The following is a 72,089-nucleotide window of genomic DNA, read 5'->3' on the forward strand; positions in this document are numbered from 1 at the left end:
AAAAAAAACAACAAATATCTTACAAACTATAGAATTTTCTGAATAAAGCCAAGAGAAAAAGATGTTTTATAAACACATTCTACCAGTATACAAAGTTTAAAAGTGTTTAGTTATGTGGAAATTATTTTTAAAAAACTGCCATTCAAACCGAAAAGATCCTAAAATACATACCAGTAGGTCAGTGAGGTCAATGTAATCAACTTAACTCCTCCCCAAAAATTGCTGGCCTGGTGCCAAAATTTGAAATCATTTATATATCACATATAGGCTTTTCCTATATGAAGTGGGGGTCAGCTGGTACACTATTCTGGGGGCCCAGAGAACAAAAGAGGAATTCATAAATATCTGATGAGCTCATCCTCCTCCACCCAAAAAAAAAACATGCAGCCCCTTTGAACTTTGAAAAACCCCCAACCCTCTTTTTCAGTCTTGTTCTGCATGGCAAAATTCTTCTTAGAGACCCTGCACATAGAGCAGTAGAGTGGCAGAAATGGTGTTTCCTATGTGTCAGTCATTATTTAACCCAAGGTCAGCTCTGATCAATCAGACGTGTGATCAAAAGATTTATATTTGTAACCATCCTGTCAGCTAACAGACAGTTAATAATAATGAAATTATTGTATACAGAGCTCAGTAATGTACAAATGTCTGGAGAACGAACAGTGTATGAGTCAGATACATGCTTGCGTGAGTATGGAGGGGAGAAAATCAGGTGTAGTGTTGGCGAATCTCAGGAAGCATGGAAGTTTTGAAGGATGCAGTGCTCCAACAACTAACAACTGATACTGGCAGTTTGTTCCATGCTTCAGCAACTCTCAGCGTGAAAAAATGTTTCCTAAAGTCATGGAAGCTGTGCTGTTTTCTAACTTTGTAACTATGTCCACGAGTGTTAGATGGGTGGAGTTCGAAAAGGTGCTCAGAGTTATTGTTTGTAAGATGGTTGATAATTTTATGGGTGTCTGCCAAGTCAGCTGCCAGACGTCAGAGTTTCAATGTATCCATGCCCAGGGAAGTAAGGCGTTCAGAATATGGCAAATGCCTGATGGAGGGTATTCTCTTGGTTGCACATCGCTGAACGGCTTTTACCTCCAAGTCCACTTTCATCAAACCAATCTATAAACATCCCATCTTCATTTCAAACTATGTATCTAGGACTACATTATCCAATACATTTTTCCTCTAACAAAAAGGAAATGGTCAAATGAGTCAACCAGAGAAATGCTTAAGAGAGTAAGCTTTGGACAAGAAAGTCAGATAGGATGTAGAAAGCAGGACGCCACCCAAAGATAACCTGAAGACAGGCAGAAAAAGGAATGAGGATAAAATGAATGACATGGAACAAAGTGAAAGAAAAATACAGGACAGAACACTGGAAGACTGCTGTGAAGAACTTGTGTTCTGCTAGAAATCCAAACAAGACATCATCATCATCATCATCATTATCATGAAGGTGAGGTAAAGTTGAAAGGAAATTTGGCAGCTATTTCTAGAAGGTCAGGTGGCCATATAGAGGCTACTTCAGTCAGTCAGTATTTATACGTGTTATGTGTGTCATTACAGTGTGTGTGTGTGTGTGTGTGTGTGTGTGTGTGTGGTTGTATGTGCACACATGTAATGTTTGTGTATAACAATACAGTACGTTATGTGAATGTGTATGACAGAAGCGAGCTTTGTATACATGAGAATATTATACCTTATCCATTGTTATGCATGAATCAGTACAGAAATTTTACATACATGACAGTACAGTATATGTTTGCAACAGTAGAGCATGTTATGTGTGTGTCACAGTATAGTGAGTTATCTGTATGTATGACAGTAGATCATCATCATCATCGTTTAACGTCCGTTTTCCATGCTAGCATGGGTCGGATGGTTCGACTAGGGTCTGGGAAGCCAGGTGGCTGCACCAGGCTCCAGTCTGATCTGGCAGTGTTTCTACAGCTGGATGCCCTTCCTAACGTCAACCACTCCGTGAGTGTAGTGGGTGCTTTTTACGTGCCACCGGCACAGGTTCCAGGGGAGGCTGGCATCGGCCATGATCGGTTGGTGGTTTTTACGTGCCACCTACACAGAAGCCAGTCAAGGCGGCGCTATAGTAGTGTTATGTGTTTATCAGTAGAATGTTGTGTATTACAGTATATGTAGTATATCACCATGACCGACCAGGCTATCAGATGTTGCTACACATCTCTGGTCACAATGCGCTTCACACTGCTTTATCCTTCAAATGATGCCACCCCATTGGCTAAGCGAGCAGGCCAACAGAAGAAAGACTGAGAGAAAGTTGTGGCAAAAGAGTACAGCAGGGATCGCTACCACCCCCCTGACGGAGCCTCGTGGAGCTATAGGTGTTTTCGCTCAATAAACACTCACAACGCCCGGTCTGGGAATCGAAACCGCGATCCTATGACTGTGAGTCCACTGCCCTAACCACTGGGCCCTTGCGCCTCCATGTAGTATATATAGATATATAATTAATCCCAAAAAACAATGAAAGAACACAAGAAAAGACAACAATGCAAGGACGTGGTACATGCAAAGTATTAAAAGATGCTCATATATATATATAATATATATATATACACCTTGAGAGAAAAGTTGGACTAAAGAAACATCAGATGTGGTGTGCAAGAGAGACGTCAGCGCTGATATGGTCATGTGGCGAGAATGGCTGAGGATAGGTGTGCCACACCCTAGTGGTTGAGAGGACCTGTGGAAGAGGTAAACCCTGAAAGACCTGGAATGAGGTGGTGAAGCACAACCTTCAAACATTAGGCCTCACCAAGGCAATGACTAGTGACCGAGATCTTTGGAAATATGCTGTGCTTGAGAAGACCTAGCAGCTAAGTGAGACCATAACCCGTGGCCTATGCCAGGTGTGTAACCAGCCCACTTATGCGTATCTTTCCTTCATTGGACACTAAACTCTGCTTGCAAAGACCTGTTGAAGCAAATGAAATCGAATCAAATTCAATGACTGTCACCCATGCCAGTGGAGCGTTAAGAGCACCATCTGAGAGTGATCGTTGCCAGAGCAGCTGACTGGCTTCCATGCCGGTGGCACATGAAAAAACATTCGTGCGAGTTCGTTGCCAGTGCTGCTGGACTGGCTCCTGTGCAGGTGACATGTGAAAAACACCATTTGAGTGTGGCCATTGCCAGTTACACCTGACAAGCCCTCGTGCTGGTGGCACGTAAAAGCACCCACTACACTCTCGGAGTGGTAGGTATTAGGAAGGGCATCCAGCTGTAGAAACTCTGCCAGATCAGATTGGAGTCTGGTGCAGCCATCTGGTTCACCAGTCCTCAGTCAAATCATCCAACCCATGCTAGCATGGAAAGCGGACGTTAAATGATGATGATGATGATATATATATATATATATATATATATATAAATCTTGCCGAAACAGACCTCACCTATGCTTGTACCATGTAAAAAGCAACAAGTTCGCTTAGTTACAGAAATCTGGTGTAGGTTACTGCCTGGCCAACACTTGTCAAACTGTACCAACCATGCCAGCATGGAAGGCAGATGTTAAACGATGATGATGGTGTTGAAATTTGCTTAGAAGATATGTTAACCTCATAAAGAGATGGTTATATCCAAGGAAATACTGGTTCTATACCTAGTATTTTGGGGAAATTAAATTTCTTTAAATCAATAGGTATATATTAAGCATATAATTCATGTTCAGTTGGGTCGGCATGTAACAACTTTTTCTCTGATGAAATTATTCCCATAACACATAAATGCAAATTTAAAGCATAAATTTGTAATTCACTAATTGGACACTAATGGAAACAGCTGTAAGAAGTAAAGATTACCAATTTTTTAATAATAGATAATTATTAACTTTCAACTTTCCATTTTCTTTCCTTCAATTAACTAAATATGAATTATATGTGTGTGAGTGAGGGTCATTATACAATGATATTTGCTAACCAGGACAATATGTTAGGTATGTGTAATAGAACAATGTGTATGAGCGCATAACAGTACTGTATGATATATATTTGTGTATATATTACATATGTGTAACAGTGTGCTTGTGTGCATGTATGTATGCATGACTGTATAGTGTGCTACATATTTGCAAGGCGGCAAGCTGGCAGAAATGTTAGCACGCTGAGCGAAATGCTTAGCCATATTTCGTCTGCCGTTACGTTCTGAGTTCAAATTCCGCCGCGGTTGACTTTGCCTTTCATCCTTTCGGGGTAGATTAAATAAGTACCAGTTATGCACTGGGGTCGATGTAATTGACTTAATCCGTTTGTCTGTTCTTGTTTGTCCTCTCTGTGTTTAGCCCTTTGTGGGTAGTAAAGAAATATATATATTTGCCAGTACATTATGCACTGTATCTGTTATAGTGAGGTGTGACATTTCATTTCAGTGTATATACAGCATGTTGAACTGTACAGTTTGTTATGCAAGTGATAACATTATGCATCATATATGTAATAATACTACATCTTACATATACATTGCAATAAAATGTATGATATTTGTGAACAATGTAACTGTTCAGCCCAAGGTCAGTTCTGATCAAGCAGATCCATTATCAAAGGCATTGCAGCTATGGTCAAAACATATTTGGCATTCCTTCGATAGAACTTGACAAAACCAAAACATTTCACTTCGGGTACTTCTGTGGAAGCAAATGACAGTTCAATTCTGTTTTCTGCTTGGAAATTTGAGGATTTTATATACACACATGAAAGAAGTAAGAACAAATATGCAAGGCTTTTTTGTTCTTCAAGTTTAAAATGAGACATTGCTGGCATAATTTCGTTATATCTATACTCCACAACCCACGAAAATACCCAAAGTGAAATGTTTTGATTTTGTTGAGTTATATCGAAGGAATGCCACATATTTTTTCGTTGAAGGCAAGAGTATTTAAAACATTTCCCTTTTTTGTTGCAGGGGAACGATTAGCAGGGAATGTGACTGCTATTGTTAGCCTGCTGGGTGACCATGTAGAGTCCCTTTCATTCACTTAAATACAATGTGTTATCGATATGTGACAATATAATAGCGTTGCATACACAGTACAGTATATTGGATTTTACATACAATTCAGTGTGTCAGGTACACGTGGCTGTACAGTGTAACCCACCCACCCCCGGGGTGAGCTCTGATCAGGGCAGACCCTTAGAATGCAGATAGACAGCTAAACAGATGTTATTCTAGTTATAATGCCTCCCTCCAGTTGAGGACAACGCTACACATTCTGATATGTAGAGGTTAAGAATAAGGTTGTAGTTTGACAATCTGGACATGTTGAATTGTCTCTGCTGTCCAGTCCATTTCTGTATACTTAGGCCTAGATATATTTGGCCTGAAGTAAAAAAAAAAGGGGGAGACTGAATGCTCACAGCTGGGTTATTGTTCATCATAGAACTACTTCAACTGGGTTGATCTGGGGGGTTTAAACAACAAGTTTAGATTTGACAAGCCAATGATATGCTAAAAGTAGTAGCCAAATCTTGACTCATACTCTATCATCTTACCAAGACAGAACTAGTCATGCAGTCCTAGAGACACTATGGGCAAAAAAAAAATGTAAGCTGTTCAAGTGAGAATGTATTTTACTACAGATCTGCTAGCTGTTCTACAAAAGTCTGTCCTACTTTAAACTAAGGGGCAGCAGATACCCAGCACCAGGTAAATAATTTACTTGAGATAGCTGCTGTGCAATAGTCTGTCCCTGATTAAACATTTTAAGAAGGACTCTTATTAGAGTGTAGTCTTAAATTACTTTAAGAACAAACATTAGGTTCTGAACTTTTCCAGAGCACCATCCATCCATTACAGGTCACACTGTAGATATATCATCTTACAGCACAAGCTAACAAATTAGCCTTTTCGTAGTTCCACGGCCTGTTAAAAATAGTAGTCAAATCTCCCTCACACTACTTAAAGGGAGAGAAGTTAAAAATTGTAGTCCAAAAATTATATTATGGGTCTGGAAAAAAACTGTACTGTCATGTCTGGAATTCCTTAAGGGTTCTTAATATACCAGCGTCATGTTACAGAATCCCAGTCTGAGTCAGCAAAGGTTAAGTAAGCTAGTTACAGACACAATGCAGTAATGGCGTAGCAAGGGTTCTCAGCTCCCCCGACCCCTGTCCGTCTACCCACGAGAGAAGGGAGGGACACCGATACTTTTGATGTCCCCGCCGTAAGTTAAGACATGTTAGACTAGAGGTAATTTTGCGTCCCTAAGTAAGGTGAGCCTTGCTGCACTTTTCCAAGATAAGAGGTCCCTCTCTCTCCGGCATTTAAAAACTATAGATTGTTCTGGCATGTTGCCCGACGCCGTATTGAACCATTATCTATGATTCGTGAACCACAACGGAAACAATTAAAATAAAGACACGCTGTCAGTCTTAATAGAAGAATATTTTCTATCATGGACTAAAAGCCAAGAATTTCATGAGGAACAGTCGATAAAATCGTCTAAGTGTACTTTATTTTATCGATCTCGTCCCAAAATCAAAGCAGTTAAATAAGAAAAATTTGTTAGCTTTTGTTGCTTTTTTAAATATTTTACGAAACAAGTTCGAAGGAGTCCAACAATATTCGTTTTTAGTACGTGTCCCTAAGTTGTCGTTTAACCCTGGCTAACTCTTGCTTGAGCAAGTCTATGGTCAAAGGAATTCCAGCCTTAACCATCCCGTCTTTTAGCATATTTAAAATTAGGTGATCTAATATCGAAGTTTTGCCTAAATTATATTGTTTTTATGTGCCTTCCCTATTCTTAAAGACGGTCAGGTGTACTGAGGGAGATTTGGCTGTTCTTTCTAATAGGTCAAGTGGCCACATAGAGGTTTCCTCGTTGGCTCGTGTCGATGGTGTTTAACCACAGGTCAACCCTGATCAAACGCATGAAGAACGGCGTTCCAACCAAGACGAATCCGTCGCTTTTTTTTTTTCTGTCAGGACCACACTGTCCAACATAATCTGTTGTTGCATAATACCAAATCAGAGCTAACTGAGCAGAATTATAATCAAAAGAATTTCAGACATGACCATTCTGCCTTTTGTACATCAAAAAGTAAAAAAAGCCAGTATGTTTTTCCTTTAAAAAAAGGAAGGAAGAAAAGAAACGTAAGGTATGATTTGATGGGGGTTTGGCTGCTATTTCTAGCTGGTCGAGCGACAACGTAGAGGGTCCCTTATCTGTTCGCTGACCAGAGGATTGATTGCTTCCTACTCCGTCCCGAAAGAAGAAAAAGGGATGAAAAAAAGGACGGTATGTTATGATTTGAGGGAGATTTACGATATCTCTCCAGAAAGCCGGGCGGCGGTTGTGTAAAAGGCTTGCTCCCTAAGTCTCGTGTCCCCCAGGTTATTCTAGTAGTTTGGGTCAGCAGAAGAATTTAAGAAACAGGCAACTTACCTTCGTCAACTGGGCGATTTTCTTGGACATTTTGTGATGCATGTCGTACGTAAGATCTCCGTCTTTTGTTGACGATCCATGAGGTAAAGTGGCAAATTTAACATTTTGCTGTTGGTAGAAATTATTTGAATAAGACATTCTGGTGCTGCCAGTCGCCATTTTTTGGCTTGAAACCAAAAAAAAATAATTAAAAAAAAAACAGCCCCAGAAATGGTATAGAAACAATTTAACAACAAGAAAAAATAAAGAGTAAAAAAAAAATTGTTAAACTTTCGAAGATTCTTGCTTTTATAAGTATTGTAATGTAGATAATATTGTGGTTCCTCTGATTGTCGGGTTTTATTTCATTGTAATTATTTTTAATAATGGGTAAATCATAATGTAAGAATAATAATAATAATAATAATAATAATAACTATAGTCGAGTTAGATAACGAAAAGTCTGCGTAGTTCTGCGATGCTTATTATGAGATTTGTAATGACAGGAATAAGGGGGGGAAAAAAAACTAAAAAAAAACAAAGTTGGTTGACGAAGATCTTGTTATAAAAATGATCCTAATAGTAATAATGTATATAATCCATCCACGTTTTAACTCCCAAAAAATTTTCGAAGAAGTAGCAACTAAACCATGATTGTTACTTGATTTCCTTCCATGACCGAGCAAACGGCTCTAAGTCACCGGCATCTCAACAACAACAACAGCAGTAGCAGCAACAATAAAGAGCATCACCACCATTTAGACTCCGTGGTACCAAGAACAGCGCACGCCTCTGTTTTGGCTTGCGGTAACTATGTTACCGTGTGTACATGGCTCTGTGTGTGTGTGTGTGTGTGTGTGTCTGTGTGTTCGTGTGTTCGCGCGCGCGTATATGTGTGTGTATGTATAAATGTCAATGTCGAGATAGGTTATCTCATGTGTGTGTGAGTGTGTGTACGTATACATACACACACATATGTATGTGTATGTTTGTATTTATATTAGTGTCGAGATAGGTTATCGCGTGTGTGTGTATGTATGTATGTGTATTTACTAAGTCTCGTGTGTACGCGTCTCGACCGCTGAATGTTTGTGTGTGTGTGTGTGTGTGTATGTTTGCGCGTGTGTGCATGTTTATACCTTTTAATAAATGTGCGAAAGTAAGAAAGACAGACAGAAAGATAGGGGGGGAAAGAAACAACGAGAGAAAGAAGAGAGGGAAATAACGAGAGAGGGAGGGAGGGAGAAAAAGCGCGTCTATAAAGTTGTATGTGTATGTGTGATAAATGTATGATGTATGTGTATGTTTATGAAGCTACGTATGTAGGCCAATATGTAGTTAAATGTGCATGCGAGTGTGTCCTGTTAAAACTATGTGTCTGTCGAAAAGATGCAAGTGTACGTGCTCCGTCTGTATGCGTGTATGGGTGTGTGTTCTTGCGTGCGTGTGTGTGTGTGTCTATGAAACTGTTTATGAACCTGATTACGAATTTGTGTGTTTGTTACGAAGTTATTTATGGCACTGTATGTGTGTGAGTACATATATATAAATATGTGTGTGTGTGTGTGTACATACATACATACACACATACATACATACACACATACACACATACATACATACATACATGCATGCATATTTATATATGCATTATTCAGTCTACCAAGCTCACTGCTTGCGTGCATCTATGAAGCTCTGTGTGCTGGTATGTAAAGCTATGCATTCCTGTGAAAGTTCTATATATCTTTGTATTCAAAATGTGATTTGAAACATGTTTATATAAAGCGATCTGTGTGTGTGTGTGTGTTTAAAGTTGTTACGTTTCTTTAGACATGTGTGTATCAATGATGATATATGATCACTTTGCAACGAAACCTTTTCGATAGCAATAACTGGTTGATAAAATTAAGCAAAATAAAGAATTTTTTAGAGCTACTAATTTTGATAGCAATAATTTATAAATAACGTGTTCCTGATTCTAATAAGCGAATTTCAGTCAAGCGAGAGAAATTATTTCTTTTCTGCCAGATAGATGGGGTTCAGAAAGACCAGAGAATATTGCGATGGCTTTGCTGTGAGAAACTCTTTGTTGGAGACGGTTAAGCCAAGTGCAAGAGAAACGGGGCGAAGCCTGTGAAATTTATCAGTGCCTTTGTCCTAATCTCTACTCTACACAAGACACAAAGGATGAATTATATGACCAACTCTCAAGAACAATTCAAGGAAACCCAAACCAGGAACAGTTACTGCTGCCTGAAGACTTCAACGCTAGAACAGGTACTAACTCTTATGAAGAAAGGCTGAAGACGCTCGACCTTTATTCTCTAGAAAAACGACGACGCCGTGGTGATCTCATCCTTGCTCACAACATCATAAGCGGAAAGTGTATCCTCTCGAAAGAGCTGTTCTTCACTCCTGCTCCAGAGCGTCGGCTGCGGAGTCACTCCGAAAAGCTCTATCTGCGACGATTTCATCTCAATCGGAGGAGAGGGGCTTTCTCCGTCCGGGTTGCGGATCCGTGGAATAAGCTACCGGACGATATAGTGAAGATACCGACGACCGCTCGGTTCAAAGTCTCCCTTGACCACAAATGGCCTGAACTCTTTACATGAACACCACCCTGTACCTAACTCCATGTCCCCCTACATGGCCTTGCTTTTTGCTTTTTGAGCCAAAAAATTAACTCACTAACTAACTCATGACAAAGCTGTTTAGGGCTGTATGGGACTAATAGCATAAATGACAATGGGTTGCTTGAGCTTTGTCCACTCTATGGACTGTATGTCACCATTATTTACTTTCAGAATAAACCCAGCATATATATTTCTTTATTGCCCACAAGGGGCTAAACATAGAGGGGACAAACAAAGACAGACGAAGGGATTAAGTCAACTACATCGACCCCAGTGCGTAACTGGTACTTTATTTATCGACCTCGAAAAGATGAAAGGCAAAGTCGACCTCGGCGGAATTTGAACTCGGAAGGTAACGACAGACGAAATACGGCTACGCATTTCGCCCGGCGTGCTAACGTTTCTGCCAGCATATAGTATCTTGGAGACATCTTTGCTCCAAAGACTAGCACCAGCTAGAACTGGTTATTACATGATATCAACGCTTGAGAAATAGATATGCTATGACTCAATCCTTTAAGAGTACAGACAATGGTGCAGATCACTCTGGCTTACCACAAGATTATATTTCTTCGAAAGAAGATGTCCCCCCACCCCCACCCAATATGAAACCGCCTGGCAAGCAGCAAATTGATGTCATCATGACACGATACACAGATAACGCGGTAAAGTTCATCAGGTCATCTCTGGAGGACGCACCACCTGCAAACTTACCTGAAGGAGACAAAGATGGTAAAAACAAGACCATTTAGGAGTGGCTGTGTGGTAAGTAGCTTGATTACGAACCACATGGTTCCGGGTTCAGTCCCACTGCGTGGCACCTTGGGCAAGCGTCTTCTACTATAGCCTCGGGACAACCAAAGCCTTGTGAGTGGATTTGGTAGACGGAAACTGAAAGAAGCCTGTCGTATGTGTGTGTGTGTGTATGTTTGTGTGTCTGTGTTTGTCCTTCCCCCCCCCCCAACATCGCTTGACAACCAATGCTGGTCTGTTTACGTCCCCGTAACCTAGCGGTTCGGCAAAAGAGACCAATAGAATAAGTACTAGGCTTACAAAGAATAATTCCTGGGGTTGATTTGCTCGACTAGAGGTGGTGCTCCAGCATGGTCACAGTCAAATGACTGAAACAAGTAAAAGAGTATACGTCACTTTCGTTGACCTCACGGTCATGCCATCTTTATTCAACTAGGTGAATAGAGATGACACGTCCAAAATCCTTGCCAATATTGGTGCCTTCTGATCCTTTTCAGGATTGTTCAATCATCTACACAGACATAAAAGATGTTGTTCACTTTAATGGTTCGCCTTCGAAACCCTCCAAGAGAGTCTCACATGAAACTGCTAAAACTTCAGTTCGACCATCTGTGTGAAAAAGACAAAGAGATAGGCCAATACGTTTAGCATTCTCCTGCCATAAAAAAAAAACTGCAAGTTAGAAGTAGACCACAAGTTCACATACCTTGACTCCATCATCACGAACAACCGCGCTTTAAAAATTGAGATCAACATGAGTACTTGATGAGCAGCCTCAACGCTAGCCAAGTTAACAAAGATTGTCAAGGAGAACAGCAAGTTAATGGTGTACACTAAGATGTATTTCTGCATCTATGGATCCATCTCTCGACAACATGCTGCCTAAGTAAACAATAAGTATCCACTGCACCCAATCTTGTACCTCATAATACGATGGGCATTTCCTACTCGAAGTTTCAAGTGTTTCCGATTTGAAGTTGAATCTTCTTAAATTGAAGACTCTTCCAGTAGTTCTAAACTTCAAAAGGACGTCTTTATCTTCAGCCTTGAAGTACATGCATAGGCAGAAAAGCAAAGAATATCGAAAAGAGTGTGGGAGCAGGAATATTGCCTTGCTTTACTCCATTGACAATCGGAACTTCATCAGGCAATTTTCTATTGAAGATTGCCCAAGCCTTCACGTCTCGGTGCAACCACTTAAATATACTGACGGACTGTATGGGGAACTGGTCTTTCCCAAATAGTAGTGGGCACCCGACTTTTGCAAGAATTACCATCTTTGTTAACCGTATCAAAAGCCTTTGTTAAATCAACAAAGGCATAATACAAAGGTACCTGCTATTCAGTACATTTCTTTGGTATCTGTCTAGTTAAGAACATAAAGTCGATTGTTCTTTTACCTAATCTAAAGCCACTTTGAGATTTCGTGATGATAGTAGGACAGACATCTTCCATTAGCCGGTTCAACAAAAGCTAAAGATTAAATACTGCTTATTTTCGTTTTCGTTTCCAGCCTTCTGCAGTTCGACAGGAAGACCATCTCGGTCAGGTGCTCTACTTGTATTTATCAGAAAGCCATCCCCCCCACTGCCACCCCCATCATACGATGGAAATCGGTTCATTGTGAATTTCATATCGCACTGGGAAAGACTCTCTATAACAGTATCATCGACTACCAATAGGTTGTCAAATAAATCAAAGAAATGTCTTTGTCAGTGCTATAGGATTTTCGCTGACTCTTTGACGATAGTAGTGTTGTCCCTGGATATCTGAGGAACTACAATAAAAGTTGGTGGGCCGAACACTTCACGTAGAAGGCCGTAAAACAGTTTGGAATCCTTTGCATCGTAGGCTTTTTTTTTTTTATACCAAAGACAACAACTCATCCTTAGTTCTTCTTAGTTCCTGTTGTAATGCTCCTTAGTATTTCCTACATCCCTTTTAAGTCCTCTCCGTAATAGGCAGCACAGAAGGGTACGGGCTCAAAATCTTTTCATGAAGAGCTTGTTTCGTTTTCAGTAGCTGGTTGATAATAGGATCGTTATCATTAAACTCGTCCTTATGCTTCTTCATTCTAAAACCATGTCCATTGACTATCAAATGAGTACACTTGATTTTTAAAGCTTTCCCATATTCCATCAAAGTCAAGACAATCAAGTTGTTTAAGATTTCACGTGCATCTAGCAGTTTCAATTTTGTAACATCGACACGTTTAGTATCTTCACCCCCATTCATACATACACACATAGACACATACATACATACATACATACATACATACATACATACATACATACATACACACATGCATACATACATACGTACACACACACTCATACATACATACATACATACATACATACATACATACATACACACATGCATACATACATACGTACACACACACACACATACATACATACATACATACATACATACATACATACATACATACGTACGTACGTACATACAATACTAGGGTGTCACCTGTCATATGACGGGTAACTTTGGAAATATACTTTAGTAATATCAAAAAATATGGCATACAATAATTATAATTTATCCTTTATCAGATTTCTTGGTGCTCATACAAAATGATGAAATAAAGACTAATTTTCAGAAGAAAAATATTTATTAGTCGCCTCTTCTTCTTCTTCTTCCTCCTCCTCCTCCTCTTCTTCATCCTCCACTTCTTCTTCCTCCTCCTCCTCCTTCTTCCACCTCCTCCTCCTCCTCCTCTTCTTCTTCTTCCTTATCCTCCACTTCTTCTTCCTCCTCCTCCCCCTCTGTCTCTATGATTCTCTCTTATTGTGCGTTTGTGTGTGTATATATACATATACTTCCTTTACTCATTGCCTGCCACCAAGCCTAGTATGTTCACTCATCCTTCAATTCTCATGTTACTCTCTCTGAATCTCTCTTTCACTCTCCATCTCTCTCTTTATACGATGTAAGATGTCACTAGAGAAACCAACCAACCAACCAATCAACCAGCCAACCAGCAATTTTATCGACTATTGTTTGATAGAATATAAGTAAAGTAGTCCTTTACTTTTTGTCCCTAAATCTAAACAAGGCTAGAATTTGGAAGAAAAAAAACATTATCGAAAGTTTTTTTCATAAATAATTTTATGCTATGATTTTTTTTCTCAATAACAAATTGTAAATAAATTTATATACTTTATTTATCGCAAAAAGGATACTGCTTACAAAAGCAGACAGTTAAGAAAATTGTAAAATAAGAAAAGGAGTAAAAAAGAAAAAAAATCACTGAATATATAAAATTATTATGCTCCACATTAAGAGATATTTGTATTCTCTTCAAAAAACAATTGTGGCAACCCAAACCATTCATGGCATTAGCACGAAAGCTGCTTGGGTTCTGGTATAGTCACTCTTTTCTTTTGCGAGTATTACTTAATACTTTAATGAGACAAGACACCAAATGTAACCAAAACGGCATACCTACACAAGTGTGCCTCGTCATGACTTCCAGAAAAACGGATTTTTTTATGAAATTTGCAACAGATAGGCTTCAGACGATATAGATTCCGATAAGGTGGCGAGCTGGTAGAGTTGTTAGCACACCGGGCGAAATGCGTCTGCCGTTACGTTCTGAATTCAGATTCTGCCGAGGTCGACTTTGCCTTTCATCCTTTCGGGGTCGATAAATTAAGTACCAGTTACGCACTGGTGTCGATATAATCGACTTAACCGTTTGTCTGTCCTTGTTTGTCCTCTCTGTGTGTTAGCCCCTTGTGAGTAGTAAAGAAATAGATATAGATTCCGATAATATAGGAATTTGTGTAAAAGTTTTTCCGATGGTAGGGAGAGAAGTTTCAAAAAATTCAGTCGAGTTCGTTTTGTTTCCTCATAACTTCCTGACAATTTGATTGTTTTTTTGCTTTTTTGGGGGGGGGGGGTCTGAAATTTTCTATAGATACCTTCCAGAATGCGTAAATTACGATTATATTGGAATTTGATGAGAAAGGGGAAATGTTGAGCACGAACACATTTATACTAAAACACATCAAAAACGAAACTTGAAATATCAGAAAAAATTGTGATGTGTGTCAGTATGTATGTGCGCAAGCTCACCATTTTTTCTTTTTTTGTCCTATTAAATTCCGATATAATTATAATCTATACCATCTGAAAGGTATATGTAGAAAATTTCATGAAGAAAAATACCCATTTTTCTGGCAGTTATGAGGAAATAAAGCCACCTTTTGTGAATTTCAAGAAACTCCCCTCTGAAATTTTTCTTTTCAAAACAAATTCTGACATAATTAAAATATGCACCATATGAAGCATATTTGTAACAAATTTCCAATTAAAACAGATCCATTTTTCTGGAAGTTATGAGGAACCAAAATCGGGAGGACACACTTATGTAGGAATGTCACAAAAACTTTGTTGTCAAAGGGCCTAGCTTCACAAAATGTCTCGAACAAGAAATTACGATATTGCAGTATTTTATTCTGTTCAGCTACAGATACAGTAATCCCAGTCTTCACAACAGCTTTAAGGATATGTGGAAAAAGCGAGAGTCACTAACAGTGACGTCCTATATGAGGCATCTGCTTACAGTCCAAGGCAAAAAGATGAGTCCATCGGGTCTCTTTAGAATTTAGGAGTGAATTCTACTCTAAGCACCCCATATAACCTCTTCACAACTTTTTTAATTTTTGGAATTTTCAGTAAAATTTTGCAAACTAGTATTCTACACGCGGGAATTTATACGATTGTGCAAAAAGCAGAAAAAAAAATTGTGTGAATTTAAGGGTTATTTAGCTGTTATTTTTAGCACATCTCACGACTATCTGATACCCTCTTCGTTCGTTTGTCACTCTGACGTTTTGATCTTTTTCGATATTTCTCTGCATAAACACATTTAATGGTCTATCGATGGGGTGTAAGCAAAAACTTCGGACTGTCTTTTATATACTGTGATTTTAAGAAAAAGTCGAGAAAATATTTGAAAAATAAAAAAGGGGAAAAATTTTTAAAAACATTTTTTTCACAGTCATATGAATTCCCGAGAATAGAAAACAAATTCGCAAAAATTTTCTGAAAATACCAAAAAACAAAAAAGTTATGAGGGGTTTTATGGGGTGTTTAAAGCAGAATCCCATCAATTTAGGAGATATATACTGACTTCAAGCATTAGGAAATATTAACTCTGACCGAGGTTCATTTAATAATCAGCCTTATCTTGTGGCAAGTGAAATACTACAACTTCAGTACCAATTGTCGCACCAACAACTTTTTCTACACACATATATGCATTGGCTCCATCTCAGAGGGCGATGGAGATGTGGAGCACATCCTAGTTAAGTAAGCAACGTGTCAACTCAATCTTCTGAAAATTTGGCACTCACATAAAATCAAGGATTCAGTGAAAATTGATTGTTTAAAGAATCAAAAATGTCTTTTGACTGTAAGTTGTCCTAAATTCTGCACGTCGATTTATCCTACACAGGAACGAACAATCTGAGTACCCTTCACAACTCTAGAGTTTCGTCTGCCACCCCGTTAGAGATTGTCCATTATGGAAAGGAGAGAGTATTGCCTATCGAAGAAAAGTAAAGAAAATGGAAAAAAAAAAACATTCAGGTAAGGGACAGAGAGAAGACAACGCATCTTGAACAAGGATTCCAAAGTGATCTTGAACAAGGATTCCAAAGCGATCTTAAGAATACCAAACTTCCGTTAAAGACCGTCGGAATCTAAACGAGGAATTACCCTCAAAGAATAAATTTAGGATCGATAATTACTGAGCAAAGAAAAAAAAACGATGAGACTCAGATAGATCGATTGTTAATCAAAACAAATGAAAACATTTGTGGTTATTTAAAAAAAATTATGGAATCAACGATAATTTTTTATTATTATTATAATTATATCATAGTTGTATTTATATGATGAAGCACTTAGTCATACGATTAGTCATAAAACAGTGACCTCCCTTATAGTGCGAAAGTCTATGAGCGCAAAACAAAAACATCAAATCAGTCATCGAAATTTTTGTGACTTTCCAGAATACAAACATTTATGTTTGTAAAGGTATGCAGCTGTAGATTTTCTTTTCTTTCCCTTTTTTAAGTGGGGAACTGTATATTTGATGCTCATTCCCTTCCTGTCGGAAATTAATGGGAATCGTGCATAATTGTTCCAGAGTGGCTGCTACCACGTCAATAAAGTAACATACATATGTTATAATTTGCTGATAATAAGTTGATATAAAATTTAAAATGGTACGATAATACGAAAAGAAGAGCAACATTTTTTTTTTAAATGATATATGTATGAATTTTTTCTCAAAGTTAAATCATATTATTATATGTAACGATTAAAATGAAAATAATCAATTTAAGAAGAAGCAATAATTTATTAACTGTGTTGACTTTATAGCTTAAAAACAGAAATAACGAAAGACACGGCTTTCTTTTTGTGCATTATTCGTTACTAAAATTTATAAATGTTGGTTGAGAAAGAAAACAATAAACTGTATTAATATTATAGCTTGAAAAATAGAAATAATAAAAGATACGAGGTGCGGGTATGCTTTTATCGTTTCGTTTTGTTAATCAGATCCATATTTTTATTAACTCTTTATGTTATTACAGCTGAAGGTAGAATCGTAAGGAAATTATGACAGATATAACCAACGTGTTCAAGGCAACGATAAAAGCTCTCAAATCACGTCATAAAGCTGAAGGTTTAACACATAACAACAATGTGGACAATGGTAAACATCCGTTGCTCGCCCCTCGGAAGGAAAAAAGTGATTTTGCGAACAGATGCCAAACTGTTGTAAGTTATGCTCAAATGTTTTGAAGTGTCCTACTCCTGCTCTGCTGGAAATATATTTTATATCATTTTGCTTTGTTTTGAACTTAAAAAAACAGAATTGCTATTTTCTTATTCTTTATTTTATTCCATCGATGAAAAGTATTGTTATGATCGTCTGCCACAAATATACAAATTGCGATCGTTTTACTCGAACTGCGTACGTTTACCTGCATTGTGCCCATATGTATATAAGTAAACGTGTACCATCATCCAATTTTTAAATGATAAACAAGGTGGAGCATGGTCAGAATCGTTAGTATCAGACAAAATGTCTTTCGGTATTTGCTTCAGCTCTTTATGTCCTGTGTTCAAATGTCGTTGAGGTCAACTTTGACATCCGTCCCTCTCAGGTCGATAAAATAAAGTACCAGTCTGTAGGTGGAATTGTTAGAATGTTGGACAAAATGTCTGGCAGTATTTGTTACAGTGCCAAACTGTATCAGCCCTTCTTTTTCCTTTGAAGATCTGTGGTAGTGTGACCTCTCGCTTGCTTTGTGGTTACAGTCAACACCTCACGCACACACTGTCTTCTTCATATGTTGAAATTAACAGAAATATCCCCCTTCCCCAATCTATTTTCACCCTACGTGATTTAGCTATAATTAAAGGAATGCCTGAAGGGAAATAAGCCGATGTTATTGCCATCAATATGGCACAATCCAAAGATTCAGTCTTCAGTGACAGTGCTTAGAATAATATTTGTTTCTGGAAGAGCAAAATTTTCTTAGCTGTGACCATTCTTTGGCTTTTTCTTATGTGTATGGGAACCCAGGACCAAATAAGGTTCCATGTCCTTTTTTTAAAAAAATAGGTTGGGTGTGACTTGAGATAGATTTGCTTTCTAATATAGGTACAATGTTACATATCTGGAGAGAGAGCAGGGCTCCACGAAGACCATCTCATACCATAAGCACAACCTAAAGATGATTCTTCTCAATCCTTCCATTGGCTAACTTACTATGCGTTGACGTAAGTGCCAAATGTGAAATTGTGGCACAGTAGTAACCAAGAAATGTATGTATCCATTGTGCAAGAGAGATGACTGTGCTGGTATGGTCATGTGGCAAGAATGGATGAGGATAGCTATGTGAAAAAGTGCCACACCCTAGCGGTTGACAGGAACCTGTGGAAGAGGTAGACCCAGGAAGACCTGGGATGAAGTGGTGAAGCACAACCTTTGAACATTAGGCCTCACCGAGGTAATGACTAGTGACTGAGACCTTTGGAAATATTCTGTGCTTGAGAAAACCCGGCAAGCCAAGTGAGACCATAACCTCATGGCCTATGCCAGGTGTGTAACCAGCTCACTTATGCATACCTTTCCTTCATTGGACACTAAACTCTGCTTGCAAAGACCTGTTGAGGCAAGTGAAATCAAAATCAAATTCGATGACTGGCATCTGTGCTAGTGTAGTGGTAACAACACCATCCGAGCATAATCGTTGCCAGAGCAGCTAACTGGCTTCCGTGCCAGTGACACGTAAACAGCACCATTCGAGCGTGATCGTTACCAGCGTCGCCTTACTGGCACGTGAAAAAGCATTTGAGCGAGTTCGTTGCCAGTGCCGCTGGACTGGCTCCTGTGCAGGTGACATGTAAAAAACACCATTTGAGCGTGGCCATTGCCAGTACTGCCTGACTGGCCCTCATGCTGGTGGCACGTAAAAAGCACTCACTACACTCTCGGAGTGGTTGGCATTAGGAAGGGCATCCAGCTGTAGAAACTCTGCCAGATCAGTTTGGAGCCTGGTGCAGCCATCTGGTTTGCCAGTCCTCAGTCAAATCGTTCAACCCATGCTAGCATGAAAAGCAGACGTTAAACGATGATGATGATGATCGGTTTTCCAAGTTGCTAATATCATCTGTCAGTTGCAATTCCTGACAAAAAAACGTTGAATAAAAGATGTCAAAGTGTTCTAAGTTCCAAAATAATTGATTAAAAATTTGGTCTTCTCTCTGACTAGACCCCACAAATATATTCTATTTGCTATAGGAGCATATTCAGCATATTTTGCTTTATGAGTTCAATGAAAGCAACAACACAACGGAAAATGTGAGGAATATTAATGCAGTGTATGGGGATTGAATAATAAGTGTAAGCGAGTGTCAATGGTGGTACCAGAAATTCCAAGCTGGCAACTGCAGCCTAGAAAACGAGCGTCATCCTGGATGATCTATAGAGCTTGACGAGGACGTCTTGCAAACCCTGGTGGAATAAAATCCCATCATAACTGTTGAGGAACTAACAGAGAAGCTTAGATTTGGTCATTCAGCCATTCATCAACATGTGCATGCCATTGGAAAAGTCAGTAAATTGGGTCAGTAGGTTCCTCACAAACTTTCTGTGTCTAATCGTGCGCAGAGATTGAAGGTGTACTCTTCTTTGCTGTCATGTCTCACGAATGAACCTTTTTTGGATCAAATAGTGACTGGTGATGAGAAATGGGTTCTCTATAAAAAGGGTAGGGAAAGGAGAAACACCAGCACCCCAGGCTAAAGAAAGTTTTCACCCACATAAGGTGTTTTTATCTATTTGGTGGGATATGAAAGGTTTAGTCCACTTTGAACTTTTAAACCCAAACCAAATAATAACAAAGGAGATTTGTACCCTTAATGTAATTCATGAAGTGAATCAGGCAGGGTTTTTGAAGTGTAGTTTCTCTGATGGACTTCTATTCAGTTTCCATCTACCCACTTTCAATCTCAAGGTGTGGGTCAGCTTAAAATTTTAGTAAAGACATTTGCCTAAAATATTATACAGTGAGATTGAACTCAAGATCTTATGGCTGCAAAGCGAATTTCTTAATCACTCAACCATACCTATGTGTGTGTATGTTGTTATAACTTGCCTGAAGAGTCTGTGCACTGACAGATGTAACTCAGAGTAAACTAAATTTGACTGAAATGAAATCATTATTTATCTCTATTTTGATATCAAGTACTCTTTTTTCCCCACAGTCAACACTAAATGTATGCATATGTATGTTGTTGTTGTTTGTTCCTTCTCGACCCATGCCTGGCTCATAAGGGCCGGTTTCCTGGTTTCATTGGTGTATAGGTTCCCGACCTGGACAGGACGCTTGTCCATCATAATATATATAAGGCGGCGAGCTGGCAGAAACGTTAGCACGCCGGGCGAAATGCTAAGCGATATTTCGTCTGTCGTTATGTTCTGAGTTCAAATTCTACCGAGGTCGACTTTGCCTTTCATCCCTTTCGGGGTCGATAAATAAAGTACCAGTTTTCGCACTGGGGTCTATGTAATCGACTTAGTCCCATGTTTGTCCCCTCTATGTTTAGCCCCTTGTGGGCAGTAAAGAAATAAATATATATATACATACACACACACACACATATACATATGTGTGGGGGTTTATTAATGCTGAGAGAAACCAGAGGATTTCAAGAAGCTCAATTTTTCTTTAGTATCCTACAGCATTGTATGAAAGGAGAGAGAACACTTTCTCTGCACAGCATACTAGATGAAGTAATAGCTTTTAGAATTTAACAAATCCAACAAGATGACTGTGGTCAATTTGAACTTCAGTCCTTCAATTACTAGTTCAGTATCTTGGTTATTCCACCATTCTCCATGTAATATATTATATGCGTTATGTATGTTGAATGATTTTCTTAAATGTTTTATGATTGTTTTGTTTCTAGTGTACCAACATAACAAAACTCAGAGGTTTTCTTTTGCAACACCGGAAGAACTATATCAATGCTGGTGGGTAAGTAGTTTATTATTTTTCTCACTAAGTTCTGTTTATGCATATGAGTACTGTTTTTCTTATTATACATTGAAGATACAGCATAGAAGGATGAGGCTAGCTGGACACTGCATCAGATATACCGATGAAATTACTAACAAGCTAGTGCTCTGGCAACCACTGGAAGGAAGAACCAGGAGAGGAAGGCAGAAGACAACCTATATCGACAACTTGTATGAAAGGAGTACAGGAGCTGAGGACCATTATGGAAGATCGAGATGAGTGGGGAAAATGTGTGGAAAAAGTCTTGGGCCATCCTGAGGGACAACCTAGATAGGTAGATAAACAGATAGACAGACAAACAGATATGTTTTTTTAAAGCAATTTTCATGTAATAAATGCCTGAATTGTTTTATTAATAAGTTATAATTTCCTAAAATATGAGCATTATATCTAGAGATGAACAATATTTTTTAATATTTACATCTATACTAAGGCAGTGAGCTGGCAGAATTGTTAGAATGCCAAGCAAAATGCTTAGTGAAATTTTGTTTGTCGTTATATTCTGAGTGGTCTTGTTTCACTATTGTGAGCATGGATTTTTTTAGCACTATTTGGATATCCTTATCCTTTCTTATGTTAGTTAAGTACCCTTACAACTCTTCTCTCCACAATTACTTTGTGACGTGTCAACACTGTAAATGGAAACTATATAAAGTATTGAAGGCGGCGAGCTGGCAGAAACGTTAGCGCGCAGGGCGAAATGCTTAGCGGTATTTCGTCTGTCGTTACGTTCTGAGTTCGAATTCCGCCGAGGTCGACTTTGCCTTTCATCCTTTCGGGGTCGATGTAATCGACTTAATACCTATGTCTGTCCTTGTTTGTACCCTCTGTGTTTAGCCCCTTGTGGGTAGTAAAGAAATATATATAAAGTATTGGTTTATCGATTCATTGAATCTGAATTCAAGTCCTTCGCTAACTATTGGTAAAAGGTACCAGTTGATCTGGAAATATGTTAACAGTAAAATATTGATTATTTTGGCTCAACAGGTCAGTTTTTGAAAGAGGTTTATTTCATTATGCAGTTGAACAAGTTGTCATGGACATGATCAGGGGTGATTGTTATTGATTTTATTTAACTCCAGATCAGTGTTGCTCAAACAGACTTCTAATTAGTATGTTCTACCGTTTTTAGATGGTTTACTGTGGTTTGAGGGTGATTTGGCTGCTACCTCTGCGTCTCCCTTTGGCTAACTCAAGGGAGATTATTGCAATCTTTAATTGCCATTTTGAATTGCGTTCTCCCCCTTGTTATATGTTAACATACAAGTCATTAACCAAAACTATTATTTTATAAAATGTATCTTTAAATATTCAAAGCACCCTTCTGTTCTATTTGGTTTCAGGTATTTGATGAGTGGTGCTCAGATGGAAGATACTGAGCGAAACCAGATTGATCAAGATTGTGAAAAAGTCATTAAGACATGCCAAGACACCATCAAACATTTCAAACAAGAAGGTATATTAAAAATTAACATTAGAAGTTTTGGATTTTTTTTTAACATTCCAAAATTTGGCCTTTGTCATGATTCAATATCTTTCGTAATATACTTGCATTTAGTGTCTCAGAGAAGAAAGATGTGTGGAAGTGGCACTATGAAAGAATACTAAATTCGAAAAATGAATAGGAGGAGAGTCTTTCTAATATCAAACCAATTGAAGGACCAGCTCTTCCTAACACCAACCACTTTATAGAATGTATTGAGTGCTTTTTATGTGCCACCAGTACTGACAGTTGACAAGTACCTTGCAAAGCAGAAACCCCTCAACTGGAAGTGGCAGTTGTATTGAGTGACTGTGGTTTTGTGCCAGTTGAGAAATTAAAGGTATAGAGGGACAGAGACCGGTGTCTTGTAGTAAATACATGGACACCCAGTATGTGTGTGTGTGTATGTGAAATAAAAATTAAAGATCATGGTTTGTGGTGTTGTTTTTATCTCATAGTTAACAGTTGTTTCAACAATTCCATAGTAACCAGTCTTGTGCCGTGTTTATAATCATGACACAGTATTAGTCACCATGGAATTGTTGAAACAATTGTCAACTATGGAATAAAAATAAGTTGAAAACTCCAGTCTTCAGTTTTCATTTACACTCTACAGCAGAAACCTAACTTGTGGATTTTCTGTTTTTTTGGAGCAACTGTTTCATAAGGATGTATCCTCTTTGCAATTTTGAGATATCTGCTGTCTATTGAGGTACTTCCTAAGGTAAATGCCTGGATTATCTTATTCCAACTGATCTACTATATATACATGTGTGTGAGTGTGTGTATAAAAATATTTTTGTTGATTTATAATTATTTCTTATGTCCATATTTATATCTTACAGCTAGTGCCCAGAAGGTATCTCCTCAAGTTCGACAACACTGGGATGGAGTCATTTCACTTTTGGAAGCTTATCTAAAATGTAAGATTTTATTTACTCTTTACTCTTTTACTTGTTTCAGTCATGTGACTGTGGCCATGCTGGAGCACCGCCTTTAGTCGATCAAATCGACCCCAGGACTTATTCTTTGGAAGCCTAGTACTTATTTTATCGGTCTCTTTTTGCCGAACCGCTAAGTTACGGGGACGTATACACACCAGCATCGGTTGTCAAGCGATGTTGGGGGGACAAACACAGACACACAAACACGCACATACACACATATATATATATATACATATATACGACGAGCTTCTTTCAGTTTCCGTCTACCAAATCCACTCACAAGGCTGGCTTTGGTCGGCTCAAGGCTATAGTAGATGACACTTACCCAAGGTGCCACGCAGTGGGCCTGAACCCGGAACCATGTGGTTGGTAAGCAAGCTACTTACCACACAGCCATTAAAATGTTACTAGTTTCACTTTTTGGACTGTTACAATGCTTGGACACCACTTTCCATGATTTTTAGTCTATTATATCAAACACAGTATTTAATCTACACCTTTTATTTACCGAATGGTTAAGTCAGTTTTTATCCCCACTTTATTTTTAGTTTAAAGGAATGTAACTCAAGGCGGTTGCCAAATTTCATTGTGAAGGTACCACACTCATCTAAGGTGATGGGCTGGAGGAATTGATAACATGGAACAAGATGCTTGATGTATCTGTTCTGAGTCTTTGCACATGGTTTCCAGTCCCACTGCATGGCACCTTAAGCGAGTGTCTTCTGCTTTAGCCCTGGGCCAACCAAAGCATCATCATCATCGTTTAACGTCTGCTTTCCATACTAGCATGGGTTGGATGATTTTGACTGAGAGGGCTGGTGAACCAGATGGCTGCACCAGGCTCCTATCTTGATCTGGCAGAGTTTCTACAGCTGGATGCCCTTCCTAACGCCAACCACTCCGAGAGTGTAGTGAGTGCTTTTTACGTGCATGAGTAGATTTAAGCTGAAAGAAACTCGCTGTATCTGCACATGTCTGTGTGTCTGTTTGTTAGTCTGAGTTCATATTTACTCTTGCTAGCATGGAAAAGAAGTAGACATTAAAACAGTAATGATGGGACATACCATCAATGAATGTACATTTATATTACTTGTCCATACCAATACAGCCATCTCTCTTATGCACAGGTTAACATCTTGAATATTTAGACTGTGTGTTAAAAATAATAGAGTAGGTGGATTGTTTTAGAAGTAAGGTTTAGACCAAAATGTTTTGTAAAACATAATTGGGATCTTTTCGGTTTGAACGGCAGTTTTTTCTAGCGATGTCATATAAAATTGTCGCCCATAATTACGACCCTAGTATCGATCTATTGCATTTCAATCTGTTTTAGGGTTAGGGTTAGGGGTGGGGGGAAGGGTATCTTTTTTTCTTCACAAATGTAAATAAACCCAATCTGCTTCTTAAACGAGGGACATATTCATACGGCACAGAATGTTTTTTAACTCAATAGACGTCAGTGATTGGTTGAAATTGCAGAAATTGAAGAAAAAACACAACAAATATCTTGCAAACTATAGAATTTTCTCAATAAAGCCAAGAGAAAAAGATGTTTTATAAACACATTCTACCAGTATATGAAGTTTAAAATTTTTTAGTTGCCTAGAGATTATGTTAAAAACTGCCGTTCGAACCGAAAAGATCCCATAATTGTCTTTTACATTCTGATAGGATTGAAAGGGTCATCTTTAATTTCCCAATCCATGTTGCTAAAATAAGTACTTGTTTTACTACTGAAGAGTAGGAATGAGCTAGTCAATTCAACTAACTATACTTCTCCCTCACAGATGTGTGACTGAGCCAGTGTAAGATACTAATATTTCAGTAAAAAGCAGTTTTTCTGAATTTTTGTTTGTATTTATATTTACCTCTTTGTGAAATTATATTTTCCCACTTTTATTTATTCCTATACAGCTGTTTGCAAAATGTACAGTGAACAAAGAGCCGTTCGAGTGAAGCGGGTTGTCGACAAGAAACGCATGTAAGTACCAAACAAGAGATATGCATGCAGCTAGTACTACATGCATATTTTCTACACTCTTTTTTCCACTCAGGTTGACTTCCCATAAAGTGCAAAAATAACTTATAGTCCCGAGTTTGAGGCGGTAGAATATCAGGTACTCTATAGTATAATGAGGGATGTGGTTGCCTGGCAACAAATAGACATATGGGTTGATTCTTGTCTGTAGACCTTTCTGAACTTGGTGCTTATAATGGCAAATATTTAAATAGTTGTAAATGAGTGCCATTGTCATAGAAGCAGTGTCATTCATTTCCAGTCTTCCAGGGAAACATGTCTGATGATGAAGAAATATTTCTTTGCTTGGAAAGAAGTGAGGATTGGCAACAGGAAGGGTATCTAACTGTAGAAAATCTTCCTCAAGAAATTCCATCTGACTGTTGCAAACATTGCAAGTGAACATTAAAACTACAATGATGATGATGTCTACAAACAGAAACTCTCCTAAAGCTAGGTTGGTAGATGATTGATACACATTTAGCATCATAGAAACCACAGATAAACCAGATTCAGTGAAGTATACTCTCTAATTATGTAGCTAAGATGGCAAAATCAGAACCATTACTAATCAGACTTCACATAGGTAACCTAGTGAAAACCTCTCACTCTTTCACTGGATAGCTCAGGGAATTTTAGTCTCTTGCTAAGGTTTTGTTGTGTTACTGAACTGGATTAACCTTTTCTAGTTATACCCCACTCAAGGGAGCAGTTTATTTCTTATCTGTTAAAATCTATAATGGAATTCAAATATTGGTTGAGGAAATAATTATTTGGTAATTGTATTATTACTGTCTGCTTTTACTAAATTATTTCACGTACAAGTCAAATGGAAATAGTAGTTGTGATACCTGTGCCAGTGGCACGTAAAAAGCACCATCCGAACGTGGCCAATGCCAGTGCCGCCTTGACTGGCTTCTGTGCCGGTGGCACGTAAAAAGCACCAACCAATCATGGACGCTGCCAGACTCCCCTGGCACATAAAAAGCACCCAATACACTCATGGAGTGGTTGGCGTTAGGAAGGGCATCCAGCTGTAGGAATACTGCCAGATCAGACTGGAGCCTGGTGCAGCCTTCTGGCTTCCCAGACCTCGGTCGAACCGTACAACCCGTGCTAGCACGGAAAACGGACGTTGAACGATGATGATGACAAGTCACTGACCATCTCATTAAATTAAGCTCTTGGTCAGTAGTGTTGTTACGTCCATTCTCTTACTACAACCATACACAAGTACAACACCAATATTCCAGACAATAATGGTTTGGACATTTTTGTAGTCTGCAATGATTTACAAGCTGTAACTTCAAATTCCCACAGCTGCCAGACTAGTTTACTAGTGCTTTGCACCCTTACACAGACTAGTATCATTTATACTAATGTACAGGTAACCAGGATTTCATTTAATTTATTTAAGTAAACTCAACATTTGTTTAACTTCAAGTGTATTGACAAAAAAGACTATGTCTGTTTTGCGAAAATCAGTAATCTGGAAAGACTTTGGAACTAAAGGTTCTGGAAAATCACAGCCTCGCCTGGCCCCCGTGCTGGTGGCACGTAAAAAGCACCATCCGACCGTGGCCGTTTGCCAGCCTCGTCTGGCACCTGTGCCGGTGGTACATAAAAAGCACCCACTACACTCACGGAGTGGTTGGCGTTAGGAAGGGCATCCAGCCGTAGAAACATTGCCAGATCAGACTGGGCCTGGTGCAGCCTTCTGGCTTCCCAGACCCCAGTTGCACCGTCCAACCCATGCTATCATGGAAAGCGAACGCTAAATGATGATAATGATGATGATGATGTACCTGAACTGTTACTCTTGAACTTCATTGTCTTGTTTTTGTTTATTGTTGTTATTACTACTGCAATTGTCACTTTTACATATATTTTCCCTGCTGATATGGTGTAGTCTATATAATACAGTATCCATCTAGATCCTACATCATATTGCCTGAGGTTTTGGTCTGGTCCTATGTTCACAGCCCCTTCCAGAGGCTGTCTTTACCCCGTTTGAGTAATAGAATTAAATCAATTTGAATTTCTTATATAATAATAGTAATAATAATGATGATGATGATGATAATTCTTGGTCTCCCTTGATTTCTGACAGCTCGAGATTGGAACCAGAACAAAGACTGCGTGACAGTTTCAAGAAGTTGTCTTCTAGTGACAAACCTGTGGCTTCTGAGGGTAAAACGTTTTTTTTCTCCCTCTGTCTAAGCATCTGCTTGAATGTAATTCTTTACTTTCTCATAGTCCCAGATGTTGCCAACAAGGATAAAATATTTGCAATAGCAACACTTACCTTAGTCATAAGTAAAAATAAGGCGGCAAGCTGACAGAACCATTAGCACGCCGGGCGAAATTCGTAGCTGTATTTCGTCTGCTGTTACATTCTGAGTTCAAATTCTGCCAAGGTCGGCTTTGCCTTTCATCCTTTCGGGGTTGATGAACAAAGTACCAGTTACGCACTGGGGTCGATGTAATCGACTTAATCCCTTTGTCTGTCCTTGTTTGTCCCCTCTATGTGTAGTCCCTTGTGGGCAATAAACAAATATATAAGTAAAAGTAAGGATTGGCAAACTATGTTTCCCTACAGATTGTAGCAGCAGAGGCATTGATTAACAGGGTTTTGTATGACTATGAGCAAGTCTTCCTCTGAACCAGTGCCATGTTAGACCCGTACAAGGAGGTGCTGAAAAGTTCTTGCTTTGGGTATAAGAAAATACAGGAGGATCAGTTAATTATGATTTTATTCAACATATTCCTCCCTCAGGTTCATATACTTATTGCAGTGGTCCTTCAGTTTTTCTAAACCCTGTAAAAGAACTCAGAAGGTTGGACCTCCAATCGAGCTTTTTGGGATACCCTTAAAACCCGGAACTTTTCAGCACTCCCTCATAATAGTACCAACTTTTGGTATGTCAGCCATATTACTGTAAAAGTTGGATAGCTGAGTCAGTGCTCTTGGTAATAAGACAATCAAGTTGCTGGTAGTTCACTCTTTGACCCTCGTCTAGGCCGTTTGCCAGCCTCGTCTGGCACCTGTGCAGGTGGCACATAAAAAGCACCCACTACACTCACGGAGTGGTTGGCATGAGGAAGGGCATCCAGCTGTAGAAACACTGCCAGATCAGACTGGCCTGGCACAGCCTACTGGCTTCCCAGACCCCAGTTGAACCGTCCAACCCATGCTAGCATGGAAAACGGACGTTAAACGATGATGATAATGATGATGTCCAGCTCTGTCCGTTAAACGATGATGATGATGGTGATGATGATGATTGTATCTATGGCAACTTAAATCTGAGAAAAATGCAAGGTAGTGTTGAGCAACTCACCACTGGTTACAACTGAACACTGTTGCTCAACCTACTAGAAATAGCAGTCAAATCACACTTTATCGTTTTAAAATAGGAAAGGATGCACATTAGATAATGTAGTCTCAGATACTTCCCAAAGAGATGGTTGAAATGCTTTTGGGCACAGGTCTGTTTGTTCAGGTTGACCTGGGGTTAGTCAACAATAACAGCAGTACTGTAAAACTGAACAAAGTTTTTACTTAGTTTGGACTGCCAGGTTCAATTCTGTTCAACAGGGAAGAAGTTATCTATGATAGATTAGCTCTCTCTCTCATTTGCTGCCTCTTAGCCATTTAACATCATAGACACCAAAAATAAGCCATGATCTTGTGAACTTTGGAGTTTTATGAAGGTATACCGTATACAGTTTTGTAGTTATAAAAACAACTTAGAAATATTTTGGAATATCATTGCTGATTTGTCATAGACTGTGATTTTCATGACTAAGAGGAGAGCCTTCAAAGACTCAGACATAGGCCTTCAGAGTCTGAAATTCTGGTCTTCAAAGATCATGAGCAACCTTCAAAAACTAACTCTTGCTTTAAAGACAAAGACACAGGTTTTCGAAGACTTACACACTGGCTTTCACAGACAAATCCCAATGGAGATTATTCTCTCCTGCTTCAAATTCAGTGTTATTATTATGGCTTCTTCTAATAAAATATCTCCATTTCTACCTAATTTTATTTTATTATATTTTTTTTCTGTTTGCATCAAGCATTGTTTATCCAAAAATTCTTTTTATCATTTATCTTATATAATTCAGAAAAAGCTGAAAATGAAACTGGCAAAATTCCTGCAAAGGATCAAACAAATATCAAAACTTCTTGGCAACCATCAGATGAAGAAGTTGATGAGGAAGATGTGATATCACCTGAAGAAGCAGAAAAAGTACATATCTGATGTTTATGGTGTTTTTTTTAACGTTTTTTTTTTTCCTTTTACTAAAATATTAGTTTCAGATTTTTCATTTGTAACCATGTGATTCTTGATTCAATCCTTCAGTGTGACAATTTGGGTATGTGTCTTCTATCTTAATCTCGAGTTGATCAAAGTCTTGTGAGTGAAATTTAGTAGATAGAAACTATGTGAAGGCTTGTGTGTGTGGGTGAGGGTGTATTTATAGAGAGTTACATTTCAAGGTTAAAACATTCAATGATCATTCGACACCATGTGATGACATCAATTCCTTCTGATCAAAGCTACATACACCAAAGGTGAAGAAAAGGGAAGTAGTTTTTTTTTAGATGTTATTAATCTAACCTCTCTCTCTCATATTTCATACGAAATAACTTCGTAAATATAAACTTTTCTCAAAAACGCTTAGAGTAAAAGATGTTTTATACGACACATTCTACCAGTATACGATGTTTGAAAGTGTTTAGTTACAAAAAATTTTTTTCTAAATCTGCCTGTCAAAAGGTAAAGATCCCCTGTCGAGCCATCCAAACCATGCCAGCATGGAAAACAGACATTAAATGTTGATGGTGGTGATGATATATATTATTTTAACATCCACTTTTCCATCCTTGCATGGGAGATTTTCTATGGCCAGATGCCCTTCATGTCATCAATCCTCATTTGTTTTCAAGCAGTGTGTAATATTCCCTCATGGGCAGACATATTTTCACAAAAGATTGGAAATGGACACTGCTTGTTTGATGGTGACACTCGTTTACAACTAGACAAGAAGACAAAACACACCTGCACCCATACACACACATATATACTTATGTATGTGTGTGGTGGTGCATGGCCAGGTGGTTCAGATGTTTGGTTCACAATCATAATGCCATGGGTTCAGTTCTTGGATTGGGTGATACATTATGTCCATGAGTAAGATACTTCACTTCATATTGCTCCAGTCTGTACAGCTAAAAATTAGTACCAGCCAAATGTTGGTACATCTCTCTGTCTGTCTGTCTGTCTCTCTCTCTCTCTCTCTTTCTCTCTCTCTCTCTCCAGCTGTCACATCCTGGATGTGCTACTGGGTCAAAGGGCAGTCTAGTTAAGAGTGTGTCTATATCTACTTGTTACCACATAGAGACCCAAAACAATTTATAAAAACATAGTACATGTTTCCAAGCTCTACTCATTTCTGTATGACAGCTGATATCACTTGATCACTTCGACCGACCAGTCCGTCAGGCGTCCATTTGACACCGCTGGTCACAGCACGCTGTCCACTCCTCTCTGGATCGCGCCTTTCTCATCCACGTGATCCCAATCGTCCTCTTGAAATCGTCACTCCACCGTCGTGGAGGTCTTCCAGGTGGTCTTTTCTGCTCACGCAGGTACCACTCGACAACTGCGTGCGTCCACCGATTATCGGTGATCCGGGCGACGTGTCCAGCCCATCTATACTTGCTGTCAACAGCATGACAGCTGATATACATCCATACATATATACATGATAGAGAGAGAGAGAGAGAGAGAGAGAGAGGTGGTCAACCTGAGGAGATACATGCCCAAAATTCTATGCTAACCAGTTACCCAGGCTTGCACTATGTAAATGTTTTATTTATTTTTTAAATTTTAGTTTGAAGAAGAAAACCAAGCATTGATGGATGAAATGCATAGTTTGATGTCTGAAGTTAAGTAAGTAAAAATCTTTGTTCTGTTATCTCCCTTCTGTTATAAACATGCTATACAGTTTAAAGCTGCAATGTTGAAATAGTGTTTCAGTCATTGAATATATGTGTGTGAGATTAGCTATTGTTGTTTAACTGTATGCCAACCTTGTCTGAGCAAACCGATGGCCAAAGGTAATCCAGCCTTGACCATTTCCTTTTTATTTAGATGATTGAAGCCTGGTGCAGCCATCTGGTTCGCCAGCTCTCAGTCATTCGTCCAACCCATGCTAGCATGGAAAGTGGACATTAAACAATGATGATATTGCATATTGAATACATTATCCAATATGCCCCTCTCCCTTGGGATGTGATTCAAAGGAGATTCAGTGTTAATAAATCTCTTCTCTTTTTACAGACAAATCGAAGGGAAAGTCCTGGAAGTGTCTCAACTACAAGAAATATTTGCAGAGAATGTTTGGGATCAGGTAAACTAACCTTACCTCTTACTTGCATTCGTTTTGGTTTTTCCCAGTTTGAAGAACAAAGAATGAAGACATTGTTACCTTTCTCAGAGCTTGAATCCATGTCAAAGCAACATGTAGTTTGTTATATTAGCGCGAGTATGAGTGCAAGACGCCCAACCACTAGGCCACACACCTTACACTCAGTGTTCGTTTTGAACAGTTGCAAGTCAACATCTATGAAAAAATATATATTTCTTTACTGCACACAAGGGGCTAAACATAGAGGGGACAAAGACAAAGGGATTAAGTCGATTGCATCGACCCCAGTGCGAAACTGGTACTTTATTTATCGACCCCGAAAGAATGAAAGGCAAAGTTGACCTCGGCGGAATTTGAACTCAGAACGTAACGGCAGACGAAATACCTATTTCTTTACTACCCACAAGGAGCTAAACACAGAGGAGACAAACGGATTAAGTCGATTACATCGACCCCGAAAGGATGAAAGGCAAAGTCAACCTCGGCGGAATTTGAACTCAGAATGTAACGACAGACGAAATATCGCTAAGCATTTCGCCCGGCGTGCTAACGTTTCTGCCAGCTCGCCGCCTTATCTATGAAAAAATATACTAGAGGAAAAGCTCCTGCTGGCCATTATTCCAGAGAGGAAGGGTTGGCTGTAATAGTCAGTGGATAGATGAGATAAGGTAGGAGAAGTGAGTCTTAAGTGACTGAGTAGAGATGGCTTGAGACTAACCAGCTCCAAGTGCAAGTAATGATGGTTGGAGTTCAGTGGTGACTGACTCCATGCCTGTCAGTCAAGTGTAGATTAGGATAGCAAGATACAAACAACTGGCTAGTAACAACATCCAATTCACTAATTGCGTTAATAGTCCCTTGGTCTATACAGTCCTCTAACAATCATACAACACCCTACCACCATTACACAAGCTGAAAAGGGCGTTTTTTTTTTTGATTGCTCGCTTGACTTACAAGTAATAGCAGCCAAATACTGCTATTTTGAAAAAAAGAGAGACACATTGGACAATGTAATCATAAATTAATAAAGACAGGGTGGCTATGGGTATAGATCATCTGAGTCTGATTTGGAGTTAAAAATAACAATCATTGTGCAAAGAAGGATAACTGCTGGTAAAATTGATAGTGCTGTGATGACAAGATGGTTCCATATGGGTACACTTACAGCTGCTTAACAGATGAATGAAAGCATCGATGTTGTTTAACTCTAGATGAAGATCTGATCTAGTAGACATGTGGTCAAAAGTTCGATCTGTGACCATGCCAGTTTTTTTTTTGTTTTCTTTTTGCGGGGTGTCTCTTGGGGATGGTGGTAGGGTCTGTTAGAGACGATATGCATTGGGTTACATTTTCCTATGTGCATTTTTTCTTTTTTGCAGATGGTAACATATGATTTGTTACTAGCTATAAAGTGGCTACATGGGGGTCCCCTTAGCTCGAATGAAGAGACGTATAACTAGCGTGAGTTTCAATGATTAATAATATTAGTAACTATTCTTTCATGTTTGGTGATTGCAGGAAAAGAAGATTGACCAAATATATAACACTGTAAGTGGTACATCAGAAAATGTTACATCTGGAAATGAACAGATTCGAGAGGTAAGCCTATAATCTTATTTCTATCAGCGTGTGTGTGGAACATTTTCTGTGATATTAAGGCACCAAGTTAGTGATGACATTGAGCTCCGAGTTAAAACTGCTGCCAGAATCATTCTGGTTTTTTGCTCTTGTTTTGGCTGCAGCAAGGTACACAACTCTGTTTGCTCCAGTTTCACCATTCGAATGTTTTTTTTTGTTTTTTAATCAAAAACAATTGTTGGTGGAAAGAAGGGCATCAAACTCTGGATGCATTTGTTCCTACGAAACTAATCCTGCTCAGGAAAGCTTGATTAAATGAACATAAAAGAAGGATCATTTCGGTTTGAACGGCAGTTTTTAACATAATTTCTAGGTAACTAAAAAATTCTAAACTTCGTATACTGGTAGAATGTGTTTATAAAACATCTTTTTCTTTTGGCTTTATTGAGAAAATTCTATAGTTTGTAAGATATTTGTTGTTTTTTTCCTTCAATTTCTGCAATTTCAACCAATCAATTACGTCTATTGAGGTAAAAAAAACATTCTGTGCCATATGAATATGTCCCTTGTTTAAGAAACAGATTGGATTTATTTACATTTGTGAAGAAAAAAAAGATACCCTTCCCCCCCACCCCTAACCCTAAAACAGATAGAAATGCAATAGATCGATACTAGGGTCAAAATTATGAGTGACAATTTCATATGACACCGTTAGAAAAAACTGCCGTTCAAACTGAAAATATCCTAAAAGAAACACAATATGTATAAAGATGCACATGCATACACCCACACACACACACACACGCAAGTGAATGGCAGAATTTGTAGTGACAAAATACTTAGTAATCTTCGGATATAATCTTTACTCTTTTACTTGTTTCAGTCATTTGACTGCGGCCATGCTGGAGCACCGCCTTTTTAGTCGAGCAAATCGACCCCAGGACTTATTCTTTGTAAGCCCAGTACTTATTCTATTGGTTTCCTTTGCCGAACCGCTAAGTGACGGGGACGTAAACACACCAGCATCGGTTGTCAAGCAATGCTAGGGGGACAAACACAGACACACACATATATATATACATACATATATACGACAGGCCTCCTTCAGTTTCCGTCTACCAAATCCACTCACAAGGCATTGGTCAGCCTGGGGCTATAGCAGAAGACACTTGCCCAAGATGCCACGCAGTGGGACTGAACCCGGAACCATGTGGTTGGTAAGCAAGCTACTTACCACACAGCCACTCCTGCGCCTATGTTCATTTAATTTTTATATTCAAGTATCATCATGTTTGATTTTGCCTTTCATCTTTCCAAGTATGATAAATACTAGTGGTCAAAGTAATCAACTATAACCAGAAACAGTGCCCCAGTATAGTCATAGTCCCATCATTGAAACCATTAAAGAGATAATATATAGGTTATTTTGTAGTACTTATATATATTTGCATATATTTATATATATATATAAATGTGTGTGTGTGTATAAAATATGTGAGTGTGTGTGTGTTTGTACAAAAGTTGTAACACTGAAGAGTTCAAGGGAAACTCTTGATTATTAAACTATATATCATAGTTTCATTTCATATGCATATAGACATTTTGTGTGTGTGTGTATATATATATATATATATATATATATTATACATACATATATATATATATATATATTTATATATATATATAATAATTATTTGAGGGAATATTAATCCTAACTTACAGGGAAAAAATTCAATTTAGAAATACTAAATCAAATTTCACACAATCATCATCATCATCATCATCGTCGTTTAGCGTCCGTTTTCCATGCTAGCATGGGTTGGACGGTTCTACTGGGGTCTGTGAAGCCAGAAGGCTTCATCAGGCCCAGTCAAATCTGGCAGTGTTTCTACGGCTGGATGCCCTTCCTAACGCCAACCACTCCGTGAGTGTAGTGGGTGCTTTTTACGTGCCACCATATATATATATATATATATACATATATATATATATATATATATATATATATATATATATATATATATATATATATATATATATATATAAATTAGAAAAAAAACACCTTTTATCAATTCAAAATTAACAATTAAATTACACCATCTAGAAAATTACATATAATAGAAATATTAAAATTAAAATAACAATAACAATAAAATACCAATGATTAAGTAAATTGCAAAAATACCAATTATATACGTTTTTATTATTTTTTTGCAATTTACTTGATCATTGGTATTTTATTGTTATTTTAATTTTAATATTTCTATTATATGTAATTTAATTATATATACATATATATATATATATAAAGTTTATTGTTCACTTGCCTGATACTTTGAGTTTTCCTTATATAACAGTTATTGAAAAAAGAAAAATTTGTCTCTACCTTCCCCTGACTTTATCAATTTTAGCTTTTAGCCTATGTTAAAAATCATTATCATTGCCACCATCTTCTAATTGATTCTTTTTTGTCTTTTTTTTTTAATATTTTTCACACAGGCCATGAAAAATAATGCTGGCTTCCGAGTATGGATATTATTCTTCCTTGTGGTCTGCACCTTTGCATTACTGTTTTTAGACTGGTACAACGACTGAGGTGTGCCGCATACAGCAACAACAAGGACACCGTCACCTTTCTGCCTTACTGTGATAACAACCTACGCTACCACCAGCACCACAACTATCTTCATCTACATCACCATATACACTCCCTTTTCTTCAACATTTTTTCAGATGAACAGCTTCTTGCTCGATTTGATATAATAATAAAGAGGATGATGATGATGATGATGGTCATGAAGGTGGTGATGATAATAATGACGAAGATGATGATTGTGGTGCTGGTGATGATGATGATGATGCAATATATTTCTGACAAAACATCTTTCGTTAACGACTTCTGCTGCTCTCTACTTCGTTATGCTATGTTCTCTTTCTCTGTCACTTTCTTGTTCTAATCCTTCTTTTTGTATCACCTCTCCCCAACGAATGTACTCTGCTCTATCTCATTATTTTTCTTTTCTGTTCTCTACTTATGCTTTCATCTCTCTCTCTCTCTCATGTGCCTTTTCTTTCAAAGGTCAATTATTAACCTCACAATCATTGTATAAGACATTGTGCTTGGATACTCTTAGTTGATTGAAGTTTTCCAACTTGCTATATTACACACATGATACACTTCTGTACAGTGTTGTGGGGTAGTATTCAGTACTATAGACCAAATGGTCACAAATCCAAACCTTACCACTGTAGCCTTTGCACTACTACTTCCCCCATGAAAAGGGGGGCTTAACTCTGCTTGCCTCAGTTAGCCTGACTGACAAAACAGGTTTTGTTCTTATTTCACAGATGACTTGGTAAATAGTTGCAATAGCATCCAGCTGTGAAAACTATGAAATCAAAATAATTAATAAAATTAAACATCTCCTGTCTTAAGATGAATATGAAAAAAGAACATGTTAAACAGCACAAAATAAAAACTGTCTCTCTAAATAAATCAAAATGTTTTTTTTTTCTCCTGTAGAAAAAAAGAACCTTTTGAATCTTACCCAAAACGGAAACTGTTGTTTGTTTATTTATTTATTTATTTATTGGTTTCAAGTCTTGTCATGGTCAACTTTGCCTGTCATCCTTCCAGAGTTGACAGTATCAACTAACCCACTTTTCTGAAAATTTGAAACCATTATTATTAATTCGTTTTTAGCATAGAATGTATATGTATGTATATAAAGTGCTGGAAGTGCTGATCTCTGACTGTGGAGGGAACCTGTTTGTTCCTTCTCGAGCCATGCCTGGCTCATAAGGGCTGGTTTCCCGGTTTCTTGGCGTATAGGTTCCACACCTGGATGGGACGCCAGTCCGTCGCAGATAAGCTGCAAGATGCAGGAGGAAAGAGTGAGAGAAAGTTGTGGCGAAAGACTTTGCAGAAGTTCGCCATTACCTTCTGCTGGAGCCACGTGGAGCTTAGGTGTTTTCGCTCATAAACACACACATCGCCCGGTCTGAGATTCGAACCTGCGATCCCTCGACCGTAAGTCCACTGCTTTAACCACTAGGCCATGTGCCTCCACAAGAGGGAACCTGTGGAAGAGGTAAACCCAGGAAGACATGGGTTCAGGTGGTAAAATGGTAAAATATGATCTTTGAATGTTGAGTCTCATGGAGGCAATGACAAGTGGTCGAGACTCTCGGCAATTTGTTGTGTTTAAGAAGAAATGTCAAGCTAAGTGAAATTGTAGTCATGGCCAGTACCAATGACAGGTAAAAAAACATCCATGCTGATGACACATAAAAGGCAGCCATACTAGTGACACATAAAAAACACCAAGTACACTCTGTGGAGTGGTTGACTTTAGGAAGGGCATTCAGCCATAGAAACCAAGCCAAAACAGATTGGAGCTTGGTGCAGTTTACGAGTTCCAGGCAAACCATCTAACCCATGTCAGCATGGAAAATGAATGCTAAATGATGATGATGATGATGATAAAGGAGAGAGAGTGATTACATAGAACCAGAGAAGTTGAGCACTCACAAACAGAAATGAAAGGAAGAAACATAAAACCTCAACAGATCCAGCAATAACAACGTTAAAAGTGATCATTAAAATAAGAGTGGCCACATACAGAAATAAAACCATTACTAATTTAACAGGATTCTAATATTATTTATATTTCTTCACGGTCCTGGAAGCATGTACCACTTAAGCACAAAATCTCAGCACTGTTAACATCATGCCAGCTTTTTCTCACCTCTTCTTTTGTTTCATGCTAGAATGGGTTGCATGAGTCTGCAATAGGTCAACCTGAAACATGTCTTGACGTGTCCAACCTTCTTTGCTTCTGTGTAGTGTAGTGCTGGTTCTGTTGTCACATTCAATAGGGTGGTTGCTATTTACCTCCCACCACCTCAAATCAGCTTTAGTCAAGTAGCCAGGCTTTTAAGATCAAATAGGTTCTAACCAAAACCATCTTATCTTTCTTTCACACATAACATACTGGACTACGTAATTTAATGTAGGCTGTGGTTTAAAGGATATTTGATTGAACAGCCATGTTGGGGCTCATCAATAGAGTAACAGTAGTTTATATTCAATCTAGGTTGAGCAGATCATCTCATTTTGTATATCTAGATCTATTACTGTTCAATGTGTCCTGATTTCGAGACATTAGGCTGTGATTTGAGATGGATTTGGTTGCTATTTCTAGAAACTACATAGGGGTTCCCTCTACATCTATGAATACGCTGCTGATGTACAGATTAAAATTATTTCAGTGTAGAAACATTAATTTAGCTTGATATTACATATAAGCTAACAGTTAAGAGAAAAACATTAATGCACTTATAATTAAGTTTATTAGGTGACATAAGGTTGTTGTTCAACTCCTATGACAAAGGCATTCCAGCCATGACTTTCTCATTCTTTTTTAAACTGCTGTGAATTAAAGGGGATTTGGCTGCCATTTCTATCAAGTTAAGCAAGTGACCTTGTAGGGGTTTGTTCCTTGTCTGAAGCCAATAATTTAGCTTGTAAGGTGACTTTCTTTATGTTGCTTATGAATAAAAGTGTATAGGGATATGAGTCTAACTCATTCAAAATCTGTAAAAATAGATGTATTAACCGATAATTAAGTCTAAAATTGTTTATTTTACTTTGATAGCAAAAGACTGGCAATGATTGAATGTGACCCCAAAATGACTATGGCAACCAAAGATTTGGCCATAGAAATTCAGGTGTAACTCCACAAGACTGATTATAACCTAGTTGTGTTAAATAAAACTCAAACCAACTTGCATAACAGAAGGAACAATGTCCAGTGTAACTTAGAAATATTTATAACAGAAGAAACTTTACTGTATTATCACACAGTAAAATCTATACACATAGAAATCGAAATCGATCAAAATCAATGGAAATTGTAGTTGTGATACGAGTGCCGGTGGCATGTAAGAGAATCATCCAAATGTGGCTGTTGCCAGTGCCGCCCCGACTGGCCTCCGTGCCAGTGGCACGTAAAAAGCACCATCCAATCGTGGCCGTTGCCAGCCCGGCTGGCACATAAAAAGCACCCACTACACTCACGGAGTGGTTGGTGTTAGGAAGGGCATCTAGCTGTAGAAACACTGCCAGATCAGACTGGGCCTGGTGCAGCCTTCTGGCTTCCCAGACCCCGGTTGAACCGTCCAACCCATGCTAGTATGGAAAGTGGACGTTAAACGATGATGATAGGTGCATATTGTGTTGAATGCAACTTAATTGTATTTTGAATAAAGGCTGGAAATGAAGGAGATGAACATACTTTACTACAAAATGTTAGTATGAAAGAATGACAAGCTTAAAGAAAAACTAGGTTTTAGAGGAATCAGTTGTGAACAAGAATAAGACTGAACTGATACAAACATGTGATGTATATTGAGGATGACTGTTGGAAAAAGAAATGCCAAGTAAACTAAGAAGAAATCTGCAAGATGCAAGACCAACCAAGGAAGACATTTTTGGTAGAGTTTTATAGTGAGATGCTATTTCTAAAACCAAAGAGAGTACTGGATGCATTTTAGAATATGCATTAGCATTGAAAACATGATGTCCTCAATGAGATTATAGGGTCTTCACAACATTGTTTCCATTCATTCAAAGCAATGTAACCAAGAAAGCAATTAATGGATAGTCATAGAGGTATCCAATAGCAAGAGAGGAGTGATGTTAATAATGAGTGACCTGGGGAGAGAGAGAGAGAGATGGCTAGCAATGCAGACGGGTGAGCGTCATGTATTACATACAAACAAACCTAATGCAATCCTTTGTCACATAGGTATTGTAGTGGGAGGGACCAAGGTAGAGCAATAAGGATAGTGGGGAGATCGAATGATGGATTCATTGCAATTGTTTAGTACACAGGTAACAAGGTATAATAATTAGAAGGGTTAAGTCAGGGGTTGCCAAAGGGGGTCTGATGGACCACATAGGGATCAACAAGAAATTACAGAGGGTCGAATGTGGGTTGGTGTGTGAAAGACCAGCTCACACATATGAACTGCTTGAAGTGCTTTGTCGGTGCCATGAAAAGGGGAAAAACATGAGGCATTTTTCACATTTTCTAACTGGGAAAACAGTTTCATAAAAAGTGAAAGCTTAATTCTGTATATTTGTACACATAGTTTTAAATGTAAAAAGTGCAGCGCTGAATTAACCATTAAGCAAAATAAGCACATGCCTGGAGCATCAAGAGAAGGAGTGGGGGCACCACAGAAATGGTAAATGGTCTACAGCACAAAAGAAATCACTTTAAACTTGCTAAAATAATATTTGGGATGCCTTTATCTCTACTAAGTATAGATGCAGATGTGTTACCTAAGATTAATTTTGAGAATCAATTCAAAAAAGTAGGAAGAAACTTTTCAAATATAAATAAAATGGAATTATACAAAAATAAACATTATTTTCCTTCTTACTGTTTTCTGTTTTGAAAAATAAAAATTTATTTTATGGTGTGTTATTCTTTACATTTTGAATTACATAATCTTTTATGGGGCACCAAAATCTTTTGAGTGCTTAGAGCCTTGATGGGTCTTAATCTGGCCATGTTAAAGTGTATCCTCTTCAATAGAATTTCTTAATTTGTGATACATGTATATCTTAGCCAGCATTTTAATTGCTAGCATCAGTACCTGGTACACAGTTAAGATATGATATGGTAGGATAGGGTATTAAGATATTTTAAATGAGGAGGGTTGTCGATGTGAAAGGAGAATGGCTAAACGGGATCAATACAGAAGGGGAAGTGGCTAAAGGGGATCGATGGTCGAAAAAGTTTGGCAAATCCTGAGTTAAGTGATAGAAAGATGAGAAGGTACCAAAAATGTTGGGAATGGGGAGTAGCAGATACTCTTTTACTTGTTTCAGTCATTTGACTGTGGCCATGCTGGAGCAGCGCCTTTAGTCAAGCAAATCGATCCCAGGACTTATTCTTTGTAAACCTAGTACTTGTTCTATTGGTCACTTTTGCTGAACCGCTAAGTTACGGGGACGTAAATACATCAGCATCGGTGGTCAAGCGATGCTGGGGTGACAAACACAGACACACAAACATATACACACACATCCATATATATATCTATACAGATATACGACGGGCTTCTTTCAGTTTCCGTCTACCAAATCCACTCACAAGGCTTTGGTTGGCTCGAGGCTATAATAGAAGACACTTGCCCAAGGTGCCACACAGTGGGACTGAATCCGGAACCATGTGGTTCGTAAGTAAGCTACTTACCACACAGCCACTCCTGGAAACATTTTATATGTATATACATGAAGTAATATTAGCTATTGTAAGTACTAACTCAACACAGAAAAGAGAAACAGGTTCACTGTGCATACAACTATCATTCCCAAACTTCCGTTATATTCAACCACCAAGAACAAAGAAATAAAATCTAGTTGTCACTGCTTTTTTGGTTTGTCTGCTTGAGTGTCAGCTCTGATATCTCTGAAGTTATTAAAGCTAATAGTTATATAAGAAACAAAATCAGTTACCTTCTACCTCCAACCCACAAAAAAGAATTTTTATATCAGATAAGAGTAGTTCTAATAATTAGTCATGTAAAATATGTTCAAATACAGGGCACCTGCTTAGAAAAATGTTCCCATGCATAGGTGCATAATGAAAGAGTTTATTTATAATATGCAACAGAAAAAAGTACATTCAAATATTCTTTTCTACTCTAGGCACAAGGCCTGAAATTTTGGGGGAGAGAGCCAGTCGATTAGATCGACCTCAGTACTTAATTTATCAACCCTGAAAGGATGAAAAGCAAAACTGACCTTGGCAGAATTTGAGCTCAGAACGTAACGACAGACGAAATACCTACTTCTTTACTATCCACAAGGGACTAAACACAGAATGGACAAATGGATTAAGTCAATTATATCGACCCCAGTGCATAACTGGTACTTACTTAATTGACCCCGAAAGGGTGAAAGGCAAAGTCAACCTCAGCGGAATTTGAACTCAGAATGTAGCGGCAGACGAAATACCGCTAAGCATTTCGCCCGGCGTGCTAACGTTTCTAGCAGCTCGCCACCTGATTAATAATGATAATATTCCTTTCTATTATAGGCACAAGGCCTGAAACTTTAGGGGAGGATGGTAAGTTGATTACATCAACCCCAGTACTCAACTGGTACTTATTTTATCAACCCCAAAAAGATGATAGGAAAAATCAACCTAAACACCATTTGAACTCAAAAACATAAAGAGTCAAAACAAATTGTGTCAAGCATTTTCTTTGATGTGCTCATGATTCTGCCAGCTCACCAACATAATAATAATAACAATTGTGATTTCTGAGATTAAGCACTTGACCAAATATTTTTGGGAATGGTAAGGTTGTTTATATTGATCATAATACTTGACTGGTATTTGTTTTAACAACACTAGAATGATGAAAAGTAAAGGTGACTTTGACAGGAACTGAACACAATATGTAATGAAATATTACGTTATTTTATCTAGCACTCTAATGATTTTAATACTCAGCATCCTAATATCAGTAACAATGATAATAATAATAATAATAATCGTTTAATGTCCGCTTTCCATGCTAGCATGGGTTGGACAATTTGCCTGAGGTCTGGTGAACCAGATGGCTGCACCAGACTCCAATCTGATCTGGCAGAGTTTCTACAGCTGAATGCCCTTCCTAACGCCAATGCCCTTCTTAACACCAAGATAATAATAATAACAATAATAATAATAATAATAATAATAATAATAATAATAATAATAATAATGAATTGAAATGTTGGCACAAAGCCAGCAGATTCAAGAGAAGGAGGCTAGTCAATTATATCGACCTCAGTACTCAACTGGTACTTATTTTATCAACCGCAAAATGATGATAAGTAAAGTTGACCTTGGTAGAATTAACAATAATATCTACTATAGACATGAGGCCTAAAATTGGGGAGAGAGGACTAGTTGATTACACCAACCCCAGTGCTCAATTGTACTTAATTTATCAACCCCAAAAGGATCAAAGGTTGTTGTAAAGTGGGTTCCTCCCACTGGTGTGATATGTGACTGCCATTGTACTGTAGTTGTTGTTATACATTAATAGCCACAATAGTTACTAGTCATTGGAAACCGTTGTATTTCTTCATACCGGAATAGTAATACACCAACCTCTTCTGTCTTACTATCACATATCAAGATAAACAGCATATGACCTTGTAGGTGGGGGCCCAGTTAGAATTTTTTTTCTGGTCAAGTAACCCATCCTTCTCAAAAGGTCCCTGAATAAGGGTTGTTTAAGGATGTTGAATGAAACACCTATGTTTCCAGAGGTGAATCATTCAAACCCCAAGACACCGACAAGAAGTCTTTGACTCTCTACCATCTCTTGACAACTGCCTACTGGTCTATTTATAATGGCTGGTTCCTACCACATTTTACTGGGAGGGGTATACAGTTTCACTATACAAAATCTCCCCTTTTAATTATTTTATTTATCAATCAATTTCTTTTATTCACCCACCTCCTCCTCTTTTTTTTATATACTCAATATCTTTTCTTCTTAGGGTCTACGTTTAGGAATTCAGTGTTCTTCCTTTTCCTTCTACTAGTGGTTATTGTAACCATGTTGGAACCTGAAAAGTCTTATATAGCCAATCCATCGGTACTTCTACTCTTGTTGGTTCCTTATCTATGACTGTTTACTTAAACTGATTTCTATGTCTCTTTTTCATTCCATTTCTGCTTCTTACACCATACATCATTCTTCCTATGTATGTTACAATTTCTCCTTCTTCCCAGTATTGCTTGCCATTTTTGTACATTCTTACCATATCACCAATTCTAAAGAATTTTAGCATGTCTCTACTAGCACATATTTTTTTCTTCACTGGTAACAGTTTGTTGAATACTGACACTGCTTTCTTATATGGACAATCTTTTTTCAGGTGCATTCCATCACATGCCACGCATGGGTCTACAACCTGATATTTTTTCTGTTTTTCCTGCAACACTTTGTCTTCAGACTTTTTTGCACTAGTCTTATGTGAACACACTCATTCCTTTGAACATCTTCTGTGTCATGCCTTAATTCTAATATCATGTCACACTCTTCTGATAGTTTCTGTGATGTCAAATCCTGGTTCATTTCCAGTTTTGCTAGAATTTTCATTTGGATTTCTGCATCCCTTTTATCTGTTAATTCTTGTGCGAAAATCAAACACTTGAAAGAATCTGGAGTAAGCACATCCAGCCTAAATCTTTTGCATTCTTTGCTGACTCCGCCTGTGTGAGTAGTGAAGGCTTCATCTTCGCTCTTTTCTATGTTAAAACATTTCCATTTAGTATTAAACAGTGAGCTCTTTTCACTAAACATTTTGCACAAAATGTCTACTGTGTCCGTGAAGTTTATTTCGGATGCTTTTGTTTTTTGTTTTTTTGGCAATATGAAGTTACTATACTTCTCATGCTTTGCTGTCACTAGTTTTCTTAAAACTAGACATGTTTTCATTTTGTCAGTCCACTCCTGACATTCTTTTGTTCAGATCTTCAAAAGTAAGCCTCAAAGATTAATCCTTCTTCAGGGTCATATCTCACTCAATAATAATAATGATAATAATAATAATAATAATAATAATAATAAATAATAATAATAATAATAATAATAATAATAATAATAATAATAATCATGATTATTATTAACACCAACAGGAATTGAAACAGGCAATTACAGTGATCTTAGAACCTGACTGATACTTTGTTGACTCTTGAACGATGAAAGATAGCATTGACTTTGATGAAATTTGAACTCAGAATGTAAGATGTAGAGAGCCTGAATAAATACTGCAAGGTATCTTGTTTAACACTAACAATTCTACCAATGCACCACCCTTAATATTTTCTAGGACGTATACAAGGCCTCAGATTTAAGGGAGAAGGGTGAGTCGTTTTATTGATTCCAGTAATTGACTGGTTCTTTATATTTATATTGACCCCCAGAAGGATGAAAGATAATGCTTTATTTTATTGACACCGAAAGGATGAAAGGTAAAAATTGACTTCAGCAGGATCTGAACTCAGAATGTAAAGAGTTAGACAAAATGCAGGAGTGGCTGTGTGGTAAGTAGCTTGTTTACCAACCACATGGTTCCGGGTTCAGTCCCACTACGTGGCACCTTGAGCAAGTGTCTTCTACTATAGCCTTAGGCCGACCAAAGCCTTGTGAGTGGATTTGGTAGACGGAAACTGAAAGAAGCCCGTCGTATATATGTATATATATATATATATATATCCCCCTAGCATTGCTTGACAACCGATGCTGGTGTGTTTATGTCCCTGTTACTTAGCGGTTCGGCAAAAGAGACCGATAGAATAAGTACTGGGCTTACAAAAGAATAAGTCCCGGGGTCAAGTTGCTCGATTAAAGGCGGTGCTCCAGCATGGCCGCGGTCAAATGACTGAAACAAGTAAAAGAGTAAAGAGTAAAGCATTTTGTCTAGGCATGAGAGCAGGCTCTCACATACCAGCACAGGATTCAAATTTGGAACAAAAAAAAAAAAAGAAAATTAATACTAAAAATACTAAAGTACAAAGATCTACCATTTCTGCCAACTCAACTACTTTTCTCCTTTCTACAGTATTGATGATTTCAATCATAATGATGCTCATAACCAGCAGCTGCTGTGATCAATCAAGCATGACATTACAACTAGAAAATCCTGGAGACATTATTCACTGAAGCCTGACTTTAATTTGCTAAATCACTTTCAACTTCCATTATTTTTGTCTTGTATTTTGTTACTATAGTTGTCACATCATGCAAACTTGTAGTTTACATGCTTACTTACCATCACCACCATCAACCCCACTCCTCGGCACATTTTTTTTTATTGTTTTCTTCTGCAATCAAACCCAATCAGTTAAAAGGTACACCCATGAAGTTACATACATACATGCATACATACATACATACATACATACATACATACATACATACACATATGTATGCATGTATATATATATATATATCTGTGTGTGTGTGCATGTATGTATATATATATATATCTATGTATATAAATGTGTGTATACAGTATTTATATCATCATCATCATCATCATCATTATAGTTTAACATCCGTTTTCAATGCTCTTATGAGTTGGGCGGATCGACTGGGGTCTGGGAGGCCAGGAGGCTGCACCAGGCTCCAGCCTGATCTGGCAGTATTTCTACAGCTGGATGCCCTTCCTAATGCCAACCACTCAAAGAGTGTAGTGGGTGCTTTTTTACATGCAAGAGGGGCCAGAGGGGGCTGGCATCGATCACAATTGGATGCTGTTTATTACATGCCACCAGCACAGAAGCCAGTCAAGGCGGTGCTGTCATCGGCCACATTTCAGTGGTGCTTTTTACGTGCCACCAGCACGGGGATTACAACTACAATTTCCATTTGAATGTGATTTGATTTGATTTTGATTTTGATGTACTTGACTCAATAGGTTTCCTCAACCACAGCATGTCGCCCTACGATCCAAGGAACTTTTGAGCGGGCTGGTTATGCGATACTGGTGTGGGTGCAGCTGTGAACTCACATTATTTGCTGGGTTTCCTCAGTCACAGTATATCTCCAGAGGTCTTGGTCTTTTGTCATTGCCTCTGTGAGGCCCAATGTTTGAAGGTCATACTTCACCACCTCAGCCCATGTCTTACTGGGTTTCCCTCTTCCCTGGATTCTTTCAACTGTTTTGGAGTGGCACTTCACACAGCTCTCCTTATCCATCTGTAGTACATGATCGTACCAATGCAAACATCTCTCTTGCATGCCACATCCGATTCTTCTTATGTCCAACATTTCTCTCAGGGCACTTACACTCTGTCATGTGTGCACACTGACATTACACATCCAGTGGATCATGCTAGTTTCATTTTTTTTTGAGCCGACGCATGTCTTCAGCAGTCACGGCCCACATTTCACTGCTGTGAAGCATGGCAGTTCACACTCATGCATTGTACAATCTACCTTTCACTCTGAGCAAGAGGCCCTTTGTCACCAGTAGGGGTAGAAGCTTTCTGAACTTTGCCCAGGTTATTCTTAACACTCTCTGAGCATCCACCCCCACTACAGACTTGGTCACCTAGGTAGTGGAAGCTATCAACTACTTCTAGTTTCTCCCCCTGACATGTGATGGAATCTATTTTCTGAGCATCTGTGGTGTTTATTGCCCCTGTGCATCTGCCACACACTAAAGCTGTCTTCCTGGTTAATCTTCCTCTTATATGTGTCCATAGCTTACACTGGGTACATCTTATGGCGTTTCTACTTCCACCTTTTCTACATATCAAGCAGGGCCACGTACCTGAAGGGGGGTGTGATGTGTTTGCCTTCCTACTTACTAGAACTTTGGTCTTTGGGATATTGACTCTAAGGCCTTTCGATTCTAAATCTTGCTTCCACACCTGAAATTTCTTCTCTAATTCTGGTAGTGATTCTTCTATGAGGGCTAGGTCATCAGCATAGAGAAGCTCCCATGGGCAACCTGTCTTGAATACCTCTGTTATTGCCTGGAGGACTATGATGAATAAGAGGGGGCCGAGATATGATTCTTGGTGGACCCCTACTTCTACCCAGAATTCTTCACTATACTCATTACCAACCCTAACCTTACTAACAGCATCTCTGTATAGGCCCTGTACAGTCCTTATTAACCATTTGTCAATCCACAGCTTCCACATTGCTCACCAGATAAGGGATCGGGGGACCCTGTCAAAGGCTTTCTCCAAGTCCACAAAAGCCAAGTATAGGGGTTTATCTTTGGCTAGGTATTTCTCCTGCAGCAGCCGTACCAGGAATATAGCATCAGTGGTGCTTCTACCTGGCACAAAACTGAACTGCATCTCATCTAAGCAGACTCTTTCCCTAATTAGTTGGGCTATGACCCTCTCTGTGACCTTCATCACCTGATCTATCAGTCTGATGCCCCTGTAGTTATTTCTATCCACAGCATCACCTTTACCCTTGTAGCAGTTAACTATGGTGCTGCTACGCTAGTCATTGGGTATGACTCCATCGGGTATGGGTTATATGTATACATATTATATGTGTATGTGTGTGTGTATGCACATATATGTGTGTGTGTGCATATATATGTATATATATATATATATATATATATATATATTTTTTTTCATTTATTTTTTTCCCTTTTACTTGTTTCAGTTATTTTACTGTGGCCATGCTGGAGCACCGTCTTTGGTTGAAAAAATTGACTCCAAGACTTATTCTTTGTAAGCCTAGTACTTATTCTATCAGTCTCTTTTGCTGAGCTGCTAAGTTACGGGGACGTAAACACAGACACACAAATACATACATATATATACATACATACATGCATGCATACATGCATATATACATACATACATACATACATACATACATACATACATACATACAACGAGCTTCTTTCAGTTTCCATCCACTAAATCCACTCACAAGGCTTTGGTCAGCCCAAGGTTATAGCAGAGGACACTTGTCCAATGTTCCACACAGTGGCACTGAATCCAGAACCATGTGGTTGGAAAGCAAGCTTCTTGCCACACAGCCACTCCTATATTATATATATATGTATATATGTGTATGTGTGTATATACATATACATATGTGTGTGTGTGTGTGTATGCATGCGCGCGCATGTGTGTATGCACGAGCGCGCGTGTGTGTATGTGTGTATATGTATATATACTGCAATGGCCATACTCGATAACAAGGGGGCAGCCATCATATGTGTGTATGTATGTGTGTGTATATATATACATACATATGTATGTATATATATATGTATATATATATATATATATTCATATATGTACATATATATATATATATATATAATATATATATATATATATATATATATATATATATATATATATATATATACACATACATACATATATATATACATACATACATACATACATGCATACATATATATATACACATACATATATATATATATACATATATACACATACATATATAGTAAAGAACATTAACTATGAGTTATTATATATAGATGTTACTGATTAGTGAGTTATGAGGATTCTCTGTACTTCTAGCTTATTGGGTTTAATTATAGATGCATTAGTGTGTTTTATGAGCTTGTACACTGTTCCATGCTGACAAACATACATCATATTTAGCAAAACAAACACTTTTATGTGGCTCCTTGCCTTGCTTGAATAGCAGTCAAATTTCCCTTGTATTAGGGTTCGCAGCTTATGGCTCACCTTATAAAAAGAAGAATACACTGGATAATGTGGCCCTAGATTCTCTATATTGGAAAAAAAAAGACAGCATGATCACAGCTACAATGCATGTGAACATCTTTTTAATTAGGACTAACAATATACATCACCTGATTATGTTAGAATCATCTCCAATCATCTTACAATGCATGTTTCAGGGCCTTGGCATGGTAATGAAATTTGAGAAGAGACTGGGTAATAATTGCCTACCTGTGAAAACTATGTTGTTAAAAAGTTTGCTTCACAAATACTTGTTTTCAGGATCGGTCTCACTGTGTGGTACCCTGGGCAAGTGTCTTCTGCAAGAGCCCTAAGATGACCAATGTTTTTGGAGTAAATTTAGTAAACAGAAACTGTATAGAAGCCTGTCAATATATGCACATACATACATGCATACAAACATTTTATTACTTTACGGCGAGCTGGCAGAAACGTTAGCACACCAGGCAAAATGCTTAGCAGTATTTCGTCTGCCGCTGCGTTCTGAGTTCAAATTCCACCGAGGTCAACTTTGCTTTTCATCCTTTTGGGGTTGATAAATTAAGTACCAGTTATGCACTGGAGTCGATGTAATCGACTTAATCTGTTTGTCTGTCCTTGTTTGTCCCCTCTATGTTTAGCCTCTTGTGGGTAGTAAAGAAATAGGTATTTCGTCTGCCGTTACATTCTGAGTTCAAATTTCGCTACGGTCAACTTTGCCTTTCATCCTTTCAGGGTCGATAAATTAAGTACCAGTTACGCACTGGGGTCGATGTAACTGACTTAATCCATTTGTCTGTCCTTGCTTGTCCCCTCTGTGTGTAGCCCCTTTGAGCAATGAAGAAATAAGAACACTACTACAATGGCATTCTAAAAGCACTGACTTTTCCACTTAACCAAGAGCAAACATGGAAAAAAGGCACATTCTGAAAAAGCTGAAACATCAATATCCTCACTGACCCCAAGCAACAATAAATGCAAACAAATAACAACTGTTGTGCTCTGACCAAACCCATCTTGCCCACTTTCACTGTGGTTACTACCAGAATTCACATCTATGTACAGAAATACACTAGACTATGAGAAAATTTTTTTCATTTCCAGAGTGTCACCCTGTACTCCATATAATATTTCAGTGTATGGAGGTCAGCTGAGCTGAGGTATGGCATAACAATAAAGAACAGGAATGTAGGTTCCACCTACACATTTGGCCAGTTTTCTGTACACAATGAATCTCTTCAACAGCAATATCATAATAATATTAAACCTTTCTACTATAGGCACAAGGCCTGAAATTTGGAGGAAGAGTAGTCGATTATATCAACCCCCCAAGGAAGAGTAGTCAATTATATCAACCCCACCATGCTCCATTGATATTTATTCTATCAACTCTGAAAGGAGGAAAGGCAAAGTTTATGTCAGAGTAAAATTGCTCTCTGCCACATATACAGGCCTGTCCTTATCAAGTACAGCAAATCACCACATCTCCCAGTCCCTTGTCATTTCCTCAGTGAGGCCTAGCATCCAAAGATCCTTTCTCACCACTTCATCCCACATTTTCCCGAGTCTACCTCTTCCAGAGGTACTCTCCACGATTAGACCTCAACACATCTTCAAGCAGTTATTCTCATCCATATGCATCACATAACCAAACTAGCACAGTCTTCTCTCTTGCACGCAACATCTGATGCCTCTTATACCTAGTTTTCCACTTAACCCTTTCGTTACTGTATTTATTTTGAGATGGTCTGTGTTTCTTTCAATTACTTTAAATATAACAAAGAATTTAGCAAAATAACTTAGATATCATTAAGCTAGTGATAGGAACATAAATTGTGACTAAGGTTTGGTGGAAGATTTTAATTCAAAACTTATGAAAACAAGACATTTGTACTCAGAGCTAGAGCTGGTTTCAGCCGGGTTGGTAACGAAAGGGTTAAATCATTTACACTGACATTACTCATCCAATGAAGCATACTAGCCTTATTTCTTTTAAACCTTCACAAGTCCTCCATAGTCAAAGCCCATGTTTCAGTGCCATGAAGCACAGCTGTATGTACACAAGCATCATTCTTTCTACCAAAGGCACAAGGCCTGGAATTGTCGGGAGAAGACAGATGATGACATTGATCTCAGTCTCCAACTGGTTCTTATTTTATCAACCCTAGTAGGAGGCTCACCAATGGAGAAGTTCTTAAACAGATCAGGCCGAAAATGTCGCTAGAAGCTAGGATCACCAAGCATAGATTGGCATATTTCGGTCATACTATGCAGAGAAAATCCCTGGAGAAGGATATCATGCTCGGAATGGTCAGTGGCAAGAGAGGAAGAGGCTGACCAAGAACCCGCTGGCTTGACACCATCAAGAGTGATACCAGAATGGACATAACCAATCTGAAAAAAGCGGCCCAGGATAGAACTGACTGGAGGACACTGATCCAACAAGTAACCGAGAGTCGACTTCGACTGAGTGGATAGATAGATAGTAGGATGAAAAGCATACATCACCACTGTATGATTTAAAATATGAATGTGAGGAATCACAGCAAAGCATTTGTTTCAATGTTCTAACAATTCTACCAGCTCTTCACCTTATCTGTTGCAAATCTCAATACAAAGTCAACGATTTTTAGGAGAAGCGGTTTAGTTGATTACATTGCCCAGTATTTGACTGGTACTTTATCATACTGACCTTGAATGGATGAAAGGTAAAAATTGATTTCAGCAGGATTTGTGCACAGAATTGTAAAGGGCCACAAGAAATGTTGCTCAGCACTTTTATCCAACCTGCTAATGATTCTACCAATAATAATAATGATGATGATGATGATGACGATGATGATGATGATGATGATGATGATGATGATGATGATGATGACAACAACGATGATGATGATGATGACGGCGACGACGACGATGATGATGATGATGATGATGGTGATGGTGATAATGATGATGGTGGTGATGATGGTGATGATGATGATGATGATGATGATGATGATGGTGGTGGTGATGATGAAGATGATGATGATGATGATGATGACGACGACGATGATGACGACGATGATGATGATGATGATGGTGATGTTGATGATTACTAACTTTATAATAACATGGTTAGTTGCTAAGTACTTAAAATAAGAAATGCAAAAAAAATAAAAAAAATAAAAAATAAACAATTAATTTCTATTTGTTTGTCTCCCCCTCTTGCCACTCCACCTTCTCCTGTATCAACTTTAACTGGATCGAAGTATACTTCTTTTGTTAATAACAATAATGATTAAAAAACAGTGAAAGAGGTGGTCTCAAGAACTTGGGTGAGAGAAAGACATAGATTGAAAGAGGCAAATAGACGGATAGAAAGAACTAAGGAGAAAGATAGGGAGAGAAAGGGAGGGAGGGAGAGAGAGAGACAGACATGTTGACACACATGCATGCACACACACATACACACACACGCATGCACGCACACATACATGCATGCACATACACACATAAGTATGTACGCACACACGCCCACACACACACACATTGAAAAGAAAGACAGATAGATGGACAGAGAGAACTAAAGAGAACAAGAAAAAAGAGTTAAAGACTGAGACAAATAGACAAACAGACAGACAGAAACAGACAGACAGACAGGCAGGTAGGCAGACATTCAGGCAGGGAGAGGAGAGAAAGAAAAAAAATCGTTGTTACCAAAGCAATTTGTCTCAGTAAACTGAAAAAAATTATTCAGCACTTAGTCAGCATTTGACTTTGTTGAACTATTGTAGCATAAAACTTAAAATGCTACTGATCAGGAGAAAGGTATGTGTGGATCAATGGTTTTAAAACTTAGCATATAACATACAGCAAAACTAGTTGATGCCTGCTGTGCATTCATCTACAAATATTAATCTGCCTTTCTCATTTATTATAATAATAATTTTGCAACCTCATACCTCATACCCATCAACCGTCATTCATCTTATTCAATATGACTTGTCAATAAATATTACACACCACTGCTTTATCTTGTTTATTCATTTGCTTACTAGTTTGCACTCGAGTGATATTTAAAAAAATATTTTGGATCTTTTCGGTTTGAACGGCAGTTTTTTAAAATAATTTCCATGTAACTAAACACTTTTAAACTTCGTATATTGGTAGAATGTGTTTATAAAACATCTTTTTCTCTTGGCTTTATTGAGAAAATGTTATAGTTTATAAGATATTTGTTGTTTTTTTCTTCAATTTCTGCAATTTCAACCAATCAATGACATCTATTGAGTTAAAAACATTCTGTGACGTATGAATATGTCCCTCATTTAAGAAACAGATTGGGTTTATTTACATTTCTGAAGAAAAAAAGATACCCTTCCCCCAACTCCTAACCCTAACCCTAAAACATTGAAATGCAATAGATCGATACTAGGGTCATAATTATGGGTGACAATTTCATATGACACCACTAGAAAAAACTGCCGTTCAAACTGAAAAGATCCAATATTTTTCTTTAGTCAGAAGAGGAGGAAAGGTAGAAGCACTAAAGATCTTTTACAGAGCCTCTGAGACTGGTAATAGGAAGAAAGGAAATTATCCTCAGACCAGGGTCCTAAGTTTGAATGTTTGCAACAAAGCAGAGGTCATAGCATTAAATCTATTCTCAATGAATGGGTACAGTTGATCCAACAAACTTCCATGTAGTTTATATCTACCCAATTTCAGTCACAATGCTTGACGCAACCTCAGACTATGGTAGAAAACACTTACCTAAGGCTCTGTGAGCTGAGATTGAACATGGAGCCAGAAGATTGTAGAACTAATATTTTAACCATGCTGGTATGTGGTGTTAGTGGTGTTATAGGCTGTGATGAGCTATGTGGTGTTGGTGGAGAGGATGACAGATGAGGTGGACAGAAGTAAGGCTTGCAGAGGCCGGCGGAAGAGTGAAAGGGGCATGTGTGGGCAGGAAGCACGTGTGATCAGCTCCAGCAAAGATGTCAGAGCGACAAGACGTGCTGAATTTGTGAGAGTGACCACTGATTTCGCTGAAGGCTTTTTATATTTCTTTCTCCCGTTGCTTCTTTTTCTGTTGTCCTTTTCCCCCATCACACTACACTGGTAAAATCCAGTATTTGAGGAAATAGCTATGCTAGAATCTCAAAGTGTCTCATCTGGTTACTGCAAAAGACTATTGAGGCTAAGAAATCTAATTTTTTTTTTTTTTTTTTTTATTGATTTCTTAGAAAAATGGAGATTTTCATACCTCTTTGATGTTAAATACATAAGACCAGTTCTGATTTAACATGTTATTTAATGAGCTTGTAAAATATGTTCACAGTCACATAGGTACATAGCAAACATAATTTCATTCAGTTAGTAATACAAAATACATTGAAATACTGACCACATAAGTAGAGAAATATGTTCAGTCACATATGTGCATAACAGAACTTTTAACAATTAGCAACACAAATTACATTCAAATATTGACCACAGAGAAATATGTTCACAAGCACAAAAAAAAAAAAAAGAACAACATAGTATTAGAATTTCTGTTTGATAATGGTGGCTACAATGGTTAGTCATGTAAAATATATTTGAATACTGGTCACATATGGATAAAATATGTTCACACATACATGTCAATACAGTTTCTTGCAAGGGCGGTGAGCTGGCAGAATTGTTAGCACACTGGGCGAAATGCTTAGTGGTATTTCGTCTGCCGTTACATTCTGAGTTCAAATTCCGCTGAGGTCGACATTGCCTTTCATCCTTTCGGGGTTGATAAATTAAGTACCAGTTACACACTGGGGTCGATAAAATCAACTTAATCCGTTTGTCTGACCTTGTTTGTCCTCTCTGCGTTTAGCCCCTTGTGGGTAGTAAAGAAATAGGTATTTCGTCTGCCACTATGTTCTGAGTTCAAATTCCGCTGAACTCCACTTTGCCTTTCATCCTATCGAGGTTGATTAAATAAGTACCAGTTACGCAATGGGGTTGATGTAATCGACTTAATCTTTTTGTCTGTCCTTGTTTGTCCCCTCTATGTTTAGCCCCCTGTGGGCAATAAAAAAATAAATACAGTTTCTTGCAGATAGTAATGGTTTACCATATCCAATGTGTCTTTCCTTTTTTTTGAGATAGTAGAGACATTGTGCTGCTATTTCTAGCAGGTTAAATTATAACATAGAAGCTTCTAAGTATCATGTGTGGCATACCTCATTACTGTGAAAAGTGGAAGTTTTGTAAAACTGCTGAATGTTTTGTCAGATTGAAGTACTGTATCTGTCATTGCATAAGAATAAAAGACAGACTTTTTAAAGTCTAAAACCAGTAATTCCAATCCAACTGAAACACTCAAAACTACAGTGTCCAATGACACATGAATTTGGCACCAAGAAAGTGTACACAAGTCTTGCAGAGGATAGAACAGAATTTTATTGGTACCACAATAAATGGTTTGTTGAACTTTCCTACACAATGCTATTTTGGTAACAATAGTGGTTGTTGTAAGTTACTGTTGTTAGTAGATGTTTAGCCCCAGGTCAGCTCTCTGATCAAACAGACTGATTAACAAATGTACTTCACCAATGACCATCCAATCTTTATATATACATTCAGGGTATCTTTCTTTATTAGAGATTTGGCTGCTGGCTTTTTCCAGAGAGTTAAGTAAACATGTTGCAGTGTGGAAGGTGTTTATAAGCCATTTAAGAAACACACGAAGTTTTGTCTGTGAACAGGTTGCGGTCTCAAAGCGCCAAAAATATTTTGACAAATTAAATTTAAATGTTGAAGTGAATCTAACGGATTTTGTGTGTTTCTTAAATGACTTATAAACACCTTCCGCGCTGCAATTGTTTTCATTCCAGCACACGATCTCAGATCAAGTCACTTGCTATGCAAGTACATCTCCATAATAAGTAATCATGGTAGTGTTAGTTTCTTGACCTGGTCTTAATAATAAACAACAAAAAGATTTATCATTAATGTTTTTATAATCAAGATTGATGGATGGAAAAATTCAATACAGTGTTGTACTAAATAACATTGCACAGTTTAGTTACTTCTCTTTCTGTTCTGGGTTCAATTCCCAGTGGGGTCGACTTTGCCTTTCATCCTTCTGAGGTTGATAAAACAAAGTACCAGTGAAATATTTGGGTCAATATAATTCAGTATACTACCCGACAAAACTGTGCTTATGTTGCAAATCAATATAATCGATTATACTCTCACCACTAAATTTTGTGACCTTGTGCTTATGCTCAAATCATTATTTCTTTTGTCAGCTACATTAAAAAAAAAAAATCAAAGAGCTCTTTTGGTTTTTTAATTTGTTATAAGTCCTCACATATTGATTGACAAGTGTTAATTAAAATTAGAACACTTTTACATCTCCACAAGATAACATATCCAAGGCCTCTGTATGTGAAGGTGTGTGGCTTAATGGTTAAGGAGTTCAGCTCATGATCCTAACATTGTCAGTTCAATTCCTAGACAAGGTGGTATATTGTGTCCTTCAGCAAGGCATTTGTATTTCACATTGCTCCAGTCTACTCAGGTGAAGGTGAGCACCACCTGAGTGCTGGCACAGCTCTCTCTCCATCCAACCATCATTTTGGGCCAAAGGATGGGCAAAAAGAGAGTGTATCTATGCCTGCTTATGACTCTGAGACCCCCTCCGGTCATGACTGACCATGGGATTGCACCTAGAAAGTTACACTCTCAGGCATAAGTCCAAGTCCAGGCAAGGTTGTTTATGGAAGACCAGAAGTTGCCCATGCGTACCAGCCTCCCCTCTCCATGCCACCAATGTTATACAAGGGAAAGGCAAAGGGGCTGATACAGCTTGGCACCTGTGACGTCACAACTCATTTCTACAGCTGAGTGAACTGGAGCAATGTGAAATAAAGTGTCTTGCTCAAGAACACAACACGCAGCCCGGTCCAGGATTCGAACTCACAACCTCACAGTCGTAAGCTTGACGCTCTAACCACTGAGCCATGCACCTTCACATGCTTATGACTACAAAGGCACATAAAATAATTATCAGCAAGCATGGTACATGTTACCAAACCATACTCATCTGTGGGTGATCCCTGGCTCTATTTATTGACCTGTATATATCTCGTGAGCTGACAGATTTGCATCTGAAAATTTTCTCTCTGGAACACTGACTAGGTTATGAAAAGCTAGCAGTTGCTCATGCATGTAGGTCTCCTCTCTCCATGCCACCTATGTTGTCCACGCGTTGCATTTATATTATTGAGTGGCAACTGTGTAAAATATGAGTTTGTGTGAGTTGCAAGGATGCGTTATAGTATCAGGTATTGATTATGTAAGAGTGTTTGTGCTAGTCTAGAGTATGTGCTTTATGGATTATGTTATGTTACTCACTGGTGATTGAACAGTGTATTTTACTGCTAATTGCTTGAATGCATAATTAATTAGATAAAAATTGGATATGTTAACATAATGTGAGAGAGGAGGGGAGAAGAACTGGGAAAAGATGATATGTTTGTGGTATTGGGTTCGTTGGAACTGAAACAATCAGTTGAACCAATATAAAGAAGATGGTAATGCAATGGGTAAACAAGGAGATTTGTATAGTGATCCTTTTGGGGGTCGATTAAATAAGTACCAGTTACGCACTGGGGTCGATATAATCGACTTAATCCGTTTGTCTGTCCTTGTTTGTCCTCTCTGTGTTTAGCCACTTATGGGTAGTAAAGAAATAGGTAAGGGAGAGATTATTCCTATTTGGTCTAAGTAATCTGTTACATGCATTAAAATATTTGAATAATTTGGTGCAAAAGGAACTGAAAACTATTTGAAATAACAAGAAGCTGAACAGTTGTTATGGATTAATAAATCAACAGTTGTGGATTTATTGAATAACACATGTAGATTAATAAATAAACACACTTAGCTTTGACTATTACCAACCAACCTCTTTCCAATACCTCTTTTATATATTTGTGCCTCTTTCTCATCATATTCTTGTCCATCCACCCTCTCATCGATTCTAGCCCTTCTGATGACATTGCTCTCAAATACCTATTTCTGGCTTTTTTTGTTGTCATTGTTTCCTTTACTGTTCATACTCTAAAGTGGTTGATTGTATGAGTAGAGAAAGTGTAGGGATATGATGTCTTTCTAATCCTGTCTCATTGCAAACTACTTAAACCTTTCTAATATTGGTGCCATGAGAAAATGCACCTAGTACTCTCTGTAAAGTGACTGGCATTAGGAAGGTGGGGGTCATCTAGCTGTAGAAACCCAAACCAAATGACAAGTATAAGCACTGAGATTTTGGGAATAGCAACCCCAAATGGAACATGACTTAAACTGCGATACCCATCCAACCCATGTGAACATGGAAAGCAAACATAAAATGAAGCTGTGATGATGATGATGATGATCATGATGATGATAGTGGTGGTGGTGGTGGTGGTGGTGGCAGTGGCGTTGGCAGTGGCGGCAGTGGTGGTGTCAGCGGCGGCAGTGATGATGATGATGATGATGATGATGACAATGTTGTTGATGATGTGAATTTGTTAAGCTACTAATATGGATTGTTGAGCCATTATGAATAACAGAGAGTTCACTGTGTATCAGAAAAATAGTGGATTAGTTAGACAGTTACTGAAAATAAAGGAATTCAGTATTAGAAATGAAGTAAGTCAGTGTTTGAATGGATTAAGTCAACAGATAGGTGTTAGAGTTATGATTCGGTTAATAGGGAGATGTTAAGAAGTCTAAAGTTTAATTAATATTATCTACGACGATTTCATCTCAATCGAAAGAGAGGGGCTTTCTCTGTATAGGTTGCGGATCCATGGAATAAGCTGCCAGACGAGATAGTGAAGATGCTGATGACCACTCGGTTCAAAGTCTCTCTTGACCAGAAATGGCCTAAACTCTTTGTATGACCATCCTCCCTGTACATAACTCTCTGTCCCCCTACATGGTCTTGCTTTTGCTTTTTGAGCCAATAAAAATTAAATTAAATTAAATTAAATTAAAATATTGGCTTGTTAAGGCTAATGTTGGGTTCATGTGATATTAAGTCCAAGTGAAAGGACCTGTAACAGAAAGTTTTAAAATACTATGGAAAATAAACACATGCACAGATATATGTTTAAACACAGTCATATACATACAGGTAAAAAAAATACGGAAAAGACAAAAAGGGTGAACAAAAATTGTTTTAAAAATATATTTATTAGTGGAATTTAGAAGAATTTCATTAGTGTGATTTAGATAACTACATTGTGGGGATCAGGGCTTTGAATGATGGATTTATGGGGTTGCATTTGTTGGGGTTCAAGAAACTGTTTTGTAAAAGCTTAGGAAACTGCATTGGAAAAGGACAGGAGGTTGTATTATTGAGGTTAAGTAGGTCTGTAATGGTTTTGCTTAAGTGACTGTTTGAAGTGATAAAATTAAGAACAACAAAAGCTGAAGGTTTAAAAGAGAAAATATATTCAATTAAGGCATGAAAAACAAAAGTATAAAAACAATAAGAAAGGTAAGTAAGAAGGGTGTTATTAAAGAATTCACCTCCTGTATTCATACTGTTATGGATGAAGTGAACCATGAAAGGCCCCCTCATACTACATAACATCCACATTCATTACAAGGTTGAAACTTTGAGTGGGTTCTTTCTTCATACTTTCTTGATGTTCCAAGTTTTCATTACCTGAACCTTTTTTTGTGATAATGGTTGATATAAAGATATTTCAATGAAGGTCATGGTAAAGTTTGGTTAATGCTTCCATCATGATATATCAATGGCAATTCAGGTGGAAGTCAAAGAAACTATGGTCTAATTGACAAAAAATTAAAAGATCCATCTACAGATGTTCCTTAAAAAATGTAGATGTTGCCATCATTTGGAATGGCACTGAGAGTATGGTAATGGTAAACAGAAGCTGACCACATAACTTACTGGCTGTTGGTCATGATTCCATGTCCAAGACATGGGATTTATCAAAGTATTCATCCCCATACACTTCTCTGTGGATGTAGACATTCTTGTCAATGTCAACTGAGATGTATCTAAGATGAAGTTTCAATGCCAGTTCTTTGATATCTCATGTTGACAACTTGGAAGAGGATACTCAGAAGCACTATACCTGGGCATTCATCACCAGGCTCAAGCTTTGAGATCCACTGCCAAGTGTTCAAGTCCAGAATTGGATTATTGGAAAATGTGTTATCTAGACTAGTCCTTCCAATTAGATAAAGCTGTTCATTGTTATAAGGTACCTCCATTCTGCTTGGTTTCACTATACAAGAGCTGTGTCCTGCTCTATACTTCAGTGCACCTCTCCCAGTTTCAAGGAAGTGCCCCACAAAAGCAGTGTGTTTGCTTTTATCACTAAAACAAGGCAGAATTTCCATGCCCTCACATGCAGCATATATATGTATATCCTTTGTAATCCATCCAATCAATTAATCAATTCATTCCTCCCATTTTGTTTCTATCACATCTCACCAAGCTTATACTCACTCAATATTTTAAAGTAAAAGTTGACAACAATGAAGATGTTCTTTCATGGTTTATAAGCTTTAGACTATCGTGCATGCTTTTGAAGTTATTTTATCTTGCCTGATTGCAATGTTTTGATTGGATGTAACACTTGCTTTGTCTGCCACCACACCACTGTTACCATAGTGATCTACAGTGATGTAATTGGATGTTGATGGTAACGGCTTATTTGAAAACTGGGAATAATTTGACCTTTTTTCCTTCTGGATTTGCTGAAAAATTTGCAATGCTGTGTCTTTGTATCGTTGTTGTATATGGAATGTAGACTCCTTGTATGGAACTGGTGGTTCATTCATTTAGTTGCAGGAGGACAGATTATTAAATCTTGTAATTGTGGAAATGACAGTCATTTAATTGAAGTCGCTGCGTGATTTTGTTATTGTTTTTGGTAACGATGGTATTGCTGATATTATTGAGGCATCAATCAAACACAGAACTGCCTGACAGTTACACATGAATCACACCTTACAAAAAGTTTTGGGGATGAAATTAACAAAAAAGGAAGGCAAGATAGCCACAAGTAAAAAATTTTTAAATCTATTAGTATTGATATGTGTATGTAGAGTTGCTAAGAGACCGTATATTAGTGTACTGTAGCAAGCAACAGTGAGAGTGGAAGCATAAGGCAGAGAGAAAGAGAGGGAGAGAGGGAGAGAGAGAGAAATAAGAAAGGATTGAATTGATCTAAATAAAACTCTACATGTGCTAATCAAAATAATCTCCCGGGACCATGGGTGGGTATCGAAGAAGTGAATAACCAATAAAGTGAAATAACTAACCATTATACTATTTCAGATCATGTAGGGTAAATGTTACTATGGTTTAGGGTTAAGTTAAGTTAAGTTAAGTTAAGTTAATTTTTGGGCTCAAAAGCAAAAAGCAAGGCCATGTAGGGGGACATGGAGTTATGTACAGGGAGGGTGTTCATGCAAAGAGTTCAGGCCAGTTCAGGTTGTGGTAATGTATTTTGTTGTTTGATAATAATGTATATTGTGAGGAAGGTGGCGAGCTGGCAGAAATGTTAGCACGCCGGGTGAAATGCGTAGGTGTATTTCGTCTGCCGTTACGTTCTGAGTTCGACTTTGCCTTTCATCCTTTCGGGGTCGATTAAATAAGTACCAGTCACACACTGGGGTCAATATAATCGATTTAATCCATTTGTCTGTCCTTGTTTGTCACCTCTGTGTTTAGCCCCTTGTGGGTAGTAAAGAAATAAATAATGTATATTGTAGTGGAAGTAATGATGTTGGTGTTCACAGTTGATGTTCTCTTCCTTCGGACCATGGGAAACATGGGGATTAAAAAGGACATTTTGTTGTACAATTGTTGCTATTACATTGCCTGCTGTTTTACAAAAAGAATAAACAATATTTTTTTGATCAAAATAGGCTATAGATATAAAAAAAAAAACCCATAAAAATTAAAGGAAGGTCACATAAACTGAAATTAAATTCATATTATTTTAATGTTTATATATTATTAAATACAACTTCCAAGCCAAGTGCTGTACTGAAGAAGTGTGCCCCTGCTACCATCAGTATATTAATTATGTTATGTGGAGGTGCAATGGCCCAGTGGTTAGGGCAGCAGACTCGCGGTCATAGGATCGCGGTTTCAATTCCCAGACCGGGCGTTGTGAGTGTTTATTGAACGAAAACACCTAAAGCTCCACGAGGCTCCGGCAGGGGATGGTGGTGATCCCTGCTGTACTCTTTCACCACAACTTTCTCTCACTCTTACTTCCTGTTTCTGTTGTACCTGTATTTCAAAGGGCCGGCCTTGTCACTCTCTGTGTCACGCTGAATATCCCGAGAACTACGTTAAGGGTACACGTGTCTGTGGAGTGCTCAGCCACTTACATGTTAATTTCACGAGCAGGCTGTTCCGTTGATTCGGATTAACCGGATCAACCGGAACCCTCGTCGTCGTAACCGACGGAGTGCTTCAGGAAATTACGTTATATTAATTGGTCTATGGGCCTCCTGGGCCATTGTGTTGCAGCACACATAGCACCTACCCTAAGTTAGCCCTGGTCATGGCATACAGTATGTTTTGAGCGTCAAAACCTGGCACAGCCCATTCCTCTTCAAAGTATGTGTGTGAGATAGGGGGAGGGAGAGAATGAGAGATGAGGAGGAGAAAAGAGAGAGGAAGAGGGGGAGGGAAAGAGAGGGAGAGAGAGAGAATAAGAAAGGATTGAATTGATCTAAATAAAACTCTACATGTGCTAATCAAAATAATCTCCCGGGACCATGGGTGGGTATCGAAGAAGTGAATAACCAATAAAGTGAAATAACTAACCATTATACTATTTCAGATCATGTAGGGTAAATGTTACTATGGTTTAGGGTTAAGTTAAGTTAAGTTAAGTTAAGTTAATTTTTGGGCTCAAAAGCAAAAAGCAAGGCCATGTAGGGGGACATGGAGTTATGTACAGGGAGGGTGTTCATGCAAAGAGTTCAGGCCAGTTCAGGTTGTGGTAATGTATTTTGTTGTTTGATAATAATGTATATTGTGAGGAAGGTGGCGAGCTGGCAGAAATGTTAGCACGCCGGGTGAAATGCGTAGGTGTATTCGTCTGCCGTTACGTTCTGAGTTCGACTTTGCCTTTCATCCTTTCGGGGTCGATTAAATAAGTACCAGTCACACACTGGGGTCAATATAATCGATTTAATCCATTTGTCTGTCCTTGTTTGTCACCTCTGTGTTTAGCCCCTTGTGGGTAGTAAAGAAATAATAATGTATATTGTAGTGGAAGTAATGATGTTGGTGTTCACAGTTGATGTTCTCTTCCTTCGGACCATGGGAAACATGGGGATTAAAAAGGACATTTTGTTGTACAATTGTTGCTATTACATTGCCTGCTGTTTTACAAAAAGAATAAACAATATTTTTTTGATCAAAATAGGCTATAGATATAAAAAAAAAAAACCCATAAAAATTAAAGGAAGGTCACATAAACTGAAATTAAATTCATATTATTTTAATGTTTATATATTATTAAATACAACTTCCAAGCCCAAGTGCTGTACTGAAGAAGTGTGCCCCTGCTACCATCAGTATATTAATTATGTTATGTGGAGGTGCAATGGCCCAGTGGTTAGGGCAGCAGACTCGCGGTCATAGGATCGCGGTTTCAATTCCCAGACCGGGCGTTGTGAGTGTTTATTGAGCGAAAACACCTAAAGCTCCACGAGGCTCCGGCAGGGGATGGTGGTGATCCCTGCTGTACTCTTTCACCACAACTTTCTCTCACTCTTACTTCCTGTTTCTGTTGTACCTGTATTTCAAAGGGCCGGCCTTGTCACTCTCTGTGTCACGCTGAATATCCCGAGAACTACGTTAAGGGTACACGTGTCTGTGGAGTGCTCAGCCACTTACATGTTAATTTCACGAGCAGGCTGTTCCGTTGATTCGGATTAACCGGATCAACCGGACCCTCGTCGTCGTAACCGACGGAGTGCTTCAGGAAATTACGTTATATTAATTGGTCTATGGGCCTCCTGGGCCATTGTGTTGCAGCACACATAGCACCTACCCTAAGTTAGCCCTGGTCATGGCATACAGTATGTTTTGAGCGTCAAAACCTGGCACAGCCCATTCCTCTTCAAAGTATGTGTGTGAGATAGGGGGAGGGAGAGAATGAGAGATGAGGAGGAGAAAAGAGAGAGGAAGAGGGGGAGGGAAAGAGAGGGGAAGAGAGTGACAGAGACAGACAGACTGTCAGACAGAGAAAGGGCTGAGAGAGAGGGAAGGAGGGAGACAGAGAGATGAAGAATAAGAATGAATTGTTACTCTATTTATTGACCCTGGCAATGAAAACACAAAATTGAACATTGCCTAATGTGAATGCACTGTGATTTGAACTTGCATGTATTTCATGTTCTTCAGTAGATCACCTGGGCTTGGAAATATCTATATGACTTATGTTTAACAATAAGTGACAACTTACTGGGGCTGCCTGCTGGAGCCTAGCAGCAGGTATTTAAAGGGAAAAATTTGACAAGTCAGTCATTCACCGGCTGACACTCACTGACGATACATCGAAGAGGTCAGGGAACAGAAGAAAGAAGAAGAAAGAAGACATGCACCCAACACCAGAGCTGAAGACACCTCTGAAAGGGGGGGGGGGCGCCACGTCAAAATGGCAGAGGAGTAGGGGCCGAAACTGGACGTGGTTCCTCCTGATGATGTCTTGAGCTAACTGGATCCTATAAAGGAGCTGTTGTGGTAGCAGATCACAAAACACGGTTGTAATTCCTTACCATGACCATCTCATCTCTTTTGTATATCCAGGACTGCATTGTCCACTGATTTTGTTTTAAGACACTAGGTGTGTGATATAAGGGTGAAGCGGCACAAGCAGTCAGCACCATATTGGATGAGATCTCGCGGCAGCCATTGCCATCTCCGAGACTGGAGCAAGACCTTGCCATCCATTATAAGGGAAATTTGGTTACTATTTTCTAGTAGATCAAGTAATGAGGAAGAGACACCCTGTGGGATGCTGAAAATAAGTAGGCTGATGGCAATTGATTGAACTGATATTTTATCTGGGAAGGTAATTAGCAGAAGAGAGAGGTTATTGTGAAATGTGAAAGATTATTTTAATGTGCACATGTACATGCAAGTTAATGTATGTGCATATGTGTACACACATGCACACAAGTCTGTGTATTTGTGAATGTGTATATTTGCATGCAAATTTCTGCATATGTCTGTGTTTATGGTGTGTGTGTATGTGCACTTGTATGTGTGTTTGGATCAGGCCTTTTTCTATTAGTGATAAGACATTATTTATAGCAGAATTCAAACATGAATTCAAGGAAGCAGACATAACAAAATTAGCTTAATGTTTAGATTAGTCTACTCTGTACATGTGTATTGACATATACATAAACACTGAAACAGCCACTTGGTTATATGTATGTGTGTGGATGTGTATGTATGTATGTATCTATCTAACTATATGTGTGTATGGTGGTGGTGGTGTTGGTGATGTATGTGAAAACCGGCAACAGGTAAGGCATCTAGTCAAGATGTACACCTGGCCTTTATAGTTGAAAAAATAAAATTTTAATTCATCAGATGACAAGACTTTTGACAACTCTAAGGACTTTCAGTTTTTCAGTTCCTGAGCAAACTGAATGCAAAAACTTTATGTTTGCACACCTGCAGCAGGAGGTGGACTCAGTTTATAGATGGGCTGAGGATAATAATATGCAGTTTAATGCTGAAAAATTCCAAACCCTGTGTTACCAGCATCTAAAACTTATAGGGTACTCTGGTCCGCAGGGGATTACAATCCCAGAGCCTAAATCAGTGAGGGATGTGGGTATCAACGTGAGTGATGATACCTCTTTCCAAGTGCACATTACCAGTATGGCGACAAAGTGGAGATGACTGGCTGGATGGATCCTGAGAACGTTCAGAACCAGAGAGAAGGAAACCATGCTGGTCCTCTGGAGGACATTCATTCTCAGCCACCTGGATTACTGCTCCCAGCTATGGTCACCCAACAGTGTAAAATTAACAGTAGACCTTGACGCAATCCAGCGAAGCCTCACAAAGAAGATCGTCTCATTGCAACAGCTCAGTTACGGAAAACGCTGAAACAGCTAAGACTCTACTCCCGCATAAACCCAAAATGCTTTTAGTCAATTCTTGATAATAGTTATACTGTTGGCAAATTGGTATTTCTTTCAAGTATCATTCAAAACGTCAATGGTGTAATTTTCTTGTTCTTCATTAACACTTGTGAATGTGGAGGCACATTGCCTAGTGGTTAGAGCAGCGGACTTGCGGTCGATGGATCGCAGGTTCGAATCACAGAACGGGTGATGTGTGTGTTTATGAGCGAAACACCTAAGCTCCACACGGCTCCAGCAGAAGGTAATGGTGAACTTCTGCAAAGTCTTTCGCCACAACTTTCTCTCACTCTTTCCTCCTGCATCTAGCAGCTCACCTGCGACGGACGGGCGTTCCGTCCAGGTGGGGAACCTATATGCCAAGGAAACCGGGGAACCGGCCCTTATGAGCCAGGCATGGCTCGAGAAGGAATAAACACTTGTGAATGTAACAGTGGTTTTTGCACCTATCTTGGTTAATGTGACCTGAAAAGATAGCAGTTTCATTCAAGATGTCTACAGTATTGTGAGCAGCAGTTACTGAGTTACTGAGCATTCGACTTCAGCAACTGAGACTCAAAAAGTCCATTTATGAGCAATTTTTTATTACATCTCTGATGATAAGCTCTTTTCCATTTGTGTACCATAACAGATCTTAGGTTGATATAATTAAATCATTATTAATAGTTATTTGTTTTACTTAGTGTATAAAACTGAATATTAGAATTTGGAGACTTTTTCCTAAAATGATCTTCATTTAGGTTGCATTCATTTTATGAATACTGTTGATGATTGTATTGCACTAATTTTTTTTTTAAATAAGAGTAAAAAACTGTTTTTACTCATTTGTAGTTTAAATTATAAACGTTTACATAAATGGAATTAATTATCGTTTAATCATTAATTTGCTTTTGTTTTTAAATTGATAGACATATTATCTTTCTCTCTCTCTCTCTCTAAATATGTATGTATGTGTATATATGTTAACATAAAGTAGATTATTTCATAGAAGCATTATATATAAGTGTGTGTGTATGTACATTTGTCATCATCATCATCATCATCATATCATCATCATCATCATCATCATCATCATCATCATCATCGTCATCATCATCATCATCATCACCATTATCATCATCATTTAATGCCTGCTTTTCAATGCTTACATGAGCCAGACAGCATTTGTTCATACAGATTTACTACGGCTAGAAGCCATTCCCATCAACACCTCTCACCTGTTTCCACATAAAATAATATTTCCCATTATTTTGTTCCCATAGCTAGGCCTGTTAATTGAAGAAGACTGGAAACAAAGAAAACTTACTTGCATGATGATGATGATGCTCATTTAAGACCATCACAGGATGTCTAGAAAAGGGTACACACAGACACAGATAGACAAACAGACGGCGAACAGGCAGAAGCGGTGAACTGGCAGAAGCGTTAGCACGCCGGGCGAAATGCTTAGCGGTATTTCGTCTGGCGTTCCGTTCTGAGTTCAAATTTCGCCAAGGTCGACTTTGCCTTTCATCCTTTCGGGGTCGATAAATTAAGTACCAGTTACGCACTGGGGTTGATGTAATTGACTTAATCTCTTGTCTGTCTTTGTTTGTCCCCTCTGTGTTTAGCCCCTTATGGGTAGTAAAGAAATAGGTATTTCGTCTGGCGTTCCGTTCTGAGTTCAAATTCCGCCGAGGTCGTCTTTGCCTTTCATCCTTTCGGGGTCGATAAATTAAGTACCAGTTACGCACTGGGGTCGATGTAATCGACTTAATCTCTTTGTCTGTCCTTGTTTGTCTCCTCTATGTTTAGCCCCCTGTGGGCAATAAAGAAATAAGACAGACAAACAGACAGACAGGCAGACACACACGTGTGTGCGCATACTTACATGCATTCATATGTATATAAATATTGGGCTTCTTTCAGTTTCCATCAACCAAATCCATTTACGATGCTTTGACCCAGAGCTATAATAGAAAACACTTGCCCAAGGTGCTGCACAGTGGGACTGAACTCATGACTACATGGTTTGAAAGCAACCTTTTCATCTACATTTCATATGTGTATGTTACTCTCTTTTACTTTTTTATTTGTTTCAGTCATTTGACTGTGGTCATGCTGGAGCACCGCCTTTAGTCAAGCAAATCGACCCCAGGACTTATTCTTTGTAAGCCTAGTACTTATTCTATCGGTCTCTTTTGCCAAACCGCTAAGATACGGGGACGTAAACACACCAGCATCGGTTGTCAAACGATGTTGGAGGGACAAACACAGACACACATACACATACATATATATATATATATATATATATATATATATATATATATATATATATGCATATATACGATGGGCTTCTTTCAGTTTCCATCTACCATATCCACTCACAAGGCTTTGGTCGGCCCGAGGCTATAATAGGAGGCACTTGCCCATGGTGCCATGCAGTGGGACTGAACCCAGAACCATGTGGTTGGTAAGCAAGCTACTTACCACACAGCCACTCCTGCGCCTATGTTGTGTATATTAATGCTCCAAAATTTGTGACTGAAGCATAAAGAAGAAGAAAAGGGAAAGTATAAAAAGGAAAGAAATAAAAGTGTTCAAGAAAGAAATACAGTACTTATGTGTATGTAAATGTGAGTGTATATGTATGTAGGTATTCATATATGTTGGTTTTTTTTTGTTTTTTTTGGATAGGCAGGTGACTTTTCAAGAAGTCACCAAGACAAAAAGACTGACCTGTTAAAAGACTTTTTGCCATACAAAGGGAACTTAAGCATGTAACTAACAGACCTGACCTCTGCATGTTCTAGCATGTTCAATTCAATCTTAGTCTGCTTCAACTTAAACTTTTTGCAGTATATTTGATTTGTAACACTATCACCAGCGACAACACCAATGCCCCCACCACTGCCACCACTGCCGTCACTACATCACACCACCACTCCTGTAAGAATGTGTGTGTGTGTGTGTGTGTGTGTGGTGGAGGTTAGCGTGGTCCAGCCTGACTGGGGCCTATGGAATTTAGGTTGACTGAAATTGTGTTTTGAAGTTATAAATCATTCAGGAACTAAGTAAAAAAAAAAAAAAAGAAAAAAAGAAGAAAAGAAATTCAGAAGTTGTTTGTTTGTACATGTGTGTGTTTGTACATGTGTGCATGTGTATGTGTTTGTGCTGTGTTGTACGTGTGCGCATGCCTGTGTGTGGTAGCGGTCATCGACATGGTTTTAAGCATAACCACTTTCTCATTGCAGAGATATGCCAATAACAAGTTTAATAGCTTTTCTGCCACAAGGTTAGGTCGTCATTTGTGGAAACGACTACCTAATCCTGGCTTTAAAATTTTTCTTGATAAATGGAGTGCATAATTTTTTCAACAATCATACTAACAGCTACTCTACCCTTGTGCATTAATCTAAAATAGATTTTCAGTCCTGTAGTAGATGGAAAAACATTTAAACCTTTAGTGTTTGCATTGTTCTGCCAAAATTAATGCTTTTTTTTTTACCAGCATTGTTTTGAACTAATCATGCATTATCTTGTAGCGATGAGATTTTGAAGAGGTAGCTGTTAATTTTTAAAACAATATTGTGGGGTTGGTGTGAGAGACAAGATCTGACCAGTTTGAACATAAAACAGGCAGAATACTTTTGGCCGAATATGGCCGGTTTAAATGCTAAAGGGTTAAATGTAAAAGACAGTACTGATGGGGTTTCTAGAGCTGCTGGAGCTGTATCCATTGAAACATCCCATGTTGGTCCCCTAATATGTGACCTTTTGTGGATGACAAGACTAGTTTTAAGTGTAAAGTGACTAAAATGAATACAAGTGAGATCAGTTCTGCACCCTCTCAAATATCATTATACATGTGTATGTGTGTGTGTGTATGTATGTATGTATGTTATGTCAGGTCACTTTTGAGTGCTACTGGTAACATGTAACCCAGTACAACCTGTTGCATGGTCGGGTCATCGGCGACTAAACCGGCAACCCCACCAAGCTTGCTTGGTGAGGAGGGTGTTTATTGGACACCCTGCAGGATGAAAAACAAAACCCGTCAAAGGGCAGAGGAACTCTTGAGAGTCAACAGCCATCCAATAAATGTCTTAAGGCTGTATCATGCGCGGGGACATAGAAATAATCGGACTGAATACCCGATTGTGCGGTTAAGCCATTGGGAGTGAAGGACTCCTAGCCTTTGTTAGGGTATCCTTCTAGGAGAAGGTAACTCATGTAACTGAGATAACTCCGACATAAAACCTGTGACTCAGTGGTTACCGATGATGTTGACTTGTTCTTCTTTTCGGATTATGGCTGCTGTTGCTTAGTGACTCGGATTGACTCAGTGCACAGCCATTCCTCACTTTAAAAAGAATATTCTTGCACAGGCATTGCACGATAACAACATTGATTAAGCTTCGTACAATGGCCATACTCGATAACGAGGGGGCAGCCACCATGTATGTATGTATAAAGCTTATTTTTTTATCTTTTACTTTTTACTACTGGGGCACTACCATTAGTGTGATTGCTACCTTTTTCAATCTCACTTCCTGGTTCGTTCTCTTGATTTGGTTTTGGGGAAGCAATGAGCTGGATAACGCAACCCTTTTTTTGCATTTCTTGCAATGTTGTGGGCTCATCTGGTATCCCAGGTAAAAACTTTTCTAAATGTTTTTTGAACACAGCCCATCAACATCTTGTAGATTTCTGAGATCTTTTGGCAAAGTATTGGAAATCTAGGGACCCTTGAAGCTGTTATGGCAT

At 38.4% G+C, this 72,089-nt stretch overlaps 2 protein-coding genes across 3 annotated transcripts in view; one reads left to right on the forward strand and one right to left on the reverse strand.

The window, feature by feature from the left end:
- Positions 1 to 8,241, reverse strand: part of LOC115219205 (protein FAM184A) — a 132,220-nt gene extending 123,979 nt beyond the window's left edge. For both annotated transcript variants that reach the window (XM_036508890.1, XM_029789324.2), the window contains exon 1: positions 7,409 to 8,241. In XM_036508890.1, coding sequence (XP_036364783.1) covers positions 7,409 to 7,567 — 159 coding nt within the window. In that variant the 5' untranslated portion in view covers positions 7,568 to 8,241. The remainder of the gene's footprint in view (positions 1 to 7,408) is intronic.
- An 8,500-nt stretch (positions 8,242 to 16,741) lies between these two features.
- Positions 16,742 to 37,419, forward strand: LOC115219195 (syntaxin-18). Its single transcript, XM_029789314.2, has 12 exons — positions 16,742 to 16,839; positions 17,403 to 17,589; positions 21,292 to 21,359; positions 22,745 to 22,857; positions 23,730 to 23,807; positions 25,746 to 25,812; positions 27,959 to 28,038; positions 29,977 to 30,101; positions 31,750 to 31,808; positions 32,199 to 32,268; positions 33,805 to 33,885; positions 36,364 to 37,419. The coding sequence occupies exons 2-12, from the start codon at positions 17,428 to 17,430 to the stop codon at positions 36,457 to 36,459; spliced, it is 999 nt and encodes a 332-aa protein (XP_029645174.1). The 5' UTR covers positions 16,742 to 16,839; positions 17,403 to 17,427; the 3' UTR covers positions 36,460 to 37,419.
- The last annotated feature ends 34,670 nt before the right edge of the window (positions 37,420 to 72,089 follow it).

The sequence above is a fragment of the Octopus sinensis genome, linkage group LG14, assembly GCF_006345805.1.
Source record: "Octopus sinensis linkage group LG14, ASM634580v1, whole genome shotgun sequence".
In the NCBI taxonomy this organism is placed as follows: Eukaryota; Metazoa; Mollusca; class Cephalopoda; order Octopoda; family Octopodidae; genus Octopus; species Octopus sinensis.

Coding starts and splice junctions, on each gene's coding strand:
- LOC115219195 (XM_029789314.2), top strand. CDS start 17,428: ATGACAGATATAACCAACGTGTTCAAGGCAACGATAAAAGCTCTCAAA. Junction 21,360..22,744: donor AACTATATCAATGCTGGTGG/GTAAGTAGTTTA, acceptor ATTTGGTTTCAG/GTATTTGATGAGTGGTGCTC. Junction 25,813..27,958: donor GTTGTCGACAAGAAACGCAT/GTAAGTACCAAA, acceptor GATTTCTGACAG/CTCGAGATTGGAACCAGAAC.